General features: G+C 40.1%; 3 protein-coding genes across 11 annotated transcripts in view; 1 reads left to right on the forward strand and 2 right to left on the reverse strand.

The window, feature by feature from the left end:
• Window positions 1–18,806, reverse strand: part of Fastkd1 (FAST kinase domains 1) — a 26,841-nt gene extending 8,035 nt beyond the window's left edge. The window contains 8 exon segments of the mRNA XM_032902534.1: window positions 179–316; window positions 7,721–8,220; window positions 9,719–9,850; window positions 11,133–11,243; window positions 13,107–13,505; window positions 13,934–14,059; window positions 16,980–17,048; window positions 17,437–18,806. Coding sequence (XP_032758425.1) covers window positions 179–316; window positions 7,721–8,220; window positions 9,719–9,850; window positions 11,133–11,243; window positions 13,107–13,505; window positions 13,934–14,059; window positions 16,980–17,048; window positions 17,437–17,771 — 1,810 coding nt within the window. The 5' untranslated portion in view covers window positions 17,772–18,806.
• Window positions 18,807–26,829: 8,023 nt separating this feature from the next.
• Ppig (peptidylprolyl isomerase G) lies at window positions 26,830–55,394 on the forward strand. 9 transcript variants are annotated; one of them, XM_032903440.1, is made up of 15 exons: window positions 26,830–26,978; window positions 27,833–27,936; window positions 35,148–35,215; window positions 35,609–35,686; window positions 35,776–35,850; window positions 36,230–36,337; window positions 36,611–36,655; window positions 37,795–37,882; window positions 39,110–39,139; window positions 39,232–39,371; window positions 45,299–45,506; window positions 47,461–47,628; window positions 49,560–49,647; window positions 52,654–52,790; window positions 52,966–55,394. In XM_032903440.1, the coding sequence occupies exons 4-15, from the start codon at window positions 35,626–35,628 to the stop codon at window positions 54,074–54,076; spliced, it is 2,259 nt and encodes a 752-aa protein (XP_032759331.1). In that variant the 5' UTR covers window positions 26,830–26,978; window positions 27,833–27,936; window positions 35,148–35,215; window positions 35,609–35,625; the 3' UTR covers window positions 54,077–55,394. The 9 variants fall into 9 exon arrangements, with proteins under 9 accessions (XP_032759331.1, XP_032759336.1, XP_032759339.1 ...); XM_032903445.1 differs by having other exon boundaries at window positions 26,877–26,978; window positions 27,889–27,936; window positions 52,966–54,303; XM_032903439.1 differs by having other exon boundaries at window positions 26,929–27,031; window positions 52,966–54,303.
• A 7,577-nt stretch (window positions 55,395–62,971) lies between these two features.
• Ccdc173 (coiled-coil domain containing 173) overlaps window positions 62,972–72,089 on the reverse strand; it is a 32,596-nt gene continuing 23,478 nt past the window's right edge. The window contains exons 8-9 of the mRNA XM_032903449.1: window positions 69,936–70,100; window positions 62,972–63,386 (exon numbers count right to left, since the gene is read on the reverse strand). Coding sequence (XP_032759340.1) covers window positions 63,042–63,386; window positions 69,936–70,100 — 510 coding nt within the window. The 3' untranslated portion in view covers window positions 62,972–63,041. The remainder of the gene's footprint in view (window positions 63,387–69,935; window positions 70,101–72,089) is intronic.

A 72,089-nucleotide genomic window follows, 5' to 3' on the forward strand; every position in this document is an offset into this window, starting at 1 on the left:
AGGGCCTAACAAATGCTAAGCTAGCATTCTATCATCAATCTATCCTCCAGTCAATCAAAAATGCTTTTATTAACAGGAAATAATGCTATTAGCCTTTAAGTGCTTCATTATGGACACAACTGACACTTGTATATAATGTGCACGTAATAAATTCCAAAAGTAAAATGTAGACACATACTTTCAAGCTGGGAATCTAATCTGGCTAGGAACTCGATGTTAAACATTTTCTTTAGCAGATCTTCTGGAAAATATTCAAGTGTAGCCATAGAGAAACCAAGAAACACTAATGTCCCAGGATCCAATGTACCTAAAAAATAAGTTTAAAATTGTAATGTACAGATGTTTCACATATACATATGAACGGGTAAGCTGTTTAGATATAGTCAAGTATTTTAATGACATAAAAGAAAACAAATCATATCAACACAAAATTAATCTACACCATTACAAGTCAACAGTAATTTAGGGCAGAGAAAGAAGGACAGACAAAAGAAAGTGCTGCTGACGCGGCATGGTAACCCCAGCACTCAGGAGGCAGTGACAGGGAGGCCTTTGTGAGTTCTCTGTAGACCACTGTGATCTACAGAGCAAGTTCCAGGACAGCCAGGGCTACACAGAGAAACCCTTTCTCAAAAAGCTGGGGGGGGGGATTCTTAAAAAAAAAAAAAGACTTTTTTTTTTTTTTTTTTTTCGGAAAAAAAAAAAAAAAGACTTTTTGTTTTTATGTATGTGAATACACCATTGCTGTCTTCAAACACAGCAGAAGAGGGCATCAGATCTTATTAGAGATGGTTGTGAGCCACCATGTGGTTGCTGGGAATTGAACTCAGGACCTCTGGAAGAGCAGTCAGTGCTCATAACCGCTGAGCCATCTCTCCAGCCTGAGAGTGTCTTCTTACATAGGAGAAGGGACAAACTAACATAATCCACTGGCATGAGAATTCTTATAAAGGACAGAAAAGACAAACCCAAAACCTTTACAGGTGTGGTGGCACACAGCTAGAATCCCAGCACTTGGGACGCTGAGGCAGAAAGACTATACAAGTTTGAGACCAGCCTGGCTACGTTACAGTTGCAGGTCTGTCTGGGCTAATGTGAGACCTTGTCTTCAAAACCAGACAAACAAAATCTTTCAGTTTGAATTTCTTTGCTATATTTATTTTGTAAGAGAACAAATCATGAATGAGGCAAATAGCTAGACACATTATGTAACCTCAGTGCTTGAAAGGTGAAGACAGGAGGATCAGGTATTCAAGGCTATCCTCACATACATGCTACATACCACATTTGAGGCTACCATGTACTACATATGTACTACATGAGACCCTGTATAAAACAGACACACACACACACACACACACACACACACACACACACACACACACACACGCACACAGGCACACACACAATTCTTAAACTGTGGGTCTCAACCCCTTTGGGGTCGAATGCTCTTTCACAGGGGTCTCCTAAGACCATAGGAAAACACGATATTTACATTATAATTCATAACAGTAGGAAAATTATAGTTATGAAGTAGCAGTGAAAATGTTACGATTGGGGTCACCACACATGAGTAACTGTGTTGCAGCATTAGGAAGGTTAAGAAACACTGCTCTAGAGGATCCTACTTTGATTCCCAGCACCCGCATGGCAGCTCATAACCATCTGTTAACACCAGTTCCAGAGGACCTAATGCTCTCTTCTGGCCCCCATGGGGACCAGGCATGTAAGTGGTACACAGACATATATGTAGACAAAACATTCATACACATAACATTTCAAAAAAAATTTTAAATGGATCTAAACTATAAAATATTGTATGCAGTATACACAACAAGGTCCTTTTTGCAGACAATGTGTAACACAGCTGCCACTAGTAACCAGACAATCTGTAATATAACATTTCTTCAATAAAACAGCCACTTTATTATTTTAAAACAAAAGAAGAAATGGAAGGTAAAATTAAACAAAGTTCATTTAAAAAAAAAAATAAGGCTCATCACTCAAGCACTAAGGAAGCTGCACACAGGGTCAAGACTTCAAGGCCAGGGCCTGGGATCGGCTTCACAAAGCATGAAGACCTGAGTCCAATGCACCGGAACTCACATAAGAAGTTGGCATGGCCACACACACCGGTAACCTAGTACCAGGGCTGGAGACAGAAGGTCCCAGCAGCTCGCCCAACCAGCCGAGCTAGCCCCATCAGTGAGCTCTAGGTTCAGTGCTGACGATGCCACAGAAAAATGAAGTAGAGGGGCTGAGCTGTCACAGTGGGTCAAGGCAGAGCTTCCCAAGCAAGTCTGAGAACCTGAGTTCGGATGCTCAGAACCACATGAAGCTGGAGAAATGGGAGGCAGAACAAGAGCACACGGGGAAGCTCCTGGGTCAACCAACCAGGACCACACAGCGACAAACAAAAGACCTCAACAAGAGCAAAGCCAGGGACCAACACCTGAGACTGTCCTCTACCACTCACACTAGAACACGTACACACAGTGTGTGTACACTCACACACACATACTCACACACACACACTGCACGAGCACATATATACGACTCTAGTCTGAGCTACAGACTAACCTCCCTGTATGAGGAACATCTGGTAAGAGATGGGAAAACTTGATAGCGGCCTAAGTAGTACATGGCACTGCTCATTATCATGGTTATAGTGTTGGCATGATGGTTACAAGGGAGAATGTCCCCTTTCCCTGAAGCATAAGGAATGGATAATTCAGAGGTTCATCAGAGGCAATGAACGACAGGGCTCAAGCTAGACTGGGGATATACACAGATGTTTGTCCCTTCAATTATAATAGGTTTTTGAAAACCTTAAAAACAAAAAGGGAAAAAACACAGTCTTTCCCCTGGTGTGTGGAGGTGGTATTCCAGATTACAAGAGATGAAGCACATAGCCACCAGAAGCAATGAGTGACGATTACAGTGGTTATTAGGGGTGCAATCTAGGAGACGTTAAACACTGGACTCTTAGGTATTCAGGGACTATTGGAGTTTCTTAGTGTGCTAGCAGTGTGTGCTGACACAAGGGAGTGTCATCCTTCTGGGGAGGTGTAAGCTTTAGTAATACGGTAAAATATCCTTGGAAATGGGGCGCAGGGGGATGGGGTAAGCAAGAGAGATAAAGTAAGTATGACCAAATATTAACGTTATCAAATCCACGCTGAATATATTGATGTTCATTGTTCAATTCTTACAAAAGTCTGACATTTTCCTATTTAAAAAGTCTCAGAAATGGATACTTTTCTTCTTTTGAGACAGGTTCTTTCAGGACATAATAGGTAGGGAAGTCGCTGGATAGAGAGATAGATGACAGACAGATGTCCCTCCAAGGCAGACCTGAACTCTCCCCATAGCCCAAGCTGGTACCAAGCCATCAACTTTCTGCCTCACCAAGTGCTGGCATTTCAAAAGCACACCATCACAGTCAGTAGAGCAGCACACCATCACAGTCAGTACAACAGCACACCATCACAGTCAGTACAGCAGCACACCATCACAGTCAGTAGAGCAGCACACCATCACAGCCAGACAGTAGAGCAGCACACCATCACAGACAGACAGTAGAGCAGCACACCCTCACAGACAATAGTGCAGCACACCATCATAGCCAGACAGTAGAGCAGCACACCCTCACAGACACAGTAGATCTGCACACCCTCACAGTCAGTCAGTAGAGCAGCACACCACCACAGACAGTAGAGCAGCACACCCTCACAGACAGTAGAGCAGCACACCATCACAGACAGTAGAGAAGCACACCATCACAGCCAGACAGTAGAGCAGCACACCATCACAGACAGTAGAGAAGCACACCATCACAGCCAGACAGCAGAGCAGCACACCCTCACAGACATAGAGCAGCACACCATCACAGTCAGTAGAGCAGCACACCATCAGACAGTAGAGCAGCACACCCTCACAGACAGTAGAGCAGCACACCATCACAGACAGTAGAGCAGCACACCATCACAGACAGATAGTAGAGCAGCATACCCTCACAGACAATAGTGCAGCACACCATCATAGCCAGACAGTAGAAAACACCCTCACAGACAGAGAAGTAGAGCAGCACACATGTCAAAGGCATGGATCTGTCACAAATAGAAACACACCATCACAGACAGTAGAGCAGCACACCATCACAGCCAGACAGTACAGCAGCACACCATCACAGACAGCAGAGCAGCACACCATCACAGCCAGACAGTACAGCAGCACACCATCACAGACAGCAGAGCAGCATACCATCACAGCCAGACAGTACAGCAGCACACTTTCACAGACAGTAGAGCAGCACACCATCACAGACAGTACAGCAGCACACCATCACAGACAGTAGAGCAGCACACCATCACAGACAGTAGAGCACACCATCACAGACAGTAGAGCAGCACACCCTCACAGACAGTAGAGCAGCACACCCTCACAGACAGTAGAGCAGCACACCATCACAGACAGTAGAGCAGCACACCATCACAGACAGTAGAGCAGCACACCATCACAGAGAGTAGAGCAGCACATCGTCACAGTCAGTAGTGTAGCACACCATCACAGACAGTAGAGCAGCACAGCATCACAGACAGACAGTAGAGCAGCCCACCCTCACAGACAGTAGAGAAACACACCCTCACAGACAGTAGAGCACCACACCCTCACAGACAGTAGAGCAGCACACCCTCACAGACAGTAGAGCAGCACACCATCACAGACAGTAGACAGCACACCCTCACAGACAGTAGAGCAGCACACCCTCACAGACAGTAGAGAAGCACACCATCACAGACAGACAGTAGAGCAGCACACCATCACAGACAGTAGAGAAGCAGCACTCCATCACAAACACTCAAGAAGCACACCATCACAGACAGACAGTAGAGCAGCACACCACCACAGACAGTAGAGCAGCACACCATCAGTCAGTAGAGCAGCACACCGTCAGTCAGTAGAGCAGCACACCATCACAGACAGTAGAGCAGCACACCCTCACAGACAGTAGAGCAGCACACCATCACAGACAGTAGAGCAGCACACCATCACAGTCAGTAGAGTAGCACACCAAACAGCCAGACAGTGAGACATCTTGTTCAGACAGTGCAGCAAATCACAGCCAGTTTCTAGACATAGAGCAGCACACCATCACATATATATAGAGCAGCACACCATCACAGAGAGTAGAGCAGCACATCGTCACAGTCAGTAGTGTAGCACACCATCACAGACAGTAGAGCAGAACTTCAGCTTTTTGAATAATATCGAAGGTCACTAGACAGCTCTTGACAATTTACAATAAGAATCTACTGATTTCAGTGGTTATATTGTCAAAGCGCTTTTACCTACCTAAGTTTGTCCTCACTGGACACTCAAAAAATTCATCCTTTGAGGTGGATCATGTGTTCAAAATGCTGAATGGAAGAATAATAGCAAGGACTGAAAAGGGATGGATCTGTATAAATGAAACAAAATTTAATATAGGCTTCAGCAAAATTAACTTTAACCTATCGTTTTAGATAAAGTCTAACACACCTATAATGAAAGCACAGATGTACCGCTTACTAACTTTTGCATCCTACAATAATTTAAATTTGTGACTATTAGTAACCATAAAAATGCTAGTATATTAAAAAAAAAAAAAGTCAGCCAATCTACGACTTAATTCTGCTAGGTGTAAAGGCCTGTTCTAGGCTCCATCACTCACTGAAAATGAACAGGAAACAGCCCGTTATTTCCATACCATCAGTGTCCGGATCAGAATAGCATCATTTCATAGCCAACTAGCACGGGAGAGCCGTCAGCACTTTTCCCTCCATATATTCTTTTCATTTAATACGTTTGAGTCAGGGTCTCACCCTACAGACCAAGCTGGCCTCAAACCCAAGGTCGGTTACTAGGATCATGAGTGTGAGCTCTGAGGCCTGGCAGCACTGGGGATTGGACCTAAGGGCACATGTGTCTAAGCACCCTTCTGCTGGACTATGCCCACTTCACTGTCTCAGGAGCTTACACACCGCTCATCTAAGCACCTGCCTGGCACAAAGCTAAGCAGGTGAGACATCTTGTTCAGTTGTGGAAAATACTAGTTTCTAAATAAAGACCTCATCCTAATATATATACCACAGTCATTTTGTAAGAAACATTTTCTCATATGATCCATAAAGGAGCTTTTCTGAAGTAATATCAGACTAGACATACACTGACAACTCAGGGCACTGATTTCAGGGGTGTGTGTATGTGTGTGTGTGTGTGTGTGTGTGTGAGAGAGAGAGAGAGAGAGAGAGAGAGAGAGAGAGAGAGAGAGGTGCAGTGAGTGTGTGTCACATCTGAATGTGTAAGTCAGAGAACAGCTTTCTGCAGCTGGTTCTCTCCTCCCGTGTTTACAAGGATTCTGAAGAAAAGACTCGGGTCCGTCAGACTTGCATCCTTGGAGAGGCAAATCCATTTACTTACTAATCCATCTTGTCAGGCCTATAACGGTGATACCCAGGATTATAGAAAAAAAGAAAATTAAAAATCAGTTGTTTAGGGCTGGGATTTAGCTCAGTGGTAGAGCGCTTGCCAAGCAAGAGCAAGGCCCTGGGTTCGGTCCCCAGCGCTGGAAAAAAAAAAAAAAAAAAAAAAAAAAAAAAAAATCAGTTGGCAGCAAATAGAGGCTAATTAAAAAATGGCAGTTGTGATGGCAGATGGCAGGATTTGGAAGAAGGAAGCAGGAAGACCACAAGTCTGAGGCCAGCCTGGGCTACAAATTTTAAAGGCAGGCAGAAGTGGCACACATCTTTAATACCAGGACTTGGGGGGGGGCAGGGGCAGGGGCAGGGGCAGGGGCAGGGGCAGGGGCAGGGGCAGAGAGAGGCAGAGGGAGCAGGGCAGAGGAAGAGGCAGAGGCAGAGGCAGAGAGGCAGAGAGGCAGAGGCAGAGGCAGAGAGGCAGAGAGGCAGAGAGCAGAGAGAGGCAGAGGCAGAGAGGCAGAGACAGAGAGGCAGAGAGGCAGAGCAGAGACAGAGAGACAGAGGCAGAGAGGCAGAGGCAGAGGCAGAGGTAGAGGCAGAGGCAGAGGCAGATAGAGCATTTTGAGTTCAAGGCCAGTCTGGTCAACAGAGTGAGTTCTAGGATATCCGGGGCTGTTACCCAGAAAAATGTTGCCTCAAAGAAAATTAATCAATAAATCTGACTTCTGATCTTAGCTGGGCATAGTGGCATATGCCTTTAATCCCAGCACTAGGAGGCAGAGGCAGGAAGGTCTCTGTGAGTTCAAGGTGAGCTTGGTCTATAGTGGGTTCCAGGTTAGCCAGGGCTACATAATGAGATCCTGTCTCAAAAACCAAACCAAACCAAACCCTGATTTCTGATCGGTAAGGGCTGAGGGGCTAAAGGTGGACCACTCATCTCTCCAGATCGGTGGCTAAGGGATGAAAGCAGCCACTCTGGTTTGTTTTGTTTGAGACAGGGTCTCTGTGTCTGTTCACTCTGACGTTAAACTCCTGGCAATCCTCCTGCTTCAGCCTCCTAAATGCCGAGGTTATAAGTGTGACGTCATGCCCACCCTGATCCAAAGTGGTTTTAAAGACAGAACAAACTGATGAACTGGAAGTCAGAGGTGACTTTTTAAGCTTCACGCCGTAATCTAAGTTTGGAAAGTAATTAAGTATCTATAATTATAAAAAGTATGTTTCTAGAAGCTGACTGTGGTGTAAAAGTAGTAGCTAGCATTTAAGTTTCACCTTCTCAATCTTCTCAACGACCACCGAAGCTATCCTGTCGAGCAGCGGAGTGCTGAGGTAGTTAGTTTTGGAAAGGAAAGATGCGATCTTGGCGACATTGCTGTGATCGATCTCATCCATAAAGCGCTGCAAAGCGGTGATTGATTCTTCAACCAAGGACTCATGAAGCCACTCTCCCTTCACAGACTTAAGCTCCTCCCACAGTAGATCCAAGCTGGTGCTCTGCTGCAGCCGGCGATGGCCCCAGTGATCCAGTTGTTGAAGGAGGTCCAGTTGCTTCCCAGCAGTGCTGGCCGAGCACACGTGATCATTCTGAATCCAGCGCATGAGACACACTACCAAATCACTCAGTTCCCTGAAGTCGCACTGTGGTAAAACTGTCTCAATTCGGGACATGGCTGTTTCGTTGAGGTGAGGATATGGAAGCATGGAGATAGCAGAGACCAGAACGGAAACCTCGCTGGGTGTGACACCAGCTTCCAAACGACTACCATGTAGAGGAAAAAGGAGGAAAGAAACAAAGAACATAATCAACACACCAGCAACAACAAAAAGCACCCAAAGTACATGGAGTAAAATAGTGTTACACAACTGCTCTTGACAGGTGAGGTGGCTTTAGAAAGCCACTTCATTTAAGACTTATTCACAGGGGACAGGTCTCAAGGGGTCACTAAGAAAAGGCAAAGGTGACATAATCATCCTCCAAACATTTTTATGCAAACAAAAACAAAAAAGAACCACACACACAAACACACAAACAAACAAACAAAACACCATCAAGGGAAGAAGGGGTCAGCATCAGAACAGTGCCCAGTGCTGATGCAGGGGAGAGTCTGAGCTCTGTGACTGCATAACCATCAGGAGCTGCTGTGACCTTTAGTCCCTGGCATGGAGGATCCTCAATACCACCAGTTCAATTCCCTTCTTAGTTATGTGCACAGGACATACATCCTTAAGTCACTGGCAGACAGACACACATACTCACTGGGAGACAGACAGATAGGCAAACACCCAACCTCACTCTCTTTCATTTCATTTTTGTTTCTTGAGACAGGGTTTCTTTGTAGAGCCCTGGCTGTCCTAGAACTTGCTTTGTAGACCAGGCTGGCCTCGAACTCACAAGAGATCCACCTGCCTCTACCTCCTGAGTGCTGGGATTAAAGGTATGTGCCCCACTTCAAGAACAGTAATTGTTAAACAACAAATTAAGAACTGGCCACTTGGTTGGGGATTTAGCCCAGCGGTAGAGGGCTTGCCTAGCAAGGGCAAGGCCCTGGGTTCGGTCCCCAGCTAAAAAAAAAAAAAAAAAAAAGAACTGGCCACTTTAAGGCACTTGTATGTTTGGAAGTAAAGAAGAAATGATCCAATCACATTAAAATTCAAAACTGGGTTGCTATAATTCTATTATTTGTGGTTTTTGGAGTTCTGAAATCCTATCCAGAAAGAACAAAGAACAAAACAAAGAACACACACACACACACACACACACACACACACACACACACACACACACACACACATACACACTGATTGATTGCTTGGAAAAAAAAAATAAAATAAAATAAACATAATACTCCAGGTTAGTCATTGGTGAAGACAATCTCATTCGCTATTAGTAAACTTAGACATTGAAGTTAGTAATATTTTATGTTAGCCCAGTCAAATTAATGGAAAACTGTGTAACTTCCAAATTAGAGCACAGTGTTACATATCCAGAGAAAATAAGGTAATGTTTACTAATGTAAATGAAAAACTGTATGAAAAAATGCTCTTTTATTAACATTACTGCTATATGTTTGTTTAGTTGTTTAGTGGAGATCACACTCAGGGTTCACATATGCTACAACAGCATGCGAGGTATAACCCAGACCTTAGGAATTCAGTAATAAGCCATTCGGTTTTATCCAGAAAATTCCAGCTACATGGATAGATTCTGAAATGAAATGTTAATTTAACCCTTTATTTTTTAAATACTTAAATCTTACCTGAGAAGTACTTCTCTGAGTTTCATAAAAAGCTCCTTACTTTGGAAGTGTAGAAACGTCAGCGCTTGTATTATCTTCAATAGCTCTACTGATTTACAGTTATCCAAATGTTTGTATAGGACAGAGACGATCCTGAAAAGAACACATTCTAAACAAGCCATTCGCTTACTTGTTAAGCAGCTGCTAGACAGACCACGCCACACTCTATGTTGGGGATCGGTAAATGACCTCATTTTCTGTTTTTACAGAACTCTCTCAGGAGGTTCATGGAAACATAAATGACTAAAATAAAGAACAATCAGGAAGAGTAAATTAAAAAAGGGGAGGAAAGCACAGCTGTAGGAGTAGGAAGGTCACTCAGCAGTTAAGAGCACTGGCTGTTTAGTAAGACCTGGGTTCGGTTCCCAGCGCCCACATGGTGGCTCACAGTGATCTGGATCTCTAGTTTCAGGGGATCCAACGACTTCTGGCCTCGGCCAGCACCAGGCATGCACATGACACAAATACATATATGCAAGTCAAACAGTCAACATATCATTCTTTTACATAGTATTTTTTAAAAGACCATAGCTCTACGAGAGAGAGAGAGAGAGAGAGAGAGAGAGAGAGAGAGAGAGAGAGAGAGAGAGAACACCTCACAGAGCAGGCATCAAATTTCACACCCTGCTGCCAAGAACAGTTTTATCTGAGTTATTAACAATTAGCAACACTAATCTCATTTTCTTATATAATCTTCTGGCCTTCATGAGAGAGGAGGAGGATAAGGATGAGGGAGGAGGATGAGGAGGGAGGAGGAGGGGGAGGAAGGAGGGGGGAAGAGGGAGGAAGAGGAGGAGGAGGAGGAGGAGGAGGAGGGAGAGGAGGAGGAGGAGGAGGAGGAGGAGGAGGGAGGAGGAGGAGGAAGAGGAGGAGGAAGGAGGAGGAGGAAGAGGAGGAGGAAGAGGAGGAAGAAGAGGAGGGGAGGAGGAGGAAGAGGAAGAGGAGGAGGAGGACTGAAAAGTGATGAGGAATGAAACAGAGGAGCTGTCACTAAAGAGACATATGATAAAGAAAAATTAAACATATGCAATTTGAACGGGTTTTCTTTCCTTCTTAAATCTCATGTTACCAATAAGCTATGACATTACAGGCGACAGTGAGATGAGTCCCCATGGAAGCTTCTGGAGACACAGAGCCCTTGCTCTATGCACTGTGGCGCTCTGCTCCAGTCTAACGGCAGCAGTAAAGGAAAGAAAAAACCACTGTCAACAACCCTGTCCCTGCTCTGAAATCCCCAACGGGAACATAGCAATGTCTTAAGCAGTCATTCCTTATTACTTCAAAACACTCAAACACTGGTATTCCTGTCAGAAAAAGAAGAAAAGATTCTTATGAGTGACAACTAAACTTAGCACCAGCAACTTGAGGAAAGTACTTTTTAATCAAGTGTGAGTCTCTGCTCTCCATGTCTTCCATTGCTCCCAACACGGTCAGCGCTTGCTGGCTGCTCAGCTCCTCTGACAGCAGCAGTAGAGTTGATTTAAGCCTAGAAGCAAAAATAAATACTTTTTAACGTTAGAGAACTAGCTTTCAGTTTGTTTTAATGAGCAGTTTTGGGGATACCCAATAGAAAACTACAAATCCCTCTTCTATGGAGGTCTTGGAAGTCCTGCCTAAGGGAAAGAGCTCATCACACGTATCTACGGATTACTGGGCTAGGGAAATGGCTCAGCAGGTAAGCGTGTGTACTCCTCTTGCAGAAGACTCAAGCTTGGCTCCCAGCACCCGTTTCAGGAGGTTCACAACCACCTGTACCTCCAGCTCTAGGGAGTTACGATGCTACAGGACACTGAAGGTGCTGCATTCCCACATGCTAATACCCACAGACATATACAATTAAAAATATCTTAAAAGACTCCTATAATTCTGAAACATTCCATGTACTTATGCTGAGTAGGGGAATCTTATGCACTGCAAAACTCTAGCCTCAGACCTGGGCAGGGAGAATCTAATGATATTTGTGTATGAATTCAGTGTCTTACTCATCTTCTACCAATATCTCCATGTTTTAAGGATACCGACCAAAGTATCATAAATATTCCTATGTATATCACACCCAACCAAATGCCACGCAGAGATCTATACTCCAGATATTTGGGAGGCTGAAACAGAAGTTCAAGTGTTCAAGATTTGTCAGAGCAACTTAGTGAAATTGTCTCCACATAAAAAGTAAATAGGTGGGGTTGGGGATTTAGCTCAGTGGTAGAGCGCTTGCCTAGCAAGCAAAAGGCCCTGGGTTCAGTCCCCAGCTCCAAAAAAAAGAAAAAAAAAAAAAAAAAAAAAAGGAAATAGGTAAGAATGCTTGTCCAGTATGTGGAAGACCCTAGGTTCACCTCATAGCACAACAACAACAACAACAACAAACCCAACTAAGTATTCCAAATATGTGTATCTAAACCAATGTCCTATGAAAACAGAAATTCTTAAGAGATGAGTCAGCTCAAACTCACTCAAGCCTGGTGCTGGAGGGCACTTAGAAGCACACATCTAAGTGCTTCTGTTTTGTTTGATGGTGTGTGTGTGTGTGTGTGTGTGTGTGTGTGTGTGTGTGTGTGTGTCCTGTTTTGCAGCCCTGGCTGGCATGGGACTCCCTCTATAAGCCAGGGTGGCCTCAAACTCACAGTCAGGCACCACTACACCCAAAGAAGTATTTTCTTATGCTTCCTTATTTTTTTTTTTTAATTACTGCTAATAGTTTTCTATTTCAATATACCCAGGTATATTCTTTTGGTAAAATCATTTCTAATAATAAACTATTTGTTCCAGAACTGGAATATGTATTTATAACACATGTTACATTAACATTGCCTTAGTTAGGGTTTTGGTGATAAAACATCATGGCCAAAAGCAACCTGGGGACTTTCACAGTGAATATGATAAAGTAATGGTGCAGCATGATGGTGAATAGGATGAAGTAATGGTGCACCATGATGGTGAATATAAATGAGGTAATGGTGCACCATGATAGTGAATATGGTGAAGTAATGGTGCACCATGATGATGAATATAAATGAGGTAATGGTGCACCATGATGGTGAATATGGTGAAGTAATGGTGTACCATGATGCACTGTTTAGACTGCTATGCCCTAAATAGCCTAATCTCTTCTGCTGGGTCACGAGTCTTATGCTTCTGTGCAAACCTAGGAAGGACTAACCGAAATACTGAGGCGCCGCCTCATCTTTGATCTTGGTCCACTGTTGGGACACAGTAGTCTAAAGGTTGGAAAGGCAACTGAAAGTCAGAAGAATCAAAGAACAGAGGGTCATGGGTAATTTCCCCTTGCACAGCAGAGCCGGGGATGTGAAGACTCCAGCATGAGAAGCCAAGCACTGTAAAGTGAGCTTACTGTTTCCTTATCTCAGGCCTGGCCACCGGCCCCAGCGCAGCAAACAGTCTGACGAAGCTTTCGGGATGGTCAGAAGGGAGGCTCAGCTCAGCCAGCCTCCCTCGAGCCACCTCGATAAATTCAAAGCTGTGGAACTGTAGAGACTGATACAGACTAAGGATTCGACTGATGGACTCCAAGTCAAGATGGCTCACATTTCTGATGAACACCTGATTGCACCTCTCTAACAGTGGGTAGTGACTGTGCTTGACATTCCGAAGGAACAGTAGTATCCTCCTTGCAATATTGACCTTGGAAGAATCTACAGTGTCGAAAAGAAGTTCTGCTCTGGTCAGCAGTCGTTCTTGAAAGCACGGAGATATTAAAGAAGAAATGCTGACCATCAAGACAGACAAGGCCCTGAAGGAGGAAAAAGATACGCATCTTGAGATCACTAACGAAAATGGTCAATTCTAAATTAAATAACTAGATATGGCAAGAAAGTGGCAAGCATATTGTTTTATGCCATAAATTGTCTCACCCATTTATTCATTTTTTCCCCTACCACCGTGAGAAACAGTCGTCTGGCTCTGACCCGGGAATATCATGTCTTCTGCTGCTACTTGCGAAGACATGAGAGATGGCTGGGGACATGGCAGGCAAACTTGGTAAGTTAAAAACCTGAGATGCTTCAGAGAGCTCAGTACCAAGCAGCTTTTGCCATCGCTGTTTTACAGATGGGGATGATGAGCTCACAAGGGATGCATTTACAATGATGACTGACAGGTCTCTATCTGCACCCAAAGTCCGCACCTGCATGCCCACACAACGCTCCCAACCAGAGGTACCTTAAGTCCTGTATGGTTTCCAGTTTCCTATTCACAATGTCAGCTATTTTTCCCATTAATGGACTAAAATACAAGTGCTGATCGGCCAGGCAAGTAGAAAATATTGACAGCACATTAATATCGAACCTATTGAAAGAAATGCAAGTGAGATCATTAGTGCCGATAAGAACACATGATTCGGTTGTGAAATAAAAGCAACAAAAATGCTAACGCAGTACTCACACAAGAAAACCAGCATGTGCCCAGCATGTGCCCAGCATGTGCAGGCAAGGCCCCGAGTTTGGGCTGAGCCTCAACATTACAAAAAAATAAAGAAGAACAGATGTGGTATACACATTTGAGAGGAGTGAGGGGTATGTTTCGAGGAGTATTTTTTTTTAAAGATTTGTTTATTTATTATATTTAAGTACACTGTAGCTATCTTCAGACAAACCAGAAGAGGGCATCAGATCTCATTACAAATGGTTGTGAGCCACCACGTGGTTGCTGGGATTTGAACTCAGGACCTATAGAAGAGCAGTCTTAAGAGTGCTCTTAATCACTGAGCCATCTCTCCAGCCCTGAAGGGTATATTTTGAATATGCTTAAAACACACTGTATGAGATTCTTGAAGAATACAAACACTATATTTAAAAAAATCAAATTTTCCAAGAGGAGTTGATTATTATTATAAAGGTACCAAACTACGATACTTTTTTTTTTTCTTTTTCTTTTTTCTTTTTTTCAGAGCTGGGGACCGAACCCAGGGCTACCGCTGAGCTAAATCCCCAACCCCAACAACGATACTTTTAAAGTCCAGTACATTAGAAAGATTTAAAAGAGAATCACTCGAAACTACTTTAGTTTTACTTGTTAACTTTTTTAGGAGCCATGGAATGCTGACTCATTTGCATATTAGCAAATAAAAGTTCTATGAAAATTTTTAGAATTTAAGCATAGGAAAAAGGATCCAGTCTCTTTGAGTGAATGGCAAGACAGAAAAGGAGTGTTAAATGTTTTGATGTTTTTCTTTCCCTTTCTTTTCTGTTTTGTGAGTTCTGCAGAGCAAACCCCGGGGCTTTTCCACACTTTGGCAAGCATGCTAACATTAAGCTACATTCTCCGTGACTAGGCTTTAATGTGTAGCCGTGTTTGTTTTGTTTACTAAAAGCATGAGAGATAGGTCAGTGATATATACTGCTCTTCCAGGGAATCCAACTTGGCTTTCCAGCATTCACATCAGGTGGCTCCCGACAAGCTGTTAACTCCAGCTCCAGGGGATCCAATACCCTCCTCTGGCCTCTGCAGGCACCTGCACACACGTGCACATATCCTCCTACCCAACACACATACAAATAAATTTTAAAATATAAAACAAAAAAAAACATACTTTTCAGCATAAGGAAATTCATAGCAGCACAACACATAATAACCAAAACTGTGGACAATCCAGGTCCGTCCGTCTGTCCCTCCCTCTGTCCCTCCCTCCTTCCCTCCCTCCTTCCTTCCTCCCCCAACCACCATGATTGCTTTCTTCTTCCTCCCAAGTGGGATTGAGGCATCCTCATTTGGGCCCTTCTGCTCGTTAACCTTCTTGAGTCCTGTGGGCTGTGTCCTGGGTAGTCTGTACTTTTCTGGCTAATACCCACTTATTAGTGAGTACATACCATGCACATCCTTTTGGGTCTGAGTTACCTCGCTCAGTATAATTTCTAGTTCCATCCATTTGCCTGAAAAACTCAGACAATGGGAATGTATCCGACAGCACTGAACCTGAAGCTTACTTCCTTTTCTTTGCCTTTCTCAGTAAAGTCAAATGTATTGAGAGCAATATAAAACAAGCAAAGATGGAAAGGGACCATTTAGCAGGGACAGATACTGGCGTAGATGCTTGCTTTCTTTAGGAAGCTCAATTTGAGGCTGACTATAATCTGTGGTCACTGCCCACTCACAGAAACCAAGTGGTGGGAAACCAGGCACGTTCAACAGTGTCAGACATCCCCCCCCCCCATTCCACCCAATTGCTGTCTTTCCTTTCGATTCTTCCATAGCCCTGCAATCTAGGGATATTCTGTTGCTGTTGTTGTTCACACTTATTTATTCCGTGCGTTTGGGTGTTTTGTCTGTAGTATGACTGTGCAGTATGAGTGTAGTAGTTTTGACTGTGGAAGCCCGAGGAAGCTTCTCAGGAACTGGCGTAACAGATAGCAATCTGTGACCTACCATGTGGGTGCTAGGAATCTCCTGCCAGGCTACCTTTTCAACCCCGATATTTAAGCTTGCTTGTTTGTTTGTTTGTTTTATGTCAATCAGAATCTTCTGAACTCTTCAAGAGTCAAAGCACATCGTTCATGAATGCCTGTGACACCAGGGTTCCATTTTATTAATATGCATGTGGAAAAGTATACTGAATTCTGCTGAGTGAAAGGGAGGACTCCTGAAATACCTGCCCTTTTTTACCAAGTAAACACCACTCTGGACACAATTAAAAACCTTCCTCAAAGAGGCCAGGCATGGGCTGGAGAGATGGCTCAGAGGTTAAGAGCACTGACTGCTCTTCCAGAGGTCCTGAGCTCTATTCCCAGCAACCACATGGTGGCTCACAACCATCTGTAATGGGGTACAGTGCCCTCTTCTGGTGTGTCTGAAGGGATCAACAGTGTACTTACATACATTAAATAAATAAATCTTTAAAAAAAAAAAAAAAGAGGCTAGGCATGACCTCAAACGCCTTTGAAGCCAGCCTGTTCCGGGAAGGTCTGTCTCAGGGTAAACGAAACAAACAACAAACCCTCAAACTAAAAACTTTTTTTTCTTTTGACACAGGGTCTCATGTATCCCAGTCAAGCCTCAAAGATGCCTCAAAGCCAAGGATGATCCTGAATTCTGATGCAGGGCTAGGGATGGAATCCTGGGCCTCTTGTAGGCAAGCACACATTCTGCAGACTGAGCTACATGCCCGGGGCCCAGTACACTTTTTTCCCTGTAAAGTTTCATTCTTTTCCTATATTCCATATAGTCTCCCACAGAATGCCCTGCTCCTCTATGACAAGCCCCGAGCACTTGCCTTTCCAGTCTTCGCCACGCTTCTGTGACCAGGGCCTCAATTAGTGGGTGATGGGATTCAACTGCAAACCTCAATAAAAAACAAGGGAAAAAAAACACCTCTTACTCATCAAAGCCAAGAGACTGCAAACAGATCAACAAAGACAGAACTTCGGCTTGCTACCCGGCATTAATCTGAAGAGTAACGACTTACCTATCATATTCTTGTTACCTTTAGCCCACCAACATTCCATAATCAACCAGCCTCATGTACAGGAAGCTAGCCATTTCTACATTCCTAATTTTCAAAACTGTACCACTAGTTAGTATCAAAGAACAGCTTTCAAAATATCCTTAAAATATAACATTATCAGAAAAAACTATCTCCTGGAAGAATGGCTTTTCCATTTTTAAAGGGTTCTTTTAAAAAATTAAAATATAAATTATAATTCTTTCCATAAAACTGAGAAGCAACTTACTGTTTTATGCTGTATAACACATCCACCAGGGTGACATCATTCATTGCTGGGATGTGATGGGTCGTAACACTGCAAAGACTAAGAAACTGAGGATGGTTTCTAACGCGCTCAACATTTTTCTCCAAGATGGTCTTCTGCTTCTGAAACTGCCAAAGTACGTTAAATGCACAGCCCACTTGCTGTTCTGAGAGCGTGGCCTTATTTCTCTCAATAAGATCAAACACTTGTTCTTCATCTGCACAGTTCTGCATCTGAACAATTAATGACTCACAACTGAAGGGGCGGAACGGAAACGCTCTCCAAGAGAGTAGAGAGACGCCTCGTAGACGGAACATGTTTATAACGGACAGGTCTCCAAAATAGAGATTTCTTTTCCTTTCTTAGCACAATTTTTCTTTGGTTTAAAAAAGAGAGAGATCATCTGTGCTAGAAGTCAGATGTACTGTGACAGTATAAAAACTGGCCTTCATTCACGTGTTTTGTTTCCATCTCGGCAGCTCTAAATCCATTCCAATAGAATCTGTAAAACAACTGGTTAGCCTTGGTTACTCTTGTCTCATTACTATCAAATTGATCCCCCAAATTCAAATTTCAAGTAACGAGGATGTTTCTTTTTGTTTGAACTACAAACTGTTCTTGGTCTGAACCAGCTTGATCCGAAATAAAACATCCGGGGACTCGGGGGAAGAGTCTCTTCCTGAACCTAATTTTAAAATGTTTCTTTTCAACTCTGACCACAAAAGCGGCATTAGAAAACAAAATCAAAATTGATTTGTTTATTTTTAAAAGTATCTGCTTGCTTGTTTGTGGAGATATGTCTCATCCTGTAGCTCAATCTATGAGAATTACAAAAAGGTGACCTTGGGGAAACCTTGTGACTAAAGGAGCCGCCTTGGGAGTGTGACACAGTTGGAAGTGTGGTAAGCTGGCTTGAGTGTCGCACAGCCCCACGGTTCACAGATGACTGGTATCCCGAGCACCTGGCCAGCGGGAGAACTGGCCTCCACTGGCCTAGATGGCACCGGTGCTCTGCGCTGCTGAGAACCCAAACAGGTAAGGAGACCGCAGCTACTAAACTAAACCGCGCGTCCCGGGCGGAACCCTGCGGGCTACGGAAGGCAGAGCCACTGACCAACCGGCGAGTCCATCCCACGCCCGCTACGGCCTACGGGGCTGCTCTGGACGGCTCAGAAGGCAGGGATCATCCGAGGCCTGGCAGCAGCAGCGGTAAGCTGGTGTCTCTCGCTCACCAGTAGCGTCCAAGGGTATTTAGCCTTTCCTGGAGAAACTTCTCCCGGTAACGGAGCATGTCCCAGTGCGGAAGGAAAAGCGGTCCCAGGGCGGCGTGCACCAAGGAAGCGCGCACTACATGTTCCAGAAGGCATCGCGAGAGGCATGGGTGGGCCATAGGCGCGCGAGGAATTCTGGGCTTGGTAGTTTCTTTCTCACGGACTGAAGCGTTCTTAGTGATTGGCGGAGACCTTATGGTGCATCTCTACTATGAAGGTGTTTCCCAGTTCCTGAAGCACTGACCTATTTGTAACGCACACCGCAAACACTTTTTGATGATTCTAGGAGACCTTAAGAGGTGGCAAAGGCGCTTGCCGCCAATCCTGAGAATATGAATTCTACCCCAGGGCCCCACAAGAAGGAAGAAGATAGCCAATTCCTTCCTATTGTTCTCTGACCACACGCACATGCATATACAGATGTACATTTTATCAGACTTTTTTATGTGATAAATGTATGTTTTACCTCTTTAAATACTTTAAATTAATGATTATTTTATTATATGTACCTGGTGATTAAGCACATTTAATAATTGGTGATTTCACAAAAGGCATTGTTTGTCCAATAGGTGTACATATTTTTTGAAAGAATAAAACAGAATTACAAGGGGCTGGAAAGATGGCTCGGTGGTTAAGAGCACTACTGCTCTTCCAGAGGTCCTGAGTTCAAATTCCAGCAACCACATGGTAGCTCGCAACCATCTGTAATGAGATCTAATGACCTCTTCTCGTGTATTTGAAAACAGATACAATGTACTTCTATATAATAAATAAATAAATAAATAAATAAATAAATAAATAAATATAAATAAATTTTAGAAAACAGAATTACTTACCATGAAATGTTGTGTAAATCTATGGGTTTTTTTTTTTTTTTTTTAAGCTGTTGCAGGGGCTTTAGAGATGTCTCAACAATTAAGAGTACTGACTGCTCTTGCAAAGAATCAGTTCAATTCGCAGCGTTTACATGGCCCCTTACAACCACTGGTCAGTAAGATTCCAGGGTTTCAGGGGATTTTGTTAGGTGTTATTTGGCTCTTGGAAGGATCGCCGTCAGTCCAGATGAGAAAGTTTTATTTAAATTATGTATGTATGTTTTTACTGATTGCGCATAGAGGTGGGACCTTTAGCATTCCAGAGAAGGGATCAAGGGAGGAGGAAGAGGAGATTCTGCCAGGCCTAGGGTGTAGGAGATGGACAGTACTGGAAAGGTGCAGGAGGGAAAGACCGCTGACACGTAGGTGCGGGGGAAAGCAGCCCCAGGAGGGCTGTACAGCAGGGTCCAGGGCAGCAAAGATAAAATATAGATTCAGTAAGTGTTAACTCAGAATATCAGAGGAGAGTGTGTGTTAGCCAAGGAGAGTTTGGAAGTGACCACCAACTACTGAGCTGTTTAAGGTGTTTTAAATATAAGGCTGCATGTGTGAGTCTTTCATTCATGAATCCAGAGCACACGCACGCACCCTCTGAAAAGTTTAGAGCAGATTAACATACTACTGCTACATAAACACTGGAGGTCACGAAACAAAGAAGAAACACAAATATACAGTAGGAGAGATACTTGTAGGGGATAGCCTTTGGTATGTAGGAGATCAGAAAGAAAGTGGGTTTTCTTTGTGACCTGAATTAGTAATCAAAACTTGAAAATGCTAAAATTTCCAGGAGGAAAATGGTTGAATAAATTATACTTCATTTAAACCATGAAAGAGTGTTTTTCTTTTCAAGACAGGATTTCTCTGTGTAGTCCTGGTTGTCTGGCCTGAAACAGAGACCTGCCTGCCACTGCCTCTTGAATGCTAGGATTAAAGGCATATGCTACCACCATTTTAAATGCTGGCTAGTATTTTAAATGCCCATGAATGTCTTTATTAAAAGAAAAGTAAATTTCAGAATAATACATATGACATGATTCCAGTATTTTGTTTTGTTTTTTTTTTTCCCTTGTTTCAGGGACTAAAGGAAAGGATGTTATAACACACACAACACACACACACACACACACACACACACACACACACACCCTGAGAGAGAAAGAGAGAGAGAGAGAGAGAGAGAGAGAGAGAGAGAGAGAATGTTTTGAGACTGAGTATCACTTTGTACTTCAGGCTAGCCTAAAACTCAATCTCTTAAAATAATAATAATAATAATAATAATAATAATAATAATAATAATAATAATAATAATGGGCTGGAGAGATGACTCAGAGCACTGACTGCTCTTCCAGAAGTGTTGAGTTCAATTCCCAGCAACCACATGGTGGCTCACAACCATCTGTAATGGGATCCAATGTCCTCTTCTGGTGTGTCTGAAGACAGCTACAGTGGACTCGCTCATATTAAATAAATAAATCTTTAAATAAATAAATAAAAAATAAAAGGACCAGCCTATAGTTGAAGTCATCCAAGAGAACTCTTGGATGTGACCGTGATAAGGATGCTGAAGTCAGATCTCCACAGTTGGTGGCTTCTGGTAGGGAGTGTCAGAGGGGAACAACTCCCTTCTATTTAAGGAGCAGGCTACTGAGAGTTTGACCATTCTCCGGTGAGTAAATAAATAACACAAATTGGACTTTTAAAAAAATTATTTATTTGTTTTATGTACATGAGTGTTCTATTTGCATGTTAATGTGCATGCCAGAAGACCGAGATGGGCCACCAACAGCAGGCCAAAGAAACAACAGCATCCAAGTGCACCCTGGTGAACCAATGGCCCTGTTTGGTTCCTACAGGAGCAGGAATGACTCAAAGGCAGCCTTATCACCAAACCGTTCACCCAGGTGTGGACAACAACCATGACAGCCACATCACTAGGTACCTCAACAACCGGGAGGCAGATCCACCAAAGAGTTGCCCCACCCCCTCCATCCCCAACTGCTATTCGTCAACTGCATAACTCCAGGGAAAGGCTCTGTAAGTCTTGAAACTTCCTTGGGAGCTCTTGAGCCTTTCTTGTAATTTTTGCGAACCCTCTTCCCTGCTCAAGATAATATTTCAGCCCAGAAGAAATAGCCATCACCCTTCAACCTTTACCTACATCCTTGCCACCCGTCTCCTGAAATATTTCCTGAGCTTTGGATGAGGGAGTTATTTTCTTCCATTGATGACCAAGGATTCAGTTACTCTGCCTCAGCGACAGTCACTTATTCTCAGTGCTTGCCCACTTATGAGTCTTCTTAGTAATCGCCGCCCACTTCAAAAGGAAGCCCCCTTATCCAAGGTAGCTAAGAACAACAATCTGGAGGAATAAATGCAAGTGCTTAAGGGGCTGGAGAGATGCTCGGCAGTTAAGAGCATGCACCACTCTGGCAGAGGACCCAAGTTCAGTTCCCAGCGCCCTTGTCAGGCAGCTCATAACTACCCGTAACTGTGCCTCCAGGTGATCTGATGCCCTCTTCTCACTTCCTCAGCCGTGCACGCGCCTGGGCCATGCTCTTAGCTGCTATCCCTGCCACGGCAGCGGCATCGCCGCTGTTTTGTTTTGTTTTGTTTTGTTTTAAATCTTTCTTTAACGTGTGTTTTAGTTACTGTTCTACTGATCTGAAGAGACAGCATGACTAAGGCAGCTATGATTTAAAAAAAAAAAAACACAACATTTAATTGGTGGTTTGCCTCCAGATTCAGAGGGTTAATTATCATCATGGTAGTGAGTATGACAGCAGGCAGGAAATCATGGTGCTGGAACAGTAGCTGAAAGCTTTAAGTCCTAATCCCCATGGAGTTGGGATGGGGAGGGAGGGAGGGAGAAAGGGAGGGACAGGAAGAGAGACAGAGACACAGACTGGGCCTGGTAGGTGCTTCTGAAACCTCAAAGCCCACCTGCAGTGACACACTTCCTCCAACAAAGCTATACCTCACCTAGGCACTTAGGTGTGCAAATATATGAACCTATGTGACCCGTGTTCATTCAAAGCCCCACAATGTGTATGGATGTTTTGCCTGAATGTATATCTGTGCACCATGTGCACGCCTAGAACTTGCAGGAGCCAGAAGAGTGTGGTGGATCTCCTGGGACTGGAGTTAGAACTCGTTGTGGACTGCCGTGTGGGTGTTAGAAATAAAACCCAGGTCCTCTAGAAAAGCAGCTTGTGCTCTTAACCACTGAGCAATCTCTCCAACCCTGTACTCCCACTTCTGATAGGCTCCATGCTGGCACCATCTCCATCGGTTACATGTGGCTGTTATAAAGGCTCCCACCGAGGCAAACCATACCCACTCCCTGTATGCACTCTTAACAGGAGATAAATACAACCAGCACATTCTGGTGGGGATTCTTGGTCACCTCTAAAAGCTTGACCTTATTCTCCTTACCCTCCTTCTTACATCCTTTTGGTAGACTGCTGTTTGCATTTTGAACCCTCCATTGCTCCTAATCAGTGAACTTGTCACGCTTTTCCCCAGGAACTACAGCTAAAACCGAATCTTGCCACATTTGCTTTTGAGTGACTCAGACAGGCTCCATTAATTGTTTTCCGCCCCCTCTCTTTCCTCATTCTCCTCTGGATTCTTTAGCACTTCAGGAGCCCAAAATAATCTCTGGTCTAAACCTTTCAGATCTGACGAAGGTTCTCCTACCCCAACAGATCAAGTCCCACTATGGGCTTGGCAAAAAAAAATCTCAATTTCAAGGTTCTTGCTGAATTATTTTTCAGCTGAAGAGCTGTGAATGTAGGACCAATCTTGCCTGGTGAACTGCATAGCAAATGCTCTCTCTCTCTCTCTCTCTCTCTCTCTCTCTCTCTCTCTCTCTCTCTCAATTTCCTTAGCAATGCCTGCCCTTCCTCTATTGCTTCCTGGTCCCTGGTACTCCTGGTAACCACTGCCAAGGACAACGGTCTCCCGTGATTTGTATGAGCCAGCCTATCAAGAACTGATTTCCCTCATGTGGCTTCAGGTTATACAGCTCTTGCCGCAAGGAGGAATGAGTAGTTTTGTTTCTCAGTTTCTCTTCTTTCACAAGACTCAGACTGATCCCACCCATCCTGATGTCTCACTGCCTCACAGCCAGGTTGTAAAAGGCTCTTTCAATTCTTCTTTGAAAGTCTTTCACAATTCAAGAAGTACAGAGACAGTGTTCTCTGATACTCATAGTTTCCTCTATTCGGCCATTATTAAGGCTTCAGACTGTATGTTGAACCATGGATTTCCCTTCCCTTTGTATTAAACGTCAGACTTCAGGTATTTATTTTCTTGTCTACCTCCGTTCTGTCTGATTCCACATTGGGTCTTAGGGAGAGCTCTGGAGAACAGATATGGTTTCTAATGTCTTTTCCCTTGTTCTCCAAGCTGCATCTCCATCTCATTTTTCCCCTTTCCTGCTAAGTCAGGTACTGATGTGGAGAAAAGCACACATGTGTCTTTTCCCTGTTGTCATTCATCCTTTAAATGGTCACTTCTTTCTAGACAACCAACTCACCCTCAGCTGCCTGTCACATCACCCACAGCAGAAGCTATTCCATGCATGCCTCCATAGTTTTATTATTGGGTTCCGTATGATACTACCCAAGACTGCAATGTATTTTTTAATCTGTCAGCTGTTTGGAGGCCTCTCTGTGTCAGTCAGGGTTTCTGTTGAGTTGACAAACACCATAACCAAAAGCAACTCAGAGGGAAGGGATCTGCTTTATCTTACAACTCTCAAGTCATCCTCTATCAGCAGGGTAATGCAGGGCAGGAACCTGGAGGCAGGAGCTGAAGCAGAAGCCGTGGAGACATGTTGTGTATGGTTCTCATATAACCCAGGACCACTTTTCTAAGAGTGTCACCACTCACAGTGAGCTAATCCCTTTGTTATCAATTGTTAACAAAAAACAAACAAACAAACAAAAACAAAAAACCCCTGACATAAGGCAGTCTGACAACTCTAGACTTGTGTCAAATTAACAACAACAACAGCAGCAACAAACATCAACCAGCACAAATCACATAGTCTATGGTAAGCACTATGTATCAGGGAGGCATGTTACCCTATACCACATAAGAGCCATTATGGAAGCACCGATGCACCACCCTCAGCCTCAGTGGCTTGTTTTATCATTCAGAGCAGGGACCATAAAGCTGCTCCTCTCAAACGCATCTTTGTTTTTTTCAAACCCTGTTTGGTCTTTGAGAGTGTTGTGTTTCTTTCCTGGGAAGAAGACATGAACAAAAGTCTATTCATGTTTAGTGAGAACACCGATGACAGACCAAAGGAACAATTTCACTCAAGTCTACTTTAGTGAACCCACAAATGTACAGGGGTTTCTTCTACAAACACAAGTGAAGGTTGACTTAAAGGCTGAGTGACTGCAAGGCAGCTGCATCACCAAGCAACTCCCTCAGCCTAGGTGACAACTTACGAAAGCTGCCTCCAGACAGCCCTGCAAACAGTCGCCTCTCTCCAGCAACTGTTTAGCTCATCGAACATCAGAGAGGGGTCCTGAGATTTTCATAGCTTTCTTACCAATTCATGCCCCTCCGCACCCACTGGGAGACAGTTCTCTGTGCTGTCCTGAAACTCAACATTGTAGACCAGACAGGTCTCAAATTCACAGAGATCTGCCTGCCTCTGCTGTGATTAAGTGTGTACACAACCATTAACCTGGAAATTTTTGAAATTTAAAAAAGATATAGCTGTACCTTTATTTGTGTATGTCTATGTTCATGCGTGTGAGTTTGAACATGTGAATTCAAATGCATGTGAATTGCAGCCAGGACACAGAGTGCTCTCCTCTATTGTTCTCTATCTAATCACTTAGAGTCAAGTTTTCTCCCTGAATCCGGGATTTTTCCAAGCTAGGCTGGAAGCCAGTGAGTCCCAAGACCTTCCTATCTCTACCAACTTCTCAGATCTGGGATTACAGGCTTGAGCAAGAAAAGCCTCTCTTGTTATATGGATGCATGGATCCGAACACGGCAAGAGCTCCAATTTGCTGTCTCTAGCTCCTGAGTTCTTCAAACTTGCTTGTGAGTTTTGTGAGTCTCATCCTCATTTCCCTCCAGGAGGAAATGTTGCCATCCAGAAACACTCTGCCTTACCTCAATCTACAGCCTATATAGGTCTCTGAAGTCTCAGTCTTAGCCATCTGACTGGCCCTGCCTCCCAAGTGCTAGGATCAAAGGGTTGTGCCACCACTGTACAGCATCTTAGACTTAATTTTTTACACTGGAATTCCCTTTTTGTTTCTGATACTGTGGCTTTAAAGGATCTATTTCTCTTACAAAAATAAAATCTTAGTTGAATGAGCCCAATAAGAGGCATCTCTGTCCCATGTAGTTATTCCAGGATCCAAATTCCTTCCATCACGTTATCCTAATGCCTGCCAGTTCCTTGTCAGAGGATGACTAGAATATATTTCATTTGGTAATTGACGGCCGATGAAGAAAATAAGAGGCGGTGTCTTAAAGCCTAAAGCAGCATGTCACTTTGTCTCAAACTTCATCCTCGAAAATTAAATCACATGGTCAAGGGTAGGCGAGATGGCTCAGCACTTGTGGCTCTTGAAGCAAGACCCATATTTGGTGTTTCATAACGGCTTTTAACTCCAGTTCAGAGTGGGGGTGAGGGATCTGACCTCCGCAAGCAGCTATACACATATAGTGCATATACACTCAGACACAAATGCAATCATATAAAAATAGGACAGGCATGGTGGTGCACATCTTTAATCCCAGCTTTTTGGGTAAGAGGCAGAGGCAGGGTAATTTAGAAGAGTTTGACGTCAACCTGATCTACGCAGAGAGCTCCAGGCCAGCCAAGGTATATAGTAAGACCCTGTCTCAATAAAATATAAATCCCGGAGTACTGGGATTAAAGGCATGCGCTACCACACCCCAAAAGTAGCTCATCTTTGTTACTAGTTTTTGAGCGTTTGCCGAAGGTGAATATTAGACGTTCCTTGGAGGCAGAACGTCTAAATACAGAGCATGTCAATGTTTATAAAGTGATGCGCTTCACTTCGAGAGCGCTGTGACATTCTGACGGATACACAACGATCCAATCAACTCTCAGAAAACATTAAGCGACCTGTCAGGGATGGATTTAAAAGGCAGAAAGATCCTACAATCGCAAGGAAAAGATACTGACGTAAGCCGGGGAACGCTGGGAGAGGCGTCACCCATCCCTGACGTACTTCCGGCGCGACATTTTCCCTCCACGCCTGGACTGGGCTGTGGGGGAGGGAGGCGGTTAGTGGGCTTTAGCGCCTTTCCCGACGGCGGTAGATTTGAAGCGCTTCGGAGGACCGGGCCCGGAGAAGAGAAGCCCGTGGCGGTGCAGGTGAGGGACGCGGAGGCGTCTGTCGGCGTGGCGTCATTTTCTGCAGACCTTGGGTACGAGAGCGGGAAGGGCCCAGGGCGAGGGGCGGAGCCGAGGCGGGCGGCTGGGCCGAGGTAACCGTCTTTCCGACGAGGTCTCTGAGCTGTTCGGGCTCGGAAGGGTGGCCCCGGGGACGGCGGAGCGGCCTGTGGCACCGCAGGGGCTAGGCAGCTTGCAGCCGAGTCCCGGGGCGCAGGAAGCAGATCTTCCTCTCCAACCCCCGCCCTCCCTGCTCGGCGCACACCTCCTCCCTGACGCATTTTGCCGCACAAGCTGTAATATGGCGGCAGCGACAGCGGCCTCCGCTCTCGGGAGCTAGGTTCTTTTGGATGCTTCCAAACCGAGAGACAGAGCGCTGCAACGTGGTAGGTGGGACGTTTGGTTGGGGAAGGGGGAGGCGCAGCGCGAGGGCCTGTCAGGTTAGGGTTAGGGAGGGACGGGCTCAGAGCCAGAATCACCGGGAATAAAATTGACAACGAGCTGTCCTCCTCCGACCTTTTCCACTGGTAGGACAGCGGCTGTGGTGCATACACCTAAGTGACACAGGCCCCTGATGTTAAGGATACTTCTAAAACTCAAGTGTGAGATGTGAACCTTAGGTCTCTAGAAGTTTTCCCGTGTTCCTGAGCAACTGGAAGCGGCCGGGCCTTTGGGGAGGATTCCGCTTAGGAGAAGATGGTTTCTGAACCGGGTTCGCCTTTAGGAGAAACGTACTGATTTGTTCCGTATTTACTCTCATGTCGAACAAAGTCAACCTTACCCGGCAAAAATATCCAGAAGTATTACCTTGTGCGCTCGGTTTGATTTCTTAACAGGAGTACATTCCTTGCGCCATGAGACGCTCTCTTTTTTGTTTGTTTTTGATCACCAGTACATCTAAGAAGTAATAGAGTGTGGAGCTAAATCCAGAAAGAATAAGGTACATATTTGTGTTTGTGTCACTCCCATTGTATAAAGAATATGATTAGCAATTGCTATTTTGTAGCGGATACTGAGCAGTTTGCACAAATGTTTTTTATAAATTTTAAAAGATTGTCATAAAGTCCACGAATTGCACAGATAATGGCTGCTTCTTTAATTTTTTTTTTTAAACATACATAAAAGTGTAACTCCTCATCTGGTGTCACAATGCCTATAACTCCAGGCTGAGGAGAAAGGGTCACCAATCAAGGCCAGCCTGAACAACTTGATGAACAACAAAAACATCTTCTTAGGGACTCTACTGTTTAATAATGTGGAGTGTAATTAGTCTTACAAGAGTTTACTTTCCTCTGTTTTAAAGAAGCTAATTGCTTAACAGTTTCTTTAAGCGTCATTGAATTGATTGGATGGATTGTCCTGCTTGCTCCCTAAGTAGGTTGGGGTGTGTGTGTATCTTTCACTAAAATTGTATTTTTATTTCTATAGGCCAAAGTAGGGATCTTGAGACTTGCAGGCAGTACTTTAGATGTTCAGAGAAGACTGCTATAATTGGACCTTTGCGTTTTACTGATAGGGAAAATTTTCTGGTTTGTTTTAGATCCTTGGTGTTCGTTGTTAGGGCAAATACTTTAACCACTGAGCATATTCCTAGTCCTTGTTCTCCACTTGTGTTTGTGTGTATGGATTCAAGACCTCCTCACAACTGTGGGGCAAGTGCTAGATCACGGGACCACAAACCCCTAACTTTTCAGAATACCTGTTAAACATTGTGTTCCCCCAGCTCAGTCTGTGTATATCACCAGCAGTTTGTGTATATCAGAAACACTGAAGAAAAAGGTTCTGTTTGGAAGACCATAGGTGTCTTTTCTGACAACTCAAAATGTTGGCTTGTTTTACTTAATTCATCAGCAATGTACACATTTGTAAATGCATGCAAATGTTTTAATTAGTTAATTCCACTTCTTACTTGATCCCTGTGCATACTTTAAGAGTGAGCTGATGATGAAACTAGTTTGAATGTTAAAGTGCCTCCCCAGCAGGTAATTTTTTTTGAAGGAGGGATATATTTTTGCCCAGTTTTGGAGGTCTCAATCTGTGGTTGGCCTGTTCTTTAGGCATTGCATGGTGGGAACACACAATAGAGCAAAATGTTTTCCTTGTGGAGTCCAGGAAGCAGAGGATGGAGTGAGAGGGCTGTCCCAATACTACCTTCAAGGACTCACCTAGTGAGTCAGCTTCATTCCATTAGTCCCCATCTCCTAAAAGATCCACCATCTCCTAGGAGTGCCAAAGATTGGCAACCAGGCCTTTTACGTACTGCCTTTGGGGGCGGGGGCAATTAATGTCTAAACTTCAAGAGAGTGTCTTCTAGACCAGACAGGGAAGATGAATACAAAGCAAATCTCAAGACTTGCTTAATGACAAACATCAATTGGCATCCCATTATGGATTGGGAAATTTCCCGAAGACCCTAACCTTAGATGAAGAGTTAGTTGATGGCTGTTGAGAATGGGAAGATTTTTAAGTTCTTTTCAGAGATGAAAGCCTGATAGGTTATTCAGTCTCAAATAGTCCTAAAACACATGTACATATAAGCAACATTAAATGGAAACAGTAGGTTGTGTATGTATGTATAAAACAGAGGTCATCAATTTAAGAAGACTTTTTGGGAGGATGCAGGAGAGGTGGGTTAGAAGCAATTTAAATATAATACTCATGTATGGAATTCTCAAATTTTTAATTAAATTTTTTTTAAAAACTCCAAATATAACAAAGGTTCCCTTCTCTTTGTGTAGAAAACTTAGTCTTCCTTGGTAGTAATATTAGAAGTAATATAGAAGGTTGAAAAGTGTCTCATTTACCACTAAGTTTGAGGATCTGAATTCTATCCCTGGAAGCCACATAGTAGAAGGAGAAAACTAGTTCCTCTAAGTTGTCCTACACACATGTGCATTGTACATGCCTCCCCCTCCTAAGAATAAATGTAAAAAAATTTTTCAAAGGAATGTGGAAAACACACAATGGTGATGCTTGTATTATTAGATGTTAATGCTTCTGAAAACTGCTTACCAGTGTAGCATTAATCAAGTTAGAATATTGGCTTTATGTTTATATGCACATATTTTCTTGTTTAGATTATATGTGCATTGAATGTTTCACCTACATGTATATATGTGAAGCACATGTGTACCTGATGTTCTCGGAGGTCAGAAGAGTATGTCACATTCCCTATGATTGGAGTTATGGATGATTGTGAACCACTTTGTGGGTTCTGGGAATTGAACCTGGTCCTCAGCAAGAGGGACAAGTGACCTTAATGGCTAAGTCAACTCACCAGTCCGTGTACATATTTTCACAAATACCTTTATATATACTGTAAGAATAGGACAGTCTTTTCTAAAGATACTACAGTTTAAAAAATTGTTCAAGTTTTTAGTGAAACACAGTAAACTCATTTTAAATTTGAAAACATAAACCATTTCTAGATAATTATGTTGATGTACAGAATTTTTTCCAGGAACGACATTTTGTTTACATGTATCATATCACATTTAACATTTCTCATTTTAGATTGTCAAAGAATGCTGACAGCAGTTTGAGTATACCAATTTAAATGTAATGTTTTATGCAGTTAGGGCTTGTAGAACATGTTGGAATTCCTTTATTGGTAATAAATAGTTGCAATTCCTCAATTATAGTGTCTTTGAAAGTGAAATAACTGAAAAGAAAAGAGATAGTTGGGGCTAAAGAGGTGACTTGGAGGTTAAGAGCACTGGCTGCTCTTCCAAAGGTCCTGAGTTCAATTCTCAGCAAACACATGGTGGCTCACAACCATCTGTAATAGGATTTGTTGCCCTCTTCTGGCATGTAAATGTATGTGCAGATAGAGCACTTATACATAAGTCTTTTTGATAAATTTTTATATTTATGAAGTGCCATAATTCAAAAAAGTGAAGTACATATATAAAAAAGGTAATTTAAAGATCCAATATAGCTTTAATTAATTTAACTTACTTAAATCCTGTACAAAAACTGTTGTTACTTACCAACAGACCTATCAGATCAGATGCTGGATGTGCTATTACACTCCTTTAATCCAGTAGAGCCATGTAGATCTCTTCATTCTAAGCCAGACCAATTCCCAGGATCTCCAGGACTACATAAAAAGACCCTGTCTCGAAACAGCAACAACAAATACTAAATTTTTTAAAATAAGCCTATCTGATAAGAACATGTTATCTTTCTTTCAGGAGAGTCAATAATAACAATACCTCATGTGAAAAGCATACGTATAGGGGAGAAAACAGCACAGGTTATAATAGGAAATACAAGTTCTATCTGGGTGTTCTGGTATACACTTGTCACTCCAGCAGTTAGGATGTGGACGCAAGAGGATCAAGAGTTTAATGTCATTCTCAAGCTACATAGTAAGTTAGATGGCAGCCCCGGTTTCATAAAATTATCTTTAAAAAATGAAAACAAAAAAGTAAAAGCCAACAACAGAACACTGACTGCTTCAGACATATTGCATTAACAAGCATTCTTTCTATTTGATGAAGAAGTCCCTGGGGGGTTAGCACTGTGCTTTGTGTAGAAGATAAAGTTTTAGAAGAGACCTATGACACAGGTCTATAATTCCAAATACTTGAAAAACTGAGACAGGAGGATGTTAAGTTCATGGTCCACTTAGAACACAGGGTGTGTTTAAGGCCATCTTTGACAATCATAGAAGACCTTGTTTTTTGTTTGTTTGTTTGTTTTTTAACAAAAAGCTAGAAAGATATTGAGTTGGTGGAATTTATAGATGAGTTTATAAAATTTTTTTTTACCCAGGGAGGATCATTCAGCCTGGAGAGAGAAGTTTCTAGAGTACTATGGCTGAATTGAATCTTATGGGACACATAGCCAGAGGAATTAGAAGGAGCAAAAAAGGAAAGAGTTGGTTGTCATTCTAATAATTTTAAAGAATCCACTGTCTGTTCCCTTAAGTGTTGAGACTCAGTGTATTGCTGACTCTACTCTTTAATGTGATAAAGTCACTACATTACTACCTAATTACAAATACTCCACTTAATAATTAGCTGCTTATATACTTACCCTTTCCCCTTGGCATCTTAGGACCCATTAGGATGAATATGAAAATCATTTTATGTATGAAACTGCAAAAATGAATTTCTGACCAGTCACTGATGTTCCTGAAACATTTGAAGAAGTTTAGCATTTTATGTTTATAAATATTACTACTTTAGTTGTTAATATGCAAAGTGATAATAAGCATTTAAAACAAGATTCTAATCATTCATAGAGGGTAGAATGAAATACAAATAGTAAAAGTTATAGTTGTTAGGATTTTGTGTATTTGTATAACTAGGTTTTTTTTTTTTATGTGTGAGCTTTTTTAGCTTTATTTCTTAATTTAAAGTATTTTCATGCCAAACATCAGGCAGCAGCAGGAGGATGGAAAGTTCAAATTCAGCCTGAGCTACATTGGGAGCCTTGTCCCAAAAAAAGTAGTTCTAATATAAAAAAAAAAAAAAAATCAGTGTCACTCATTTCTGAGGAAGTCGAATAGGTAAATTGAGTTTATAACATCAAGTAGATGATAATGGTTTCAGTTCATAAGCAGTAATGGAAACAAGGTCAAACTAGAACGTGCATTCCATCATTATAATGGGAGCAGCACATGCTGATCACTGTACAAAATGAGGCACTGTGCCAGGTGTAATTATTTCTCAAAAAAATTCAAATCTGGGGTTTTATGATAATTATTAGCTATAGCTCATTCAGGCTATAATAAATTTGTGACAATCAAATATTCACAGATAATTAATCCCAAAAGATTTGATTATTTTCTGAGACAACTGGTGATGAATTTTTTCACACTGAAATCAGTCTTGCTACAGAGCCCAGGTTCATTTTAGAAGATGACTCTCTGGAATGCCGGGAATACAGGATTGTATGGCCATTTTCTTGAAATTTTTATGGGCTTAAGTTTTTTTTTAATTAAATTTTCTATATCTTAGTAATGTAGTCTTGGTAATGCTCTTTTTCTTGGAAAAAAATGAGAAATTGATTAAATGTTGGTCTTATTGTTTCAGAGTTTAGATATTATTAAGTAATATTTAAGAGTCTTAAATACAGAGGAAATATCCTATTTATGACTAGTAGCTGTTAAGTCTCTAGTAATAATTAGTAATAGCATCTTAGCAATTTTACTTATTTTAAAAATTATTATTTTATGTGTGGGTGCGTTTTGCCTGCATGTATGTGTATTCATGTGTGTGCAGTATCTGTAAAGGTCACAAGAGGACAACATTAGTGATACCCTGGAACTGGAGTAACAGGTGGCTGTAAGAGACGACTGGGTGCTGGGACTCAACCTTTGGTTTTCTTTTTTCTTTTTCTTTTTTTTTTAAAAGATTTATTTATTTTATGTATAGGAGTGCTCTATGTACATCTGCGTGCCAGAAGAGGGCATCAGATCCCCTGACAGATGGTTGTGAGCTACCATGTGGTTGCTGGGATTTGAACTCAGGACCTCTGAAAGAACAGTCAGTGCTCTACACTGAGCCATCTCTCCAGCCCCAAACTTTGGTTTTCTTGACGAGCAGCTAATTGATCTTAACTGTTGTACTGCCTTGCTGTCCCGTTCAGTAACTTGAGAGACTTTTCAGAGTGTCAACATGGTTCATTAGTTTTTTTAATTTTATTTTGAGACAGAGTGTCTATTAATGTAGCTTTGCTTCCTGTGACTCTCTATGTAGATAGACGAGGATAGCCTCTAGAGTCATGTACTTTTGCTTTTCAAGTGCTGTGATTAAAGGTATGGGCATGGAAGATTTTGTTTTGTTTTAAGACAGAATATCACTGTCATCCTGACTTTAGTTTCCCAGTGTTTGGACTAAAGAAATGCACCACCATGCCCATCCTTCAGTGATTTTCTATGACTGGATGTAAATCTATAATTGTCTCAAAATTTCATCTAAGTTGTGCAAGGGTATGACACAAGTACCATGTGTGAGGCCAGCACCAAAGAAAAAAAAAGAAAGAAGGAAGGAAAGAAAGAAAGAAGGAAAGAAAGAAAGAAAAGCAAAAGGAAGACTCAAGAGTGAAGAATATAGACCTTTCAGGGTGTTGCTTACCCTGTATAATGTGTCACAGGCTGTTTGCTAAGGCACCTTAGTAATTTAGGTATGATAGTTTAAACAAAAGTATATGTATTTCAGTCTCTTCTGAGCAAATGAAATGATTATTTTTGTAGTCTGTTTGGCTGTTATTTGATACTTGCCAGTTTTGCTTTATCAGCTTTTTGCCTTACTGTATCATTCCCTACTAAGTATTATAATTAGACATTATAAATCCTTAAAATAAATGATTTATAAAAAGAATGTCAAGTAAAAGGTACCTGCGTGTAAATAAAACTTCCTACATAGGGAGGGGTTGGGCATTTAGCTCAGTGGTAGAGTGCTTGCCTAGCAACCGCAAGGCCCTGGGTTCGTTCCCCAGCTCCAAAACAAACAAACAAACAAACTTCCTACATAGTATTTCACACATTATTATGCGCCCGTCATTGACTGTTGCTAATGACCAGGAGTAACCTTATGTAAAATTGAATATGCTTTTGATCAGAATTCTATCTACCTTATATTGGTATCATTAAAATATTCACCTTTCACGTCAGGTGTAGTAATATACACCTGTCACCCCAACATTCAGGAGGCTGAAGCAGGAGGATTGCCACAAATTTTAGGCCAGCCTAGGCTACATAATGAGTACAGAGTTAGCCAGAGATACATAGTGAGATTTTTGCCTTAGAAACAAAACCTCTTCCTTTTCTTAGATAATTTATTTTGGTTTTGTTCGAACTTGGTATTTTCTTTTTCTTTTTTTTTTTTAAGATTTTTTTTGGAGCTGGGGACCGAACCCAGGGCCTTGTGCTTGCTAGGCAAGCGCTCTACCACTGAGCTAAATCCCCAACCCCTTAAGATTTATTTTTATTATGTGCGTGTACACTATCACTGTCTTCACCAGAAGAGGACATCGGATTCCATTACAGATGGTTGTGAGCTACCATGTGGTTGCTGGGAATTGAACTCAGGACCTCTAGAAGAACAGTCAGTGCTCTTAGCGGCTGAGCCATCTCTCCATCCCCGGTATTTTTCTTTAATATCTTACACTATAATCAGAACTTTCATTTTTCTTTCCTAGGAACAAAACGATTGATTCAGTTATCCTTGGTGGGTTTTCGTTTTTTATTGTTTCCCCTAAACTGAAAGGTAATGTGCAAATTTTGTTCTCTAGTTTTACAGACTTAATGTAGAATTCTGTATGGGATAGCAATCTTTGGTTGGTAAAATAGAAATTTATATGATAATGACTGCTGTCTTTTGGAGCACATTTATTAAAATTGGAATAATAAAGAAGATTAGTATAACTCCTGCCCAGTATGCCCAGTATAACTATGCTGTAATCTTTAAAGTATTTTCTCTTTTCCTCAAAGTATAGTCTAATCTCCAAGAATCATAATGAGTTATCCCAAGGAAACAAATGTAAAATAAATTCAACAACATTTGTAGTTGTTGTGCAATAGATTTTGCTTTTCGACATTAATAGAAAGTCCTTGCCGTTTTCATTAGCTAACCTTAAAACTGTACATGTTACACTCACAGACTGAAGTGTCGGAACCATGGGAATAAAGGTTCAGCGTCCTCGATGTTTTTTTGACATTGCCATTAATAATCAACCTGGTAAGAATATTATTCTTTCTAATTAACATTTTTATACTAGAATATAAAACTGTAGTCAAAAAATTTAAACCAAATACCTTCTTTTTCAGCTGGAAGAGTTGTCTTTGAATTATTTTCCGATGTATGTCCCAAAACGTGTGAGAACTTTCGTTGTCTTTGTACAGGTTTGTTTGCACTTTCAATTGTCCTAATTCCTAGAAATAATAGCTGTGAGCCCTGCATTAGGATGAAGATATAAAATGTCAAAACTCAGGCTGAGGCAAGAGCATGCATTCAAGACCATAGTGGGCCACATGCAAGGTGTGGCTTGCCTGTCATCCCAGCCCTTGGAAAGCTGAGATGAGAACTGTGAGTGTAAGGGCAGCCTGAGTTACAGAGATAGACGGGTTCAAAAAGATCCAAGTTCATCAATCAATTAAAAATAAATACTAGTCGTGATAAGATTTTATCTGAGATTGATTTCTGTGTTCTCTAGAAAAATATGGGCTTTACTAATACTTCAGTCTCTTCTTTTCATTGATCTATGACTGTTTCTTTTTCCAGGTGAAAAGGGGACAGGGAAATCAACTCAGAAGCCATTACACTATAAGAGCTGTCTCTTTCATAGAGTTGTCAAGGATTTCATGGTTCAGGGTGGTGACTTCAGTGAAGGTGAGACTTTGAGTCCCATAAAAGACCAAGAAATTTATATTTTTTGTTAAATATAAATTAAAGGTTTCTGGTAGTGCGTGTTAAACGGGGAAGTGGAGATCAGATGACAGTTTACAAGAGTCAGTCCTCTTGTCATTAAAATTATATCGATGTCTTATAATTTGTTGTATTCCTTTGAGTGTTAATGATGCAGAATCATTTGTATACATATTTGATGAGAAGTATTTGACTGAGTTTACTATCCTGAGTTCTAAGAGTGTTTTTCATAACTAGGGAATGGAAGAGGAGGAGAATCAATTTATGGAGGATTCTTTGAAGGTAAAGTTTTTACATTTAATTATTTTTTACTCATTTCATTATAAGTTATAGTAGGTCTGGAACTTGAGTTTTCATACAACTATAAGCATATGAATATAGAAATAACTTAATGGTTTTTATATTTTTTAAATATTTTATTATATATTTCTTTACTTACATTTCAAAGGTTATTCCCCTTCCCGGTTTCCTATCCATAAGCCCCCATTCCCTCCCCTGGTTTTCATATTTTACTTTGGTATTTAAGAGAATATTGCTTCAAATTTCTCATACTTTTTTCTCATATGCTAATTAAAAATTAGAAGAAAAGTTCTTATTAGTGAAGTAAATACTGCTCTGATGGAGGTTAAGTTACTGAGTCTAGACTATGATGTTTCTCTCTCCACACTCATGAAGGAAAGGGATAAAAATGTAAGGAATACTCTTCAAATATTGCTGTTTATTTTTAGTAGAGTGCTGGGAGCAAATCCAGGGCATTGTTCATGGTAGGCAAGAGTTTTTAAGTATTTTAGACTCAGTGATAGAGTGCTTGATAGTATGCATGGGACTCTGAGTTCAATCCTTCACACCAGGGAAGAAAAATTAGTGATAAATCTAAAATTACAGAAGTAAATATTGATCCATGATAAGTTCTTTCTTCCTTCATAACCTGACTTTGTCGTTTGTGTTTGACAATAAGGAACACATGGAGCCAGGCGTAGTAGCACTGGTCTGGAATACCAGCCCTGGGGCGGCTGAGGAAGGATTTGGAGGCCAACTTAGTTTAAAGGGCAATACCCTGTCTCAAATAAACAGGAAAACTTCCATTGTGAACAAGAATGGAAAATGAATTTTTGTGGGTATGATGTATATGCACATGTGTGAGCAAATGTGAGCATTTCCTCATGTGTACAGACTAGAGGAAGACATCAGGTGCTATACCATTCTGCCTTAGTCCTTTGAGACAGGGTCTGTCACTGAAGCCCAAGCCAGGCTCTCAGCGCTGAGGTTACAAGTATGCAATGGTCAACATGATTTTCTACATCCGTCCTCATGTTTGCACAGCAAGCCTCTTAACTACCAAGCCATCTCCAGCCTTGGACAATAAGTGTCTTGAAGCTTATATTTCCAATATAACTGAAAATTTTCTTCTCTTTATATAGATGAGAGTTTTGCTGTTAAACACAACAAAGAGTTTCTCTTATCAATGGCCAACAGAGGGAAGGATACAAATGGCTCTCAGTTCTTTATGTATGTATTTAAGGTCTCAAATATCCCTGCTAACCTTCCCCATTCCCTTTATAAGAGAGAGACTGTAAAATTATAGTAAAAGTCCCAGGTGATATAGCTTACTGAGAAAGTAATAAGTGGATTAAGGCATCCATTGTCAAAGAACAAACTCCGGAATCCATCCACCACATCAAGCACCATCCACTACTGTACCCAGCTTTCAATGTGGATTCTAGGGATCAAACTCACGCTTGTACACCAAATACTTTATCTGGCTGTGAGCAATTTTATATACCAGTATGTCTCTACATAAACAAATACCAGCCTTCAAACACATAGTTTTAAGGTTGAGCTTGAGAATAAAAGGGGGAGGGGTGCTTGGAAAAAAATGCATTGAACAATAAGTGTTTTCTTTAGATTCAGGTGAGTTTGTTTTGAAAGAGTCTCTTGACCAGGCTCCTTGAGCCCCATCTTAGCTTCCCCAGTACACGTACCATTATGCTCTTGTTTGGAGATGACCCAGTTTAATTCAGCTTGTCTTCAACGCAAAATTTTACTCACTATCATACATAACAAGCTCAAAAGCCTAGAGAAGTTAAATAACATGAGTAAGCCTGTTGGAACATGGAATCTCATGTATTAATTCCTGTGTTGAAGAAAACAGGAACACTAAGTACTGGTCACTTACTCCATGTGCTAGGTACTATAATTTTGAGATATTCCAGAGAGGTCGGGAACTTGGGTTTTCATGCAGAAGTGCCTACAATTAAATATATGAAACTAAGTAGACTATTTCTATTCAGGCTCAACAAATACATCTCAGAGCCATCAGATCGACAGTTCCCACCTCTCTCAATTGCTCTAAAACCCTCCACTTGAACTGTTTAAAAGGTTAGGGTGAAAAGTACTGTTGTTAAACCCATAAGTTAGAGAGATTTGGTAAATTTGGCAGTGCCAATATACCATAACATCATATAATCAGGAATATTTAATAAAAACCTAGTTACAAGTAGAAATACAAGTGGATGGAATAACTCTAATGTCAACTATTCATGTACTTACTAGTAAGTGGGTATGACTTTTGTATTCAGAACGAGCTTTAAAACCTGCATGGAAAATCCTCGCATTCATAATGAGGTTCTGCTATGTAAGGGCAGTACATGATTTCTTACTTTCAGTCACTCTTTTCTTTTTATAGAAGCTAACTTTGTTTTTGTTTTTATTCTTTTATCTGATGACTTCCAAAAGAACAACGAAACCAACTCCTCATTTAGATGGGTAAGGATTATTTTAATATCTTACAGCATATTTTACTTTGTTGTGTTAAAAGTAAGAAGCTTTTATTTAGTAACCTTTACTTGATGTTTTAGGCATCATGTTGTCTTTGGGCAAGTGATCTCTGGTCAGGAAGTTGTGAGAGAGATCGAAAACCAGAAAACAGATGCTGCTAGCAAACCGTTTGCTGAGGTTCGGATACTCAGTTGTGGAGAGCTGGTTCCCAAGTCTAAGGGTAAGAATGGGTGCACAGCTAAGGGTACTCTGGCTCAGATAAGCAGAGATTATAAGCATGGGGTTTTATGGGTTTAGATGTATTCTGTCAATTTTTCCTAATTTGTGGGTGCTCCTGCATGTGTGTCTATGTCAGAGCATAGCCTCATTTATGGTTCTTCAAAAGTCATGGACAATATACCATAAGTACAATAAGAAAATTATACTTGTAAAGAACTTTGCACAGTGTTTAGCATTTGTACGTCCTCTGCAGACAATTATTCACTACTTTCTTCAGTCTCTTTTGGGGAGTGGTGAGACAAGGTCTCGTCATGAAGACCTGAGTGTCTTGTATACATAGATATGTGCACGTACACAGGTGCCTCTGCCCTCCAAGTGGTGGGACCTCTGTTTCAAATTCAAATATAGGTCACATCTGCTAGAATGTTTGTTTTGGAAACATGCCTTTATTCCAGTCGAATTGCTGTATTAGAAAATTTTGCTGGACTGAAGAGATGGCTCAGTGGTTAAGAGTACTGACTACTCTTCTAGGACTCCTGAAGTCAAATCCTAGCAACCACATGGTTGCTCACAACCATCTGTAATAAGATCTGATGCCCTCTTCTGGTGTATCTGAAGACAGCCACAGCATACTTATATATAATAAATAAATCTTTAAAGAATTTTGCTTATGTATAATCTTGTCTACACACAAAGTAAATGCACAAAACTTGACTTGACTAATTGCCTTTATAGGTATATACAAAAAGTGTAATTTCAAGAGCAAACTTCTGTTATTTTTAGAGTCATTAGACTTATTTTTTTTTTAACTTCTTAGTAATTTAGTCTAAGTAAAACTAAATCACTACTTTTGTTTTCTGTCTTTTTAAAATATGTCACCAATGAAGGTTTTGAGTATTCCTGATGTTTTCCTGTAGTCCACTTTTTGTTTTGTTTTGCTTTTTTAGGCAGGGTTTTTCTGTGTAGCCTTGGCTGATCTGGGACTTGCTCTGTAGACAACACTGGCCTGAAACTCAAAGGGATACTCACAGCCTCCCAAGTGCTGGAATTAAGGTTCATCTCTACACCTAGCTAACTGCCATTAGGCTGGCCTCAAATTTATTACCTTCTAATTCTCATTCTGTTTCTGCTTTCCAAGTGCTAGAATTACAGATAAGTATCACCACACCAAAGCCATTTGTTCTTAATTTTCCTTAATGTAGTGCTTTATAGGAATATGTGTGTTGTGTTACACCAGAATCAATTGTGTCGCTCCCAAATCTTTCTGCTTTTTGTTCATATTAGCTAATTTAATTTCTAAATCCATACAACCTTTACAGTCATAGATTATCTATAAACAGCAATACCTGTTTGCTGTTAACCTTATTTTCTGAAATGTGCGAAGATAGAGCTCATATCTAAATTTCTCCCAGAACTTTTCAATATACTCTATAAATACAGTACATTTTCTCCATTTCCTGGCATGGTATTTAGTACATATTGTATACTGCTCATTTAAATGTATTGGTAGACTTTAAAGATTACATCTCTTTGTTGTAATCCTAATATGACTTAATCATATTTTAAAATTTTGATTAACACAGAATTTGAAACTTAGCTACTATCTACTGGACTAATAGAATAATATTGATGTTGAAATGCCTTTTATACCTTTTTTTTCTTTTCTTTTTTTTTGGCCTTTTTATTCTTTGTTCTTTGACATTCTCAATCTCCTCCAGCCCACCCCCTGACAAAAGATTGGAATGAAAAGGGTATATCAGTTAGGTTTATTCAAAATAACATTGATGAACTTGAAAAAGAAGGGTTAAGGCCTGTCAAAGCTCAAATTGAAGGTACTTTCCCTAAAACAATTTATTTTCTTTTTATGGTTAATGTCTGAAAATTGAACAAATTCCATCACTATAAAAAACAGATCTCAGTCTCTTTCTGGTTTTCTTCAAAGGTCATTTAAGGTATATTTTATACACTTGGTAGGAAGTATAGGTACATTTTAAAGTTATAAGGTCATTTAAGGTATATTTCATACACTTGGTAGAGAGAATGAGCTTTTAAATCAGCTTTTGAGTTAGCAAGTTGTCTTAGCAAGTGACAAGGCTGGCAGTACTCAGTACTAGAAACCACATACATAAGGAGAAAAAGAATGATTCCATGACAACTTTGCACATGCGTGCACACACATTATAATAAATAAAAAACAGTGTGATATGCTTTTTTTTTTTTTTTTAAGAATTCCAATGCAAAATAAAAGTGGGAGCTGGTGAATGAAAGTTTCTTAATTATGGGATAAAGTATTTGACACAGTCAAATTACTTTGATGGATATATTATTTTCATTTTACCTAGAAATTATATATGTTTGGTATTTCTTTGACTTATATTCATTGTGAATTAATTTTCTTTTAAAAACATTTTTAAAAGTTTGATATCTCCTACCCTTTGGTTATTAAAAGTATATATAAGTAGGTTTTTCAGTTTTTGTGTCTTCATACCCACTGCTTTAACAGCTTTAATGACCTTAGGTTCAGATTAATAATTGAATTCATGAGACAATATAGGTTTAATTCTACACAAAGTTGACTTAGCTTTCAGAAAGGAGATAGAGGACACCATGAAATAGCATGGCTGGTTTAACAGTAGCCTTTTGAGAGTTCATGATTTCTATACACAGCTTTATTATGCCCCAAGAACCTTCTACTTGATAGAGAACATGACTAGGAAGGCATGTTCAGCTTTTATACCTTGTTCCCATGTGCCGGTATGGTGCTGCTTCATAATGATCATGAATCAGAATCAGAGGCCAAGGTTTTTTGTTTTTGTTTTTGTTTTTTTTTTTTCGGAGCTGGGGACTGAACTCAGGGCCTTGCGCTTGCTAGGCAAGCGCTCTACCACTGAGCTAAATCCCCAACCCCGAGGCCAAGGTTCTTAGTCAAAGACAGTAACTTCAGAGAGAAGCTTTTTTTATTTTGGGTTTAATATGCTACAATAGATACTGAGTGAAGAAATACCAGGCCTGTAACAAGGAAGCCAATGGAGTCCAAAGATGCAGTTTTTTCTCCTTTAATCTTGTTCAATTATATTATAGAGAATATTAATACATGTAAGTAGGTATAATGGGCATATTCATCACCCAGCTTCAACAGTTCACACATAGACAGTTTTGTTTTACCTACCTCCAGATAGTTCTCCCCTCACCAACGTTTACTTGGAAGGCAGGGTTTGACTATATTGCCACACTTGACTCAAATTTCTGGATGTGTATGAGTCATCGATTGGACTTGGCTGTTTTCCTATTTGAAGCTAATTTCAGATACAGTTTTTAAATTTTTTATTTCATGTGCATTTGAGTGAGAGTGTCAGATACCCTGGAACCGAAGTTTCAGACAGTTGTGAGCTGTCTTGTGGATGCCATGGATTGAACTCAGGACTTCTGGAAAAGCAGCCAAAGCTCTTAACCACTGAACCATCTCTCCAGCACTCAAGATACATGTTTTATCTATAGATATTTTACTTTTTTCCCTAAGAAGGACTTTTAAAGGATAGCCAGTGCCATAATCTTACATGCTCCTTTGATCAAAACGTAGCAATGTCTGGTTTCTTAATGTTAGTCGTTTTGTTGCTTGAGTCTGGACTTAAGGCTTGAACATTGAAATTGGTATTGAAGTTGTGTTTGTTTGTTTGGGCCAGGCATAACTGTAGTCCCAGCTACTTGGGAGGCTGAGGCATATTAAGGCCAGGGGCTTGCCATACAGCTAGGTCATTGTGATGTGGCTTTTTCATAATTCTACTTTTCATGTTTTTTTTTTTTTTTTTTTTTTTTTTTTTAAGATTTATTTCATGGATGCGAGAGTTCCCTGTTGCTGTCTTCAGACACACCAGAATTGGGCAATTGGGCATCAGATCCCAATACAGATGGTTGTGAGCCACCATGTGGTTGCTGGGAATTGAACTCAGGACCTCTAGAAGAGCAGTCAGTGCTCTTAACCATTGAGCCATCTCTCCAGCCCACTTTTCATAGTTTTATGCTTCTGTTTCAAATCCCGTTTCAAATTCCGTTAGTAGATCCATTTAGAAAACTGAAGATGAGCTTTGTTTTGTTTTATTCCCCAGTCCCTGCCCCCAGCCCCCTTTTTTTGAGACTAGGAGTCATGCAGGGCTGACTGGTTTTTCTCTGCTCCGCAATTGGTGTTCATTCAGTGCTTCCTTGGGAGTTTCCAAAAGACACACCATTGTAGTGCCTGCATTGCTCATTGCTGGAACTCTTCTGAGAAGAAGCAGCATCCCTTTGTGTATTGATAAAATCATATGTAGGAAAGGCAGAATGGTTTATTTATATTTTAATTGATTAATACCATCATGACCTGATGGTTTTAAGTCTATCTTTTGCTAATTTGTTGAAATTCCTCTTTCTGTATATGCATGTTGACCCCTTTCTGGCCTAAATAAGTATTTTCAAGTCCATCCTGGTTTGAGTTAGAACACTTTTAAATGGGTCAGATTTTACCTTTTGAAAAATTCATATGCCCTATGTGTGATAATTTTACTTATGTTAATATGTTCTTTAAAGCATCCAAGTTTCAAGACATTTTAAAACATTACTTCCTGAGCTGAGAAGATGGCTTAGTAGGTAAATGTGCTTGTCATGTAAGTTTGCTGACCTTAGTTCAGTCCCTGAGCCTACCTAAAAGTGGAACTCTACAGAATTGTCCTCTAACCATGGTACGCACATCATAGCACATGATAGTAATAACAAAATAATATTTAAGAAATTGATTGCCTGGCCAGGTTTGGTGGCACATAACCTTTAATCCCAGTACTCAGGAAACAGAGGCAGGCAGATATCCAGGTTTGAGGCCAGCCTGGTCTATAGAGTGAGTCCAAAAGAAAAGGATTGATTCCTTAACTCAAAATAAAATTTCAACCTGAAACTTTTTTGTAGAGACTTTTTAAAAAAAGGTTTATTCATGTATGTATGAGTACTCTGTATGCATACATGCCTGCATGCCAGAAGAGGGCATCAAATCTCATTATAAATATTTGTGAGCTGCTGTGTGGGTGCTGGGAATTGACTCGGGTCCTCTGGAAGAACAGCCAGTGCTTTTAACCTCCCAGCCATCTCTTTAGTTCTTTGTAGAAACTTTTAAACATAGTTAGTATTGATAAATTACTTCTGATTATGAGATTGTGCTTTGGGGCTTGGGGATTTAGCTCAGCGGTAGAGCGCTTGCCTAAGCAAGCACAAGGTCCTGGGTTTGTCCCCAGCTCCAAAAAAAAAAAAAAAAAAAAAAAGACATTGTGCTTTAAGCTCTGTTTCTAATCATTAGAGGAATGCTCACTCAGTCATGAAGTTGCAGCTTGGTGCCAGTGAAGTATACCTTCCTGTGTTGACATAGTAATGTGTTTAGTTTTGTTTTTGTTTTTGTTTTTTTGTTTTTTTGGGTTTTTTTTGTTTGTTTGTTTGTTTTTTGTTTTTTTAAGTTTTCACCTTCAGTTTTGATATAGAAGAAACGGAAAACTATAATACTAGAAACTGAGGAATCTTAGATGTTACTCTTTTTCTTAAAAGTTTTCTGGGGTTGGGGATTTAGCTCAGTGGTAGAGCGCTTGCCTAGCAAGCTCAAGTCCCTGGGTTCGGTCCCCAGCTCCGAAAAAAAGAAAAGTTTTCTGTTCAAATGTTTCATAAAATTAGCATGATTTAGCATTTGGAGCTTGATTATTTTCAGAAATAGTTTGGCTTAATAGAATTCTGGTTCATGAGTCTAGAAGTTTATAGGTTCTAACCTCAAGCCCTGACTGTTTTGCTCTTCTGAGTTGAGATGACTGAATGAACAAAATATCTAATATTGGACATAACAAAAATTTATAGAAAAAGTTAAGTTTTTACTTCGTAAGTTTGTCTGAAATTACTGAGTAGAATCTTTTGCTTTTAAAGTTAAGAAAGAAGAGAAGAAAAGGCATAAGTCATCATCTTCGTCATCGTCCAGTGATTCAGATAGCTCAAGTGATTCTCAGTCCTCCTCTGATTCTTCTGATTCTGAAAGCGCTTCTGAAGAAAAATCCAGAAAAAGGAAAAAGAAACATAGGAAAAATTCCCGAAAGCATAAGAAGGAGAAGAAGAAGAGAAAGAAAAGCAAGAAAAGGTCTGTAATACTAGTGTTGTCTATTAAAGTTTTTTTTTTAAAAAAATCAGTTATGTAAGAACATTAAAATAGAAAGGTTTTATAAGAGTGATATGAGATCATGCAACAGAAGTTCTTAGTTAATTTTATGTTCTTCCAGTGAAGTGATGCTTTTGGTTTTAGGTTACAGGGCTCTTAGATTGGTTTCATTGAGGCATTTCCAGTTCCTCAGGCTGCCTCAAATTCAGTTATTCTGCCTCATCCCCTGTTGCATGGCAAAACTTTTCCTGAGAAGATGCAACAAACATATCTACTTGCCCCAGACAGGAATCCATGACAGAATAAAGTATGGTATTACCAAAGTCTAATTGGTGAACTAGTGAGTTTTATTGGGGTTACTCACAAGAGCAGAAATTACTCAGTCACATCACCAAAAGCCTACCGCAGCATAGGTGACAGCTCATAAAGCTAGGAACCTGAAGCACATTGCATATCCTGCAGGCAGGTCAACAGGTTGCATCATGTCCTTTTCAGGTAGCAGAATTTGTCTAAACCTCTTCCAGGCAGCTTGATCAGTTTCTGCTTCTAAGCAACTGATCTGGTCTAAGAATCATTTGCAGTTTGTCTTGTCTGAGAATATTTGCAGCTTGGCTCTGCTTTTGCAGGAAGAGACTTAATAGTTTTGTCAGTTTCAGGGACTTCCTGAACAGTTTTGAGTTGGTTACTTTCCTGATTAAGTAGCTTCCTGCAGGATAGAATGGTTTTTTTTTTGTTTGTTTGTTTGTTTGGTTGGTTGGGTTTTTTTTGTTTTTTGTTTTTTTTTTTTTAGATTTATTTATTTTATGTATGTACGTACACTGTCTTCAGACATACCAGCAGAGGTCATCAGATCCCATTACAGATGGTTGTGAGCCACCATGTGGTTGCTGGGAATTGAACTCAGGACCTCTGGAAGAGCAGGCAATGCTCTCAACCGCTGAGCCAGGATAGAATGTTTTAATCTTAGAGGAAACTGTTATATCATATCCTAGTAGTAATGATTGTAGGTATACAACATCACTCCAGGTTTGGATTTTTTTTTTTTTAAAAGATATGTGAATTACAGCAAACCAACAATTATGTCCTTACTTTGTAGCAGTACATATAGGTCCCTTTTTCTCTCTTTTGCTTTGGTAGAAGTATATGAATTGAGAACAGATGATTCTGTCACTATTTTCTGCTTTTGTTTGAAATGTATTTATATTAAAACTTAATAGACCTATTACCTCAAAAGCAACTAATTTCTTTAGTCTTTGTTTGTATGTGCATAGATGCTTGCATACTCTGCCCACAGAGGTCAGAAGAGGGTATCAGATCCCCTGGAACTAGAGTTGAGAAGGTTTTGAGCTGCCATGTGGGTGCTGCCTATTGAACCTGTGTCCTCTGGAAGAGCAGCCAGGGCTTTTCACTACTGTGCCATCTCTCCAGCCCCATCCTGTATTTTAAATTTCTCAGAATGTATTACCTACAGAGTTCCATATTTTAGTATATCTTATAGATATGTATTTTTGAGTTTGATAGCAAGTGGTTTTTTTTTTTTTTTTGTTTGTTTGTTTGGTTGGTTGGTTGAGTTGGTTGGTTGGTTAGTTAGTTGTGGGGAATGAAGGAAAAATTTTTACCACATGGTCACATCTTTGAAAGGGACAGGTTGATATATGTATTTTGATACTAAAGAAATGTTGGGTTGATGAGATGAGTCGGCATGTAAAGGCCTAGCAGTCAAGCCTCCTGACCTGAATTTACCCTGGACTGAGATAATGAAAGGGAAAGATGGTTCCTGCAGTTATTCTCAGACCTCTCATGTGTACCATGGCATGGGTGCTTATGTACACAGTAACTGAAAGTGTAATGTCAAAAGAAAAGAAATGCTAACAATTGGAAACTTTAGGTAGGTACGTGAGAACCAAATAGAACTTACTTTGATGTTACCTGTTAGCCCGTCCAGTGAAAGTGAAGCAGAAAATGTTGATGCACAGCCCCAATCTACTGTCCGTCCAGAAGAGATCCCTCCTATACCAGAAAACAGATTCCTAATGAGGAAGAGTCCTCCTAAAGCTGATGACAAGGAAAGGAAAAACAGAGAGAGAGAAAGAGAAAGAGAGTGGTGAGTGTGTGTATTTTATAGTTGTGTTACGTGTTACCATACATGTTTTTGGTTTTGATAGTATTAAACTGGAGAACTTATCCCAATGAAATCTTATTTTAATTAGAAAAAAAAGTTCTGCAGTGTAAATAGTATGTGTTAGGTGGCATTCCAAATGGCATTAGTAACAAGATAATGTTAAACCAGTAAAACAAGATGGTATTTTGGTATGTTGGTCGTATAATGTTTTAAAAAGACTCATTTTGCTATTTTTTCATTCTGTGTATGTGAGCACACATAGGTATATACATGTGTTCATATGAGTGTATATGTGTTCATATGTTCTATGTACAAGGGTGCAAGACCCCTCCTGTTCCACAAATAGATTTCTAATGAGTAAAGGTCCTCTGAAGCTAATAACAAAACAAGAAAAACAGAATGGTATGTAAATGTGTGTACTTTCCCTTGGACCCTGACCCTATGGTTTAAGGAGAGACTTGACTCCTACAAGTTGTTCCAAGTATGAGAACCGTAGTTTCATTGCTGAAATCTCTTTTAATAAAAGCTGGGGACAGTGGCATGCTTGTGATCCCAGTTCTGGGGAGGTAAAGATGGGTGAACCCTTGGGCTTTGCTGACCAATGAAATTAGCTTACCCAGTAAACTCCAGGCAGTTAGAGATCCTGTTTCAAAAAACTAGTTGAAAGGCTCCTAGGGAATGACACCCAAGGTCACCTCAGATCTCTCTACACAAACAGGTGTACCTGAATTTCCATGCATGTGTATTCACACACACACACCAAAAAAGAAAATGAACCTTGTTTTATAAGTTCGTATAAAACTCTTGCTCTCCAAACCTGACTTAATTATACTGTAATGAAATTTGGGATATTCAATTACTTTGAATATTTTTACATAAATTTATTAATGTTATCAACTTTATTGTTTTTTATGAGTCATTTTAATAATGATGTGGAGGGCTGAAGAGGTGGCTCAGAGGTTAAGAGCACTGGCTGTTCTTTTAGAGGTTCTGAGTTCAGTTCCCAGCAAATACATGGTGGCTCATATCACTCTATAATGCCATCTGGTGCCCTCTTGTGGGCCTGCAGCATAGAACACTGTATACATAATAAATGTTTAAAAATGATGTGGGAGGGGTTGGGGATTTAGCTCAGTGGTAGAGCGCTTGCCTAGGAAGCGCAAGGCCCTGGGTTCGGTCCCTAGCTCCGAAAAAAAGAACCAAAAAAAAAAAAAAAAAATGATGTGGGAAAAGTTTTAAAATTTTCAAATATTTTTTAGTCATGATGAGAAATTTAGTTATAAATGGAAAAATTATAAGCATGGTACAATAAAAATATGCCACACTTTGCATAATACACAAAAGAGCTTTAAAGTTAGACTGATTTTGATTCATTGAGTAAAACAAAGAGTAAAGGAAAACTATGTGAATACTAAAGTTAAATGTTTCAAATATCACTTATATTAATGTTATTGAGTTTATTTTATGTATAAATTAGTTTCATGTTTGAAATAATATCATAATACGAATAATATTTGGCTGATTCAGACCAACTTGTCTCTGCCTAATATATATTGCTTAAATGTCCATTATTTTTTTACTAATGCACAAATGTTCATGGGAGATAAAACATTTTGTAGTTTTCCTTTCTCTTAGTTTGGAAGCCCTCTGGGCTATATTATATTTTAGCTTCCTTGGCATTATCAAATTAGCTTCACCTTATTAATAAGTATTTCTTTCCAAGATCAATCGCATTCCGCCTATGGTATAGCCATAGACATTAATGCCTACTGGGATCTGATAGCATTTTGTGCTAAAATCTTCTAATTATATAAAGGAATTTAAATGTATTCATTTAGATCAGTAAAGTTATAGTGTGAAGATTCCTCTTTATAAAAGTAATATGCTTAAACTTTCCCTTTGCTTGCTTCTAGTAACCCACCTAACTCCCAGCCTGCCTCATACCAGCGACGATTCTTAGTTACTAGGTCTGGCAGGAAGATTAAAGGAAGAGGACCAAGGGTAGGTGATTCTTTGTCAGAATGTTAATAATACTGCATGTGTCTTTCTTAAAGAGTTCAGAGTGCTGGGGTATGGCTCAGTGCTTGTAGAACATGTAGATGGCTCTGAATTTATGATCCTCAGCACTATAAGGAAAAAGAAGTTTCATACTTTAAAAACTATTCTTAAGTGCCATATTACTATTGAAGTTACTAAAAATTCAGGAGATGTACAGTTTTAAAATTATACATCCCTTAGATTATATACTTATGTGGCTTAAAATGGGATTGAGATGGATGTGGTGTCTCATAGCTTAGACTAAGGCAGGAAGATTGCTGTGAGTTTGAGGCCAGCCTAGTCTACATACTGAGTTTCAGGTCAGTTTGGGCTTAGCATAAGACCCTGTCTCAAAAATAAATAGCATTAAAATAAAATCAGAATGTAAAGGGTATTGAAATCTTTTGACTTTTGGTAATTTTCTACCCACGATAGCTCTATTCTTACCAAGAACCAAGTAAAAATTAATGATCATCTTTCTCTTTCTCTCTCTCCTAAATTTCGTATTAGAATTTAAGTAATTTTTTTCAAAGATTCTTTTTTTTTTTTTTCAAAGAAACTTAACTATACTTTATCTCTTAGATCTTGGCCTCTTACCCTGTAGTTGTTCTACTATCTACAGTCTACCGAATACAGCATTTCCTGTCTGGTTGGTTCCAAGTTACAAAATCCATTAAATCCTCTCAGTCATTACTTAGTATCTCTCCTTACAATATTCTCTATTGTTTCATCCTATCTTTTCCTGTCTCTTAAGCCAGTCTATCTTAAATGTAGACTACTGTTTTTTATCTTGTACTGACCTATACGTCAAGACTCTGGTTCATTTTAAATTGCATATACTCCTTAGACAGGCTCTTTTACTCTCAATGGATATCGATAGTTCCCAGCTCCATCTGCTCTTGGCACCAGAAGTTTATTTGGCTAATGATCACCTCAGACTTAGCATCCAGAGAGTGCAGCGTAACCACTTACTCTTCAGAGCCATAGCTCTTTCAGCTGCTCCTCACAGGGACTCACGCAACCGACCACCTGTGTACTTGTTTCCCTAGAGCCAAAATCATTCTTACTCTCTTTTAATTTTACACAGCTTATTTATGTCAACTTCTGTCATTTTTGTCTCCCCACTACTCTGACAGGTATCTGCATCTATAAATCTTTACTCTATGCTGACTTAAATTAGAGTGGCTTCCAAGCTTGTATTTGGTAGAAGTGTTGTTGTTGTTGTTGTTGTGTTGTTGTTGTTGTTGTTGTTGTTTTTAATCTGTCAGTATGGATTTAAACTTAAACAAACTTAAATGATTACAGGCCCTAAAAGAGCTTTTGTTCATGTGAGTTAGAGTTATCAATATTCTTTTAGAAACTAGAGCTAAGAAATACTCACCACAAAAGTAAGTAACTATGAAAGTAGTTACATCAAAGAATATTTTTATAGTCTGAGTGATGATGACGTGACAAGTGGGAAGGGCTATGCTGTATTTAACAATAGTCACAGTAGTCAATAAAAAGTGCGAGTCTGGGCTGGAGATAAAGCTCCAGTGATGGAGCGTTTGCCCAGTGTGCAGAAGGCCTTAAGTTGAATTGCTAGCACTTTGTGCATTGGGCAAGTCTGACTATGTTACTCCTGTAGTATTGACTTGAGGATAAATGAAAAATAGCATAGACTGAGCCCTCACAAAAACCTATTCTGTTTATTTCCTCGGTATTGTCTTAGTAAGGGTTTTACTGCTGTGAACAGACACCGTTATCAAGGCAAGTCTTATAAAAGGCAACATTTAATTAGGGCCAGCTTGCAGGTTCAGAGGTTCAATTCATTATCATCAAGGTGAGCATGGCAGCATCCAGGCAGACATAGTACAGGAGGAGCTGAGTGGTCTACATCTTCATCTGAAGGATTTTAGTGGAAGAGAAGGCTTCCAGGTGGCTAGGATGATGGTCTTAAGCCCACATCCACAATAACACACCTACTCCAACAAGGCCACACCTCTAAATACAGCCACTCCCTGGGCCAAGCATGTACAAACTATCACAAGTGTGGTCAAGTTTTACTTTCTCTTGGGATTTTTAGCTTTAGCCATACTTGACCTGTCTTGTGAGTATTTCTAAAATAATGCTGTTTCTGTCCCAGAATCTTCAATGTACAGCTTTCTTACATCTTCCATGTAAGCTTCATCTTTGCTTAGGTAACTTACCATAAACATTCTTTTATTTTTAGCTTTTATTATTTTACATGATCACATTCCTATACTGAGATATCTCTTTGATTCTTTTACCACCATTTCTCCTTCTGAAATCATTCTATTGTAGTTTAATGTGTGTGATTATATATCCACTCGTTTTTTTCCTTTAACTTTGTAGAATGTTAAGTTCTAAGACATCAACATCTGCTATAACTTGGCTTACTGATATTTCTTTAGTAAAGTGGTTAGCCATTCATCCAAAAAACTGAGTAACGTTTAGTTGAACGAAAGGCTTCTGTGTGTTTATTCTGTTTCTCATGATGCTTGCCTAGGAAAGAGATGTAAATGTCACCTTCAAGTAAGAACTTAGGGATTACAGTAGTTAACATACAGACTATTCTAGTACCGGTTAGCAGGACTGTTTCCAGCAATGCCTGAGTTTCTGTAGGTGTTGTTTCTTACTTGAAATTTATGGTAAGACTGCCCATGTTCGTGATTGGGGATTTAGCTCAGTGGTAGAGTGCTTAAGGCCCTGGTTCAGTCCTCAGCTCAAAAAAAAAAAAAAAAAAAAGACTACCTGAAAGCCAAGACATTGTGATTATTTGGAGGATTAGATTCAAGAGTTTGATGTATGTTAACTACACGTTCCTATCTCATTATTCCTAATTTTAGCAAGTTCAGAAAGCATAGAAACCTCATTTTATTTCAACAATAGAAATAAGTATGTATCTTAGTTATGGTATCGCTTTTAAATTTTTATGTGGTCTTTTTTTTCCCTTTTTATTTTCTTAAGCGTTATCGAACTCCTTCCAGATCCAGATCGAGGGATCGATTCAGACGAAGTGAGACTCCTCCACATTGGAGACAAGAGATGCAGAGAGCTCAGAGAATGAGGGTGTCAAGTGGTGAAAGATGGATCAAAGGGGATAAGTAAGATTTTACTGTTATTTAAAATTAATGATACTTTTTTACTGTTGCACAGAATGATTTTATTAGGAACCAGTTTATTTCTGTATACCTTAGAGAAAACACAGTAGCATGATAGCTTATAATTATGCTTTTCCTAATAATACTTCCAAATATCTTTTCTTCCTTTACTTTTTAGGAGTGAGTTAAATGAAATAAAAGAAAATCAAAGAAGCCCAGTTAGAGTAAAAGAGAAAAAAATAACAGATCATAGACACATGTCTGAGAGTCCAAACAGAAAAATAGAGAAGGAAAAGAAAGTTAAAGACCATAAATCTGAAAGCAAAGAGAGAGACATCAGAAGAAATTCAGAAAAAGATGATAAATATAACAAAAACAAGGTGAAGAAAAGGGGCAAATCCAAGAGTAGGAGCAAGAGCAAGGAGAGATCCAAGAGTAAGGAGCGAGACTCAAAGCACAGTAGACACGAAGACAAGAGGGTGAGGTCCAGAAGTAAAGAAAGGGATCACGAGACTACTAAAGAAAAAGAAAAACAGTTGGATTCTAAAGGGAAAGATCAGGAAAGGAGTAGAAGCAAAGAGAACTCCAAACAGGTAGAATCGAAAAGTAATGAACATGATCATAGCAAAAGTAAAGAAAAGGATAGACGTGCACAGTCTAGGAGTAGAGAACGGGATCTAACTAAAAGCAAACACAGTTACAACAGTAGAACAAGGGAGCGAAGCAGAAGTAGGGACAGGAGCAGAAGAGTGCGGTCCAGAAGCCATGACCGAGATCGCAGCAGAAGCAAGGAGTACCATAGATACAGAGAACAGGAGTATAGGAGGAGAGGAAGGTCACGAAGCCGGGATCGAAGAACACCAGGACGATCGAGAAGTAAAGATAGGAGGAGAAGAAGGAGGGATTCCCGGAGCTCAGAGAGAGAAGAAAGTCAAAGTAGAAACAAAGAAAAATATAGAAGCCAAGACAGTAAGAGTTCACACAGAAAAGAAAATTCTGAGGGCGAGAAAAGAATGTACTCTAAAAGTCGTGATCATAGTAGCTCAAATAATAACAGGGAAAAAAAGGCTGACAGAGATCAAAGTCCAGTGTCCAAAACAAAGCAAAGCAGTCAGGACAATGAAGCGAAGTCCTCCACGTTAAAAAATCAAGAGGACGAGAAGACCAGATCCCCAGTGGAGAAAGAAAACCAAAAATCAAAGGGTCAAGAAAATGACCATGTACATGACAAAAATAAAAAATGTGATCATGAATCGAGCCCTGGAACAGATGAAGACAAAAGCGGATGAGTGAGTTGTGTACACTTATTCCTTCCTGTCTCAGATTTTACGTTTTCAAGAGCCTCCCTTTCTTGTTGTTTTCATTGTTTGGAGTTGTTTTATGTTTGTGTCCCCCCCACCCCAACCCACCCCTTTTTTTTAATGTGGACTTTATTGAGTTGATCTTTTGATAATCTGCTACCTGGATAATTTGTACTGCTACAGTTTTAATAAACTTGAAATGAAAAGCAAAACAAGGCTTTGGTGTAGTACTGTGTGCTTGTTAAGCTCCTGTGCAGTCATTTCCGTGTTGCAGCAGTCCGCAGCAGCCGACTTTGCTTAGTCAGCCACTTGGAAACAACCTCAACTGTGGGTTGCAGTACATTGTTATACAGGCTGTGTTTCTTTTGATACAAATCCCTTTAGAAACCACTTGAAGTTTTGTATAGCCTTTTGAGTTTTGGTTTTTCATTTCTAATTCATAGGCTTATAGCAGTTTCTCGAATTAACAGAAGCAGGATCCTTATATGTGATCTCAAACCTTCACTTGATTTTACAGTTATTTGTGCTTTAGTTGCTTTTTTGTGCTTTATACCTTACACTTTACAATTCCAGCTGTAGCTTGTTCCTTACTATTGTCCGCGTTGCTCTGTGAGCTGTAAGAATGAGGTGAATGCTGTTTTCAGTTGGTGTGCTGATTGAGCTTGAGTTGCTGTTATACAGCATTTGACAGAAATTAGACCCTGGAAGACCAGACTGTAATTTTCAATTCTTTGTTGTTTTTGGTGGGAAGAGCTGAAATTATTGCTTTTTAAAAACATGTTATTACCTTTTTCTACAATTTAAAAAATTCATTTCTCATTAAAACATACTACTTGTGTAGGTCCTTCTTAAGCTAGACAGATTCTAAAAAGCGTTAGTATTGGAAATAAGATTTCCCTATTTTGGCTATTAGCCTATATCACATGGAGTGTTAATTCTGCATGATTTGGGTTTTGTTTTTAAACTTGGACTGACTTCTCTAATTCTCATAGCTGTTAATCTGAAATGTCAAGAAGATGCATCTCTCTATATCTGTACCATGATAGGCTGTAGCATGTTTGTGACTCTGGTTTTTTCTGTTCAGATGGCTTTAGACCAGTTTACTGTTAACATTATTTTACCTTGGCATGTATAACATTGCCATATAGATTAGAATAGAACGTTGCAAAATATACCGTACAGAGTTAAACACTAAACATAGCCAAAGTCCATTCAGAATTTTGTGTGTTGTATTTTACTATTTTTGTGATGTGTGGTCTTTTATTCTGTAATATCCTTCTAAATAAAACATTGAACATCCAGCAAATACAAAACCTGCCTCATTTGAGAAATATTTCAAAAATCCCATTACCAGTAGCCTTTAGAAAGTTTTGTACTCTAATAGTTGTCAGTATAGTGTCAACTCTCACCAAGGTAGCTTCTTGGTAAACCCAGTAGCTTTCAGTGATATTTGTACTGAATAAAGTGATGCTTGATATACTTCCCATTGTTGATTATCATGGTGAGATATATTTGGCATTGTAGCTGGTACAGAATGAAGAGCACAGTGATTGTAGAGCTATTTGGAACATCCTAAAGCAAATACCCACAATGGATTCTTTACAAATTGTTTTTCTTGATGGGAAAAATTAATATATACATGATCTGTTACATGTCTTAAACAAGGTGATTATGTCTTAAACTCAGTTGTGTCTTAAAATATATCCCAAACTACCTGATCTTTAAGAAAGGACTTTCAACGAATATTTTAAAGTTCAGATAAAGTAAAATTACTTTTTTTTCCTGATCTAGAGCTTTACCTGTTAACACAGACATTATAAACAAGACTTTCCAGTTCTTTGGGAAAGTAGACATGGGAGAGAAGTAGTAATGTCTGTAAATCCTCCAAGAGAGCAGCTCAGTGCTGAGCAATTATGGGCTCCCCCGACTCCTGCTTTGTTAGTTGTTTTTTTTTTCTTCAACATAACGTAAGGGGGTAAAAAGTTGAGAGAAGACAATCACCTAGATTTTTTTTTTTTTCAGAATAAAAAGTGCATCTAAAAAACCATTCAACAGCATTAATTGTACCCCAAGATTTCCAGTTATCTAATTGCACAAAGCTCAAGTCTTTGTTTTAGAAGTTATGCTAGTAGGTTTTTAGTTATTTGCACAACATATTCCTAAAACTATTTCCTATTTCAATTTTCCCATCATACTAGCATTATAGGAATATCTAAATTTACAGTTAATTTATAATTTTTCTTAATACCCTTTGAAAGTAGACACACAAAGAGATCAGTAGAGAAAGTGAGGCTACTGTCAGCCTTGTGGCTGATACAGAATGGGTCCGTGCAGTCGAGACAAGACTTTGTCTTGGAATAGATATCCAGAGTGAATTTTGACAGTAAGGAAGCCACTGCTTGTTTTAAAGCACTCTTTGACTTACCGTTATGCTTTCATAGAACTAGCATTATTAAACTTTATTGGATCCCTTAGAATTTGTCAAGAATTAATCTGCTAGTTCTTCTTTGCCCCAGTGTGATGCAGCTGCTCCCTGGCTTTGCTCGTATCCAGTGGTAGGTGTTAAACTAGGAACCTTCTTGTTCTCGATAGGCACATGCTGGGTTTCTGGTATTTTGGATAATAGTATTAACTGCTGATTCTACTTTATTTTCTAGTGACTATTTAGAGCAGTTAATTGATACCTTGTTCCATGTGGTAATAGCTTTCATCACGGAACCTTTTTTTTGTAAATTTCCCAGAAGGAACTTAAGAGTTAACTGATTGGTATAAAGAAACAAAATGGGCATTTTTCTGTCTTGTTTCTATTTACTGTAATTATTCCTTGTAGGGTTATGCATTAACAAAGTCTCTGTGTAGTTTGATAAACTTTAATTGTAAGATTATTTTTTAAACTGTTGTTTTAACAAATAAAATAGATCCCAAGGCAATGCAGTGCTGATTGCCATCACTGCCTGGGGTGGGCTTCTCTTCTGTCTTGAAGGGATTGCCTGCTGTATGACAAATCAACAAATCACATTCTCTTTTTGAATAAAATACAAACAAACAAACTGGCTACCCAGGCCAAAGAAGGAGGTGTTAGGGTTTTGTTCATTTGCTCTCCTGACTCACCCCTAGTGCTGGAGGATGTAAGGGCATTCATTGATTTGTGTTTCTGTCTGGTTTGGGTTTTCTTTTATATCCGGTTCCATGTTGCTAAAAGCACATGCTTTGTATTTTCTGCCCTACCCTCTTTGTGTGTTCATAGTATTTTTGAAAGACTGATACATAAATTGGGTATTTCTATGGGAATCTTAAGGCGGGCTGCTCTCTGTGGAAGGGGAAAGCATAATTAAGTTAATGCACTTCTTTTCCTAGCTCCAAAGTCACTGTGATGTATATTTTTTTAATGGAATTTAGAAAACTTGTTTTCTCAATTGTAAAATTAGTTTAAAATGCTGCTTCTCTTATCATTAGTCTAGTAAATGTTGAACTGTTTTCTGCAAATTGCATTTTACAAAACTTAAACTTCAAAACTGTATTAACTTTTATAGTTAAACATTGTATTAAATAAAGTATACTATAATAAACAATTTGGGGTTGTACTTTTTATTTGTTTTACTAAAAATTAAGTAACCAATAAAATATTGTATTATATAATAGAAATGTAAATGCATTTCTTTTTGAGAAAAACAGGTAGTTGACAAAATGAAGTATTTATAGGGTGTGATGGCTTCCACCTTTAAGTCTAGTACTTTGGAGGCAAAAGCATGTGGATTTCTGAATTCAAAGCCAGCCAGGACTGAATAGTGAGACCCTAAGAATTAAGGGTTGATGAAATGCTGCAGTGAGTAAAGGTGTTGCTGTTAAGCCTGGTGATTGGAGGTGAATCACTCCCTGGGTAGGATGAACATGATGAAGAGAGGACTGACTTCAGCAAGTTGTCCTTTAAGCACATACACCATGATGCACATTTTTGTTTACCTTTCAGAAAATGAAGAACTTAACCAGCAGTGATGATTTCCAAGTTAGAAGTAAATTCTTGATCAAATGTTTAAGCATTTATACTCAAAGCTTAGTAGCTTTTTTCTAAATCTCAGAAATTTGAGATTTATGTTACTGCATTAAAATTCTCTGCTTTTTTTTTTTTTTTTTTTTTTAAAGATTTTTTATTTTTTATTTATAAGTACACTGTAGCTGTCTTCAGATACACCAGAAGAGGGCAACGGATCTCTTTACTGATTGTTGTGAGCCACCAAGTGGTTGCTGGGAATTGAACTCATGACCTCTGGAAGAGCAGTCAGTGTTCTTAACCACTGAGCCACCATCTCTCCAGCCCAATTCTCTGCTTTTTAATTACTCTAAATTATCTAATACTAGAAACAATGCAATATTCTTGTTTTTTATTTTTTTTAAAGATTTATTTATTTTATATATGAGTACATTGTAGCTGTCTTCAGACACACCAGAAGAGGGCATCAGATCCCATTACAGATGGTTGTGAGCCACCATGTGGTTGCTGGGAAGAGCAGTCAGTGCTCTTAATCACTGAACCATCTCTCCAGCTCTCTTTATTTAATTTTTATTTATTTTTTATTTTTGGCTATGGTTTTTGGGCTTTATTTTTGTTCCAGGCTGGCTTCAGAGTCGGTAGGTAGCCACCAAATTAAAGATGAGCCATCACACCCAGTTTATATGATTCAGACAGTTGAACCAGGGCTTCATACATGTTAGGTGGGCAAATATTTCAACAGCCATGTCCCTACCTACCTGTAAGTTTTAATACTAGTTGTAAAGCCATTTTGATCTTTTTTTTGGAGACAGTATACTACTTTGTTGTCGACCAGGCTGGCCTTGAACCCAGAAGAAATCCACCTGCCTCTGGCTTTCAAGTGCTTAGCCTAAAGCTATATTTTTAAGATTTGTAAGACATAGTTTTTTGGTTTTAGTATAATTTAGATAATGTTTAGGGAAAATGCCCATAGTTGTTAGTCATTGAAAATGTGTTTATTTTCTAATGTATAGGCAAAAACATCTGGAATGGTGTGTGGTTTGTATGATGTTAATGGGTATTTATTACCTTGCCTTTGCATTTCAGTTATTTTATCATAATCATCCTGAGTTAAAAGAAATATCTAGCAGCCATGCTTATACAGCAGTTCATAGAGCTCATGTATCCTAAAACTATTTTGAGGTTTTGGTAATTGGTTTTTGCTCTGTATCCCAGGCTGGAGAGAGAGAGAGAGAGAGAGAGAGAGAGAGAGAGAGAGAGAGAGAGAGAGAGAGAGTGTGTGTGTGTGTGTGTGTGTGTGTGTACACCTGAAATCAGAAAACAGGAATTGGTTCTCTTCCTCCACAATGTGGCTCCAGGGTCAAACTCAGGTTGTCAAACTTAAGTTGTCACACAGGTTGACAGGCAGGCACTTTTACCTGCTGAACTTCAGATATAAGCTGTCGCAACTGACCTTTTATTTCACTTAATCACTACAAATTCATTGCTGAGCTATGCTTTATCCAGTGCTGGTTATAGAACAATTTCTCAAACCTTGGAATGAGATTGGACACCCAACTCTTTGCTGTATTTGAGAATTATCCTAGTAAATGTGGCCTTACAGAGATAGAATCTCATCAAAGGATGCCTTACTCAACATAAACTGCCCTAATCAAGTTCATACTTACTAGCCTGTGGCCATCTTGCAGGTGACAGATAGTATTTTCTTCAAGCTTTAAAAGATAACATCTATCCCTTTGAGTTTATTATGGTCTCAGGACATCTTTGCACATAATTTAGGAATATGCCACAGTGTTCTTTTTAAATGGCTGATGCTTTGTTTCTTGAAGAGTTTAATTTCTATTTTATTTAGTTACAAGGTCTGGTCTCTCCTCTGCAGCCCTGGCTGTCCTGGAACTCACTATGTAGATCAGACTTTCAGACTCAGAGAGATTCCCTCTGCTGGGTATTAATGGTATGTGCCACCACCCAGCTGATTAGGGATAACTCACAGGGATTAAACTTCACAGGGATTTGGGGTGAATACATCTTTCAAAGTATAGATTATCATCTTACATACACAGAACTACAGTCTTGAGTATGGGAGTCACTGCACTGTGCAGTCTGGGTGTTAAGAAGTCCTGATATATAAAATTTTCCTATTTGTATTTTACTGATGAAAGACATGTAACTTTTCCCCCAGCATATTGTGACATTGTTTTGCTGTAGGGTTTGGAAAGATAGCGCAGCAGTTAAGAGCAATATCTGACTGCTATTGCAGAGGACCTGAGCATAGTTCAATCCCAGCACCTGGATGGCAGCTCATAGCCCTCTGGAACTTCCAATCCCAGGGATTACAACAACTCCAAGGGTATCTGGCAGACAGGTGGTACACAGACATTCATACAGACAAAACTGCAATACACATAAATTGACATTTTTTTTGCTATAAATTTTTATCTCTGATTATGACGTACACCTTTGATATTCTTTGTAGGAATCAGTCTCCAGGACACTGGCATAAGTATGAAACATCCACAATGCTATTACAGAGCTCTGTAATAGCAGTGGACAAGAAACTACCCAGATAAGCCTTTGCCAGCTGTTGAACGAACTAGCACACTCATGCAGCTAAATCTGCCAGGGAGACAAGGAAAAGCAATACAGTTTTGATTTTAAAAATAAACAGTAGGTGCTGGAGAGCTCTATCTGCAAAGTGCTTTGTTGTGCAAGCTTGAGGACCTGTGTTGGATCCCCACCACCCATTTAAAAGCTGGGGATGGTGGCATGTACTTGTAATCCAACCACCAAGGGGAGGGAAATGAAGAGAGAAGGTGAGACCTGCTTTTTTTTTTTTTTTTAATTAAGGCTTTTGAGGAACATTTAAGGTTCATCTTTGGTACGAACACAAAAAGGGTCATCAGTGTGGTGATGCCTGAATATAATCCTAGTGGTTGGAAAAGCATGAGACTGGGGTTGAGACCAGCCTGAGCGACATAAGATCATGACTCAAAATGAAAAAACCACACCTGCAATAACAACCACCAAGGCTAAACCCCAGCACAAACTAATCACAGACACTACCTCACAGTCACTTAGAAAGCCTTTTATTTTTTTATTGTTGGTAAGAATATGGATCTTGAATGGGGATGCAAAATGGTGCTAAGCTTTAGTAGGGCAGCAGGTGTCCTAGCCCTCACATGTAAGCCATGATACAGATGGGTGGTAGAAAGTCAAGAGCTTGAGAACCGCCTGGGCTACATAGACATGTCTCAAGAATAATAAAAAAAATGTTTTTAAGACATACTGGGACTGTAGAGGTGGCTTCCCTGAATTGCTCGTATTGTGAAGGATCAAGGTTTTGTTCCCAGTACCCACATGATAGTTTATAACTATCGATAACTCCAGTTCCAGGGAATCCAATACCCTTTTCTGGCATTTGTGGACACAAGTCATGCACATGGTGCATATACATACTTACAGGCAAAACATAAATATGAAAATCATTTTTAGTATGTGCTGTAGGATTCTACTTATATGAGTTATTTAGCCAGATTCATCGGTGCAGACAGTGGATGGTTATTTACAGAAGTTGAGGGGAGGGAATGAGGGAACTGGATAATTGAGTATAAAGTTTCAGTTGTGCAGAATGACAAAAGTCTAGAAATTGCAGAGCAATATTGTGGTGCTTTGAATATGCTTGGCCCACAGGAAGTGCTACTATGGTCAACAAGGTGTTGCCTTGTTGGAGGAAGTGCATCACTGTGAAGGTGGGCTTTGAAGTTGTATATGTTCAAGCTCTACCCAGTGGGGAAGAGATCCTCCTAGCTGCCTGAGGAAGATAGTCTTCTAGATGCCTTCCAACAAGATGTAGAACTCTTGGCTCCTCCAGCACCATAACTGTCTGCACGTTGCCATGCTCCTTACCATGATGATGATGGACTAAATCTCTGAACCTGTAAGCCAGCCTCGATTAAATGTTTTCTTTTATAAAAGTTGCCTTAGTCATTCTTTCTCTTCACAGCAATAAAACCCTAACTAAGACAAATATAAATCTACTTAGCACTATTAAGTCTTACTTAGAAGTGTTTGTTCTAGCCCGTGTAGCACATGTTTTGTTTTTTTTTTCTTAAGCACAATTTTAAAAACTAAGGTGAAATTTATAAAAACTCAATGAACTTGTGTAACAAGTAGACATAACTAGATATATAGAATTTAAGTAATTTCACTCTAGGAGATACTCTACACAATAAACCACAGAGAAGTAAGCATATTAATAACAACGATGTTTTGAACGATTGTAGCAACTGAATGACAAATTGAATAAGCACATAGATTTCTGTTGAGGAAAGTACTATCTCTGATTCAGTCATAAGAACAGTAGAATATTGACAACATGGTACACAACACAGAAGTAACTGTGAAGTAAGCAGACACTGAAGTCCACAGCATGGCTGCATTCTTATAGACTAGAACAGGACTGAGACAAAGCAAAGACTGGAGGGAAAATGGGGAGGTACTGCTCAATAGGTTCAAAGTCATGACTATACAGTCCTGTGAGTGCACTTTATCTTACTCAAAACATTTTAAATGAAGTTGACATTGTGTGACTGAGTATATAGCCCAGTCAATAAAATGAGGGCCTGACTTTGACCCTCAGGGCCACACTAAAGAAAACTGTCAGGTGTGGTGGTACAGACTTGTAGTCCCAGTGCTGAGGAGGTAGACATAGGCAGATCCCTGGGACTCACTGGCCAGCCTACTTGTTGAGTTCCAGCTATTGAGAGACCTGGCTTTCTAAAAAAGGTGGATGCATTGTAAGTACACACACATGCACGGCTGCCTGAGCTTTTATGTGTACTTAGTGTAAATATGCAAAGAATCAAGCCAGGCAACACATTTCATAGAGTGGCTTTATTATCAGAAATTCCATTATATTTGTAGCTCATTACAAAAAAATTTTCAATCAAAATATTAACTTTTTTACCAAGTAAAACCTAGCCTTCTCTTTGACTTCTGAAAATCATTATACTTTGATCCTTGACCGTTATAAAAAGGGAGCTGGACGCCAGTGACATCATTTGCCTGATAGCTTGGTCTTATCCCACCTCTGCCTACAAAGGGTGGTCCACGTCCACCTCCCACTCCTTCCTGCACAGCTTTTACCATAGGGTAGGTGTATTTGTTTGCTGATTCAGATTCAAAATTAATTACTTCTCTGGCATACTTCTCAAATTCTTTCTCCTTCTCAACTGCAAGGGCTTCAGTAAGTCTCCAATAATCTAAGTCTTCTTCCTTCAATTGTTTTGAATTAAACTTATTTAGGGCCTATTGGGAAGAAAAATAAATTTTTATATTGGTCAAAAACATGTTTTCCAAATATCTGTGTAATTTTAAGATGTAGTTGAAATTTTATAAACTCATATTTTACAAATATGCTACTCATTAATTCTTTTATGCTTCTAAGAATATACTCAAAGTATAGATTAAATATTTAAACTCATAGCTTCATGGGATACCCAGTTAAACAACATAACAAAATTAAAAGCATAAATAAAATTTAGGTAAAATTCAAGCAGCTATAAATATAATATCTTTCAATCATTTACATATGTGATCTTTGGTAAGTTAAAAGACATAATTATTGTTCCAGTCCATCAACACAAAATCCCATTTCCCAGGAATGTGAAGCTAGAACACTGAGTGACATCAATCTATGAAAATGTATTCAGAACTGAAAGTATTAGGCAATCTCCCAAATACTTTACTTTAGACTTTGTCTCAATGTTACATTAATTTATATTAGAAGATATGTTTTAATGGTTTTTCTGTGAAATTTTGATTAATAGATTTCAATTTTATATTTGTAATATAAGAAGTGCTGAATTTATAAGTTGTTTTTCCTGTATATGAATATATTTACTATCTATGAAAATATTTTAACAACCTAAAATTTTCTCTCTTTTTTTTTCTTTTTTTTTTTTTTTTTTCGGAGCTGGGGACCGAACCCAGGGCCTTGAGCTTGCTAGGCAAGCGCTCTACCACTGAGCTAAATCCCCAACCCCAACAACCTAAAATTTTAAAATAAGATCTGATCATTTCTACTAATTGAAACTTATGAGGGAAAGACACAAGTATATCAATTTGAAATACCAAACTTTTTATCACTGAGTTCTAAAGGTAAGGCTTATGTTCTGTTTGCTAAATTGGCAATAAAATATCCAGAGTCTTAAAAAAAAATTAGTATCCAATAAAAGCAGAAGTCAGAAGAATTTAAACAATCTCACCAGTGGGCAATAAGCTAAAATGAGATGTCCTTGTTTGCATATCAGGAGGAGAATGAGGAGGAGGAGAAGATAATTTTTAAAAAATAGTGCATGGCACATAGTAGACACTGTGTTATGAATACACTGCACAGGCTGAAGACGTGGCTCAGCAGTTAAGTGCATTGGCTGCTCTTCCAGGGGCCATGGATCATGGCTCAGTTACAAGCACCCACATGGTAGCTCACAACCATCTGTAACTCTAGTTCCAAGGGATTCAATTCCCTCTTCTGGTCTCCATAGGCACTAGTGTGTGTGTGTGTGTGTGTGTGTGTGTGTGTGTGTGTGTGTGTGTCCAAAAATAGGAGAACAATTGAAAAAGATAGCCAACATCAACTTTGGACCTAAACACACACACACACTCTTTTTTTTTTTTCTAAAATAATCTGGGCCTATAGGCCTAGCTACTTAGGTAGTTAAAAGAGACTATTAGGACTATTTGAACCCAGGAGTGAAGATCAGGTTGGGCAACATAGTGATGATAATGATGATAATAATAATATGAGTAGAATAGAAAACGATGATATGATTTCTCAATATGTGCAGAAATACATAATAAAATTCAACAGTCATATTGAAATTTTCAACAAATTAGGAATGCAGAGAGTTAGCTGATAAGATATCTACCAAAAAACTATAGGAAGTATCATGTCTGTTTTAGTTACTTTTCTAGTACTATAAAAGTGACATCATGACCAAGAAGACTTTACTGGGTTTACTGGGACTCACACCACCACGTCTAAGACCATGGCAGCAGCAAAAAGAAATGGTACTGAGAGGTTTGAGTCAGACCCACAGCAGGCAGAACAAAGAGTGGTAATGGTGCAGGCTACTGAAACCTCAAAGAGCCATGAGACTGGAGAGATGGCTCAGTAGTTAAAAGTACATATTGTTCTGCAGAAGACCTGAGTTTGATTCCCAGTACCCGCATCAGGTAACTCACAATTTCCTGTAACTCCAATCAGCAATAATAATAAATATTTTTAAAAGTCCACCTCGAGTGGCACACCTTCTCCAACAAGGCCAGACCAATTCATCCTTCTTGAATAGCATCACCAGTTGGGGACCAAGTATTCAAACTTACAGAGCCTACGGGAGCCATTCTCATTCAAACTACGACAATTTATCACTGGTAAAAAGAACTATTTGCAGATGATATGACAGTATACTTAAATGACCCCCAAAATTCCAACAGAGAACTCCTAAACCTGATAAACAATTTCAGCAAAGTGGCTGGATACAAAATTCACTCAAACAAATCAGTAGCCTTCCTCTATTCAAAGGATAAAAAGGCTAAGAAAGAAATTAGGGAAACGACACCCTAGTTACAATAAATAATAAACACAGTAGTCACAAATAACATAAAATACCTTGGAGTGACTCTAATCAAGCACATGAAAGATCTGTATGACATGAACTTCAAGTCTCTGAAGAAAGAAGATCCCAGAAGATGGAAAGACCTCCCATGCTCATGGATTGGCAGGATTAATACAGTAAAAATGGCCATCTTGCTGAAAGCAATCTAAAGATTCAATGCAATCCCCATCAAAATTCCAACTCAATTCTTCACAGAGTTATAAAGAGCAATTTGTAAATTCATTTGGAATAACAAAACACCCAGATGAGCAAAAACTATTTTCAACAATAAAAGAATAACCATCCCTGATCTCAAGCTGTATTACAGAGCAATCATGTAATAAAAACTGTATGGTTTTGATACAGAGACAGGCACGTAGATCAATGGAATAGAATTGAAGACCCAGGAATGAAGTCACACACCTATGGTCACTTGATCTTTGACAAAGGAGATAAAACCATCCAGTGGAAAAAAGACAGCATTTTCAACAAATGGTGCTGGTTCAACTGGCAGTCAGCATGTAGAAGAATGCAAATTGATCCATTCTTATTGTCTTGTACAAAGCTCAAGTCCAAGAGGACTTCCACATAAAACCAGATACACTGAAACTAATAGAAGAGAAAGGGGGTAAGAGCCTCAAACACATGGGTACAGGGGGAAATTTCCTGAACAAAACACCAATGGCTTATGCTCTAAAATCAAGAATTGACAAATGGGACATCATACAACTGCAAAGCTTCTGTAAGGCAAAGGACACTGTCATTAGAACAAAATGGCAACCAAGAGATTGCAGAAAGATCTTTACCAATCCTACATCTGATAGAGGGCTAATATCCAAAATATACAAAGAACTCAAGAAGTTAAACTCCAGAGAATCAAATAACCCTATTAAAAATGGGGTATAGAGCTAAACAAAGAATTCTCAACTGAGAAATACAGAATGGCTGAGAAGCACCTAAAGAAATGTTCAACATCCTTAGTCATCAGAGAAATGCAAGTCAAAACAACCCTGAGATTCCACTTCTCACCACTCAGAATGGCTAAGATCAAAAACTCAGGTGACAGCAGATGCTGGTGAGGATGGGGAGAAAGAGGAACACTCCTCCATTGTTGTTGGGATTGCAAGCTGGTACAAGCGCTCTGGAAATCAATCGTAGGTTCCTCAGAAACTTGGACATAGTACTACCTGAGGACTCAGCTATACCACTCCTGGGCATATACCCAAAATATGCTCCAACATGTAACATGCTCCACTATGTTCATAGCAGCCTTATTTATAATAGCCGGAAGCTGGAAAGAACACAGATATCCATCAACAGAGAAATGGATACAGAAAATGTGGTACATCTACACAATGGAATATTACTCAGCTATTAAAAACAGTGACTTCATGAAATTTTTAGGCAAATGGATGGAACTAGAAAATATCTTCCTGAGTGAGGTAACCCAGTCACAAAAAAACACACATGGTATGCGCTCACTGATAAGTGGATATTAGCTCAAAAGATCAGAATACCCAAGATACAATTTATAGGCCACATGAAGCTCAAAAAGAAGAAAGACAAGGTTGGGGATTTAGCTCAGTGGTAGAGCGCTTGCCTAGGAAGCGGAAGACCCTGGGTTCGGTCCCCAGCTCCGGAAAAAAAAAAAAAAAACCAGAAGAAAAAAAGAAGAAAGACAAAAGTGTGGATACTTCAGTACTTCTTAGAAGGGGAACAAAATACAGGAGAAAATCTGTTGCTGTAAAAATATAAAAAATAAAAGGTCTAGGTCCGGCACCGCAGTGCCCCAAGATATCTGCTGGGTATCTTAAGTCTCAGTCAGCAAAGCCTCTCACCCGCTCTGCTCCATCCCACATAACACTGCCAAAGGCCTCTCTCTGAGCCTGGCAGCAATCTCTCTACCTATGCAGTTCCCAAGGCAGGTTTCCATGCCAGAAACACACATCCCAACTCGGTGGCGGCCCAGACCAGCCGCAGCACACTCTCTTACACTTAAATCACTACATGAAAGAACACACGACACAATAACCTTCAGCCCAAATGATAAGATATAATTGCCCACCTAAACATACAGAGCCCAGTACACATCCATCCCTTAGGAACATTTGTAACAACCTGTAAAGGTACAGCGTGGAATCTTAACGTCACCCGCCATATTGTCCTGCCGTGGCTCTCGCCCTCTCCCTCCTCCCCTCCTTTCCGCTCCAGTCTCCTCCTCTTCCTTCAGACTTCTCTCCTCCCGTCCTTCCTTCTCCTCCAGGGACAGGCCTCCACCTGATACATCACATCGAAGGTATCAGACACCTGGCTCTGGTTTCTGTAGGCACTCTCATCCATGTGGTACACACACACACTCACACTCACACTCACACACACACTCACACTCACACTCACACACACACACACACACACACACACACACACTCACACTCACACAGGCACATACACTCTCACACACATACTCACACACACATTAAAATAGTAAGGTGGAGAACAATCAAGGAAGATGCCCAATATTGTCCTCTCATGTGCATGTGCACACGCACACCACACTCCCCTCAGCAATGAGGAAAAGATGCAGGGTAGGGAGATATAGCTCAGCAGTAAGGTGCTTTCTGTGCAAACAGAAAAACTGAGTTGGATCCCCAGAACTCATAAAAACCTAGGCAACATGGTGTGTTCTTCTAATCCTAGCTATGGAACAGTAAAATCAGGCTGAGACTTGGGACTTGTTAACCTAATTGATAAAGGCCATGTCCCATTGAGAGATCCTGTCTCAAACCATGTAAAGGGCTCTGAAAGAATGAAACCCAAGGCTGGCCTCTGGTCTTCACATGCATATGCATGTTCACCTCCGTGCATATGCATGTGTGCACACGCGCGCGCACACACACACACACACACACACACACATCTTCATATACACTAAGAAAATAAATCAAGGGGGCTGGAAATAAGATTCAGTGGTTAAAGAGCACTCTACTCTTCCAGGGTTCAATTCCCAGCACCCACAAGATTACCTGTCTGTAACTCTAGTTTCAGGGGATCTGACACCCTTCACACAGAAATGTATGCAGGCAAAACACCAATACACATAAAATAAAAGTAAATAAGTGGGAAAAAAGAAAAAAATCAAAATAACTGTCAACAGGTTTGAATAGATACTTTGCAAAGAAATCAGTGTCCAACAAAGGATACACATGAGAGCCCATGCTGTGTCTGAATCATCCTGAGTATTTACTAAGCATAACAAGCTCTAAATAAAGATAAAGGGGGGGAGAGATGGCTCGGTGGTTAAGAGCACTGACTGCTCTTCCAGAGGTCCTGAGTTCAGTTCCCAGCAACCACATGGTGGCTCACAACCATCTGAAATGAGATCTGATGTCCTCTTCTGGTGTGTCTGAAGACAGAAACAGTGTACTCATATAATTAAAATACATAAATCTTAAAAAAAAAAAACTAGATGCAGTCCGGAATGAGTGCATACGGTTGCCGTGCGCACAGACATGTCAAGGACCCAGTGCCTCATGGAGGGGGAGAGCCTTCCCCGAGTCCCAGTGTGGATGTTGAGAGTGTGTGCAGTAAATGCCCATGGCACCTTCGTCCTCCTGGATGCTTACAGCCTGAGAATGCTTCCCTACAGAGACTCCCTACCGAGATGAACTAAAGCCTGAGTCCTAATTCGGCTGTATGGAATCCCCTGCCTCCTGTTGGAGCTGTATGTATAAACCTGCCTCCTCCCTTCCGATGGATGGAACGGACGGCTGAGTTTCCACACGGTTGCTGGTGCGTCTTCATCAGGGTGCACAGCCCACGATCCCTGCTATTCCGTATGCACGTCTCGTGTTTCTTCTTTTCTGATGCCCCACTTAGGTCAGTCCCTAAGCCATCGTGGTAGAGAATCCCAGAGCAGAGATCCTAAAGCTAATTCACACTTTCACTATGTTTTTATTGTGACACCGTAATGATCATTAATCCCTGTCTGGTGAAGGAAACCACTTAAGAGAAAGAAAACCAAAATGAGGTCTCCATTACATGTCCACTTTAAAAATCCTGTGAAAAGGGGTTGGGGATTTAGCTCAGTGATAGAGCACTTGCCCTAGCGCAAGGCCCTGGGTTTGGTCCCCAGCTCCAAAAAAAAAAAAAAAAAAAAAAAAAAAGAAGAAGAAAATCCTGTGAAAGTGAGAAGACTTACAATTTGGTGAATGTGAGCGTCTTGGACTTCCAGTTTCTCTTTGTTAGCTTTGAGTTTTTTCTCCTTTTCAAGCTCCTGGAACATCTTATCTGCCTTCAAGACAGCCTGCAATTCTTCCTTAGACTCTATTTTCCTTTGTTTTTCTTCTTCCTCTTTATTTTTCATCTAGATGTTTAATGGCAATAGGAAAAAATAAAATAAGTTTTAGCAACCAGTTTTCATTAAAAAGGAAAAAAAAAAAAAAAAAAAAAAAAAAAAAAAAAAAAAGAGTCAGAATGCTTCAAGCACAGAGCCAGGAGCAGTGAGAGGAGCGTGTGGCTGTGTTAGTTTGTTTTTCTCTCTTGAATAGCAGAGACGTTCTTAGTGAAGGTGTAAGGAGTAACATAGGCCGCTGTCTTTGGTTAAGAACAGCACACAGAGTTGTGGGCCGTAATGCACGCCTGTAATCCCAGCAGTGGAGATAAGGAAACAGAGGCAGGAAGATCATGAGATAACGTGGAGCCTGGACCCATTTTCTAGGATTAAGAAATACAAAAAGGTAATCAGGTAACTCATGTGGCTTTTCTTAAGACATTTAAAGAAACATAAAAAGCAATCCTGTCACTTTAAATGGTTCTGAAGAAGAATTTATTGCTTTGTATCCATAAATAGCTTGGCAGAGGGGAGGTGTGATGATTTGTATATGCTCAGCCCAGGGAGTAGCACTATTAGGAGGTGTGGCCTTGTTGGAGTAGGTGGGGCCTTGTTGGAGTAGGTGTGTCCCTGTGGGCATAGGCTTTAAGACCCTCCTCCTGGTGTCCTGGAAGCCAGTCTTCTCCTAGCTGCCTTTAGAACAAGAGGTGGAACTCTCAGCTCCTCCTGCACCATGCCTGCCTAGACTCTGCCATGCTCCTGCCTTGATGATAATGAACTGACCCTCTGAACCTGTAAGCCAGCCCCAATTAAATGTTGTCCTTTATAAGAGTTGCTTTGGTCATGGTGTCTGTTCATTAGCAGTAAAACCCTAACTAAGACAAGAGGTGAAGGGTGTGCAGGAGAAATGACTCAGCAGTTAAGAGAAGCGGCTGCTCTTCCAGGGGTTCCAGGTTTGGTTTCCAGCACCCACAAAGCAGCTCATAACCCTCTGTAACTCCAGTTCCAGATGATACAATATGGCTTTCGTGGGGATCAGGCATACACATGATGCACAGATATACATGAAGGCAAAACATACATATAAACTAATAAAACAAATAAACAAATACCTTTAAGTAATACCTTGTGTGTAACTAACTGATGGTTATACTATCTATGGTATAAAAATAAAGGTTGGTATTTGGCAACCAGTGAATACTGGGCAACTGGGCCTCTAGCGTCTGCAGACCAGAGTCTGAGAAGTCAGCACAGGAGCCAAGCTCCACCCTGAGGGACTGGATCCTTGGTTTGACAGTGTCTGAGGTCATTCTGGTTGCAGACTTCTGATTTCTGAGGTTGCAGCAGTCACTGCAGGACCTGAAGTCTCTGTCACCATGGTCCCAGAGGTCATGTGGTCCCGTAACTGTAAGCACATCCCAGTGTAGAAGACAGACAAGCTTCACTGGGCCTGACGTTGGTATCCTGCCTCCAGCAGCTGCGCAGACTCCAAGGTATGAGTGGTCGGGACTTGACTCCAACTGGTCACCCTGGTGCTGAGTGCAGCCCTATCCTGGCTCATGTGGTCACATAGCCAAGACAGGCCCACTTCAGCAACTCAGGCAATATTCAGCATCAGCTTTCACCAGTTCCACTAGCTGAACTTTGAGATATGACTCACAAAAAAAACAGAATATCCTAATAGGCTCAGGATAGAAGGAATTAAAAGAAATCCACTTCAACAGATGTATAAGCATAACAAAGCAGCACAGGCACACAGAGTATACACGGGAAATATGCATCCATCGCCCACCAAGTAACCAACTAACCAACTAACCAACCAACCAGCTAACCAGCTAACTGCTGTAGCGTGTGGTCTCTACTACCCCACTTTAAGCTCGAGGCGGACTGCACTATCAGCCCCACCCAGGTTCCCTTGGATCCTTGGATGAAACACACACACACACACACACACACACACACACACACACACACACACACATTAACTTAATTTTCAGCCTGCCTATGGCTCAATTGCTGGGG

The sequence above is a fragment of the Rattus rattus genome, chromosome 5, assembly GCF_011064425.1.
Source record: "Rattus rattus isolate New Zealand chromosome 5, Rrattus_CSIRO_v1, whole genome shotgun sequence".
In the NCBI taxonomy this organism is placed as follows: domain Eukaryota; kingdom Metazoa; phylum Chordata; class Mammalia; order Rodentia; family Muridae; genus Rattus; species Rattus rattus.

Bases quoted from the DNA above. Each gene is read 5' to 3' on its own strand.
- Ppig (XM_032903440.1), top strand. From the start codon at position 35,626: ATGGGAATAAAGGTTCAGCGTCCTCGATGTTTTTTTGACATTGCCATT. The intron at 35,687-35,775 runs GTAAGAATATTA...CTTCTTTTTCAG, and splicing joins TGCCATTAATAATCAACCTG to CTGGAAGAGTTGTCTTTGAA. The intron at 45,507-47,460 runs GTCTGTAATACT...GTTACCTGTTAG, and splicing joins AGAAAGAAAAGCAAGAAAAG to CCCGTCCAGTGAAAGTGAAG.